This window comes from Vigna unguiculata, chromosome 7, assembly GCF_037176805.1.
Source record: "Vigna unguiculata cultivar grain cowpea cultivar isolate G323 ecotype 2 chromosome 7, ASM3717680v1, whole genome shotgun sequence".
NCBI lineage: Eukaryota > Viridiplantae > Streptophyta > Magnoliopsida > Fabales > Fabaceae > Vigna > Vigna unguiculata.
The window spans coordinates 3,612,199-3,682,486 of record NC_140798.1 but is presented as its reverse complement, the minus strand read 5'-3'; the positions used below and the strand labels follow the sequence as shown (position 1 = coordinate 3,682,486).

General features: G+C 29.9%; 8 protein-coding genes, 1 long non-coding RNA gene and 1 other non-coding gene across 18 annotated transcripts; 5 read left to right on the top strand and 5 right to left on the bottom strand.

Annotated features, from left to right (window-relative positions):
- Positions 1-3,255: 3,255 nt before the first annotated feature.
- Positions 3,256-4,168, bottom strand: LOC146884536 (uncharacterized). The gene is made up of 2 exons (XR_014996445.1): positions 3,771-4,168; positions 3,256-3,665 (listed from the first exon to the last, which is right to left on the bottom strand). It is a non-coding gene; the product is annotated as an uncharacterized LOC146884536 (long non-coding RNA).
- Positions 4,169-9,139: 4,971 nt separating this feature from the next.
- Positions 9,140-10,098, bottom strand: LOC114192396 (gibberellin-regulated protein 13-like). Its single transcript, XM_028082105.2, has 4 exons — positions 9,859-10,098; positions 9,665-9,745; positions 9,544-9,577; positions 9,140-9,426 (listed from the first exon to the last, which is right to left on the bottom strand). The coding sequence occupies exons 1-4, from the start codon at positions 9,925-9,927 to the stop codon at positions 9,245-9,247; spliced, it is 366 nt and encodes a 121-aa protein (XP_027937906.1). The 5' UTR covers positions 9,928-10,098; the 3' UTR covers positions 9,140-9,244.
- A 9,107-nt stretch (positions 10,099-19,205) lies between these two features.
- Positions 19,206-20,120, top strand: LOC114190142 (putative F-box protein At5g04010). Its single transcript, XM_028078923.2, has one exon. The coding sequence runs from the start codon at positions 19,347-19,349 to the stop codon at positions 20,085-20,087; it is 741 nt and encodes a 246-aa protein (XP_027934724.2). The 5' UTR covers positions 19,206-19,346; the 3' UTR covers positions 20,088-20,120.
- Positions 20,121-23,714: 3,594 nt separating this feature from the next.
- Positions 23,715-29,140, top strand: PRFB3 (peptide chain release factor). The gene is made up of 6 exons (XM_028079424.2): positions 23,715-24,054; positions 25,160-25,377; positions 25,980-26,180; positions 26,800-27,012; positions 27,605-27,785; positions 28,703-29,140. Exons 1-6 carry the CDS (start codon positions 23,859-23,861, stop codon positions 28,981-28,983), a joined length of 1,290 nt encoding a protein of 429 aa, XP_027935225.1. The 5' UTR covers positions 23,715-23,858; the 3' UTR covers positions 28,984-29,140.
- A 74-nt stretch (positions 29,141-29,214) lies between these two features.
- On the bottom strand, positions 29,215-29,288 carry TRNAN-GUU (transfer RNA asparagine (anticodon GUU)). The gene has a single exon. It is a non-coding gene; the product is annotated as a tRNA-Asn (tRNA).
- A 3,473-nt stretch (positions 29,289-32,761) lies between these two features.
- DFC (DHFS-FPGS homolog C) lies at positions 32,762-43,336 on the top strand. Of its 8 annotated transcripts, XR_003605729.1 has the most exons (17): positions 32,762-32,940; positions 33,048-33,241; positions 33,595-33,660; positions 33,958-34,067; positions 34,713-34,773; positions 36,357-36,440; positions 39,316-39,372; positions 39,544-39,604; positions 39,798-39,844; positions 40,002-40,079; positions 40,388-40,546; positions 40,849-41,175; positions 41,433-41,511; positions 41,897-42,052; positions 42,348-42,547; positions 42,708-42,963; positions 43,045-43,285. XR_003605729.1 is itself a non-coding variant. In XM_028078436.2 (16 exons), exons 2-16 carry the CDS (start codon positions 33,089-33,091, stop codon positions 43,102-43,104), a joined length of 1,689 nt encoding a protein of 562 aa, XP_027934237.1. In that variant the 5' UTR covers positions 32,762-32,940; positions 33,048-33,088; the 3' UTR covers positions 43,105-43,336. The 8 variants fall into 8 exon arrangements, 7 of the variants coding, with proteins under 7 accessions (XP_027934237.1, XP_027934236.1, XP_085532402.1 ...); XM_028078436.2 differs by lacking the exon at positions 42,708-42,963 and having other exon boundaries at positions 40,858-41,175; positions 43,045-43,336; XM_028078435.2 differs by lacking the exon at positions 42,708-42,963 and having other exon boundaries at positions 43,045-43,336.
- A 5,700-nt stretch (positions 43,337-49,036) lies between these two features.
- On the top strand, positions 49,037-54,859 carry ARP (apurinic endonuclease-redox protein). 2 transcript variants are annotated; one of them, XM_028079127.2, is made up of 12 exons: positions 49,037-49,236; positions 49,470-49,608; positions 49,695-49,795; positions 49,904-49,983; positions 50,074-50,310; positions 50,504-50,826; positions 51,351-51,461; positions 52,232-52,369; positions 52,470-52,517; positions 53,039-53,119; positions 53,883-54,042; positions 54,544-54,859. In XM_028079127.2, the coding sequence occupies exons 1-12, from the start codon at positions 49,187-49,189 to the stop codon at positions 54,663-54,665; spliced, it is 1,590 nt and encodes a 529-aa protein (XP_027934928.1). In that variant the 5' UTR covers positions 49,037-49,186; the 3' UTR covers positions 54,666-54,859. The 2 variants fall into 2 exon arrangements, with proteins under 2 accessions (XP_027934928.1, XP_027934929.1); XM_028079128.2 differs by having other exon boundaries at positions 49,083-49,236; positions 49,478-49,608.
- Positions 54,860-56,291: 1,432 nt separating this feature from the next.
- LOC114190578 (uncharacterized) lies at positions 56,292-58,988 on the bottom strand. The gene is made up of 7 exons (XM_028079523.2): positions 58,837-58,988; positions 58,230-58,336; positions 57,860-57,973; positions 57,490-57,768; positions 57,260-57,373; positions 56,638-56,710; positions 56,292-56,557 (listed from the first exon to the last, which is right to left on the bottom strand). Exons 2-7 carry the CDS (start codon positions 58,290-58,292, stop codon positions 56,520-56,522), a joined length of 681 nt encoding a protein of 226 aa, XP_027935324.1. The 5' UTR covers positions 58,293-58,336; positions 58,837-58,988; the 3' UTR covers positions 56,292-56,519.
- A 1,352-nt stretch (positions 58,989-60,340) lies between these two features.
- On the top strand, positions 60,341-64,562 carry LOC114190625 (uncharacterized). The gene is made up of 11 exons (XM_028079586.2): positions 60,341-60,769; positions 61,597-61,684; positions 61,785-61,876; positions 61,975-62,093; positions 62,184-62,299; positions 62,374-62,501; positions 62,589-62,675; positions 63,615-63,675; positions 63,770-63,810; positions 63,895-64,015; positions 64,313-64,562. Exons 1-11 carry the CDS (start codon positions 60,414-60,416, stop codon positions 64,370-64,372), a joined length of 1,269 nt encoding a protein of 422 aa, XP_027935387.1. The 5' UTR covers positions 60,341-60,413; the 3' UTR covers positions 64,373-64,562.
- Positions 64,563-64,744: 182 nt separating this feature from the next.
- Positions 64,745-69,928, bottom strand: LIS (WD-40 repeat family protein / small nuclear ribonucleoprotein Prp4p-like protein). The gene is made up of 6 exons (XM_028079585.2): positions 69,729-69,928; positions 66,764-67,651; positions 66,212-66,665; positions 65,919-66,116; positions 65,696-65,777; positions 64,745-65,070 (listed from the first exon to the last, which is right to left on the bottom strand). The coding sequence occupies exons 2-6, from the start codon at positions 67,636-67,638 to the stop codon at positions 64,982-64,984; spliced, it is 1,698 nt and encodes a 565-aa protein (XP_027935386.1). The 5' UTR covers positions 67,639-67,651; positions 69,729-69,928; the 3' UTR covers positions 64,745-64,981.
- Positions 69,929-70,288: the final 360 nt, after the last annotated feature.

Here is a 70,288-nt window from a genome sequence, read left to right as displayed (position 1 = left end):
TGGCTCAAGAAAATCTTACAATGGAAGTTTCACCAATTGATGGAACAAAACCATTCATCAAATTGTTGGAGAAACCAATCCTCAACAATGGTCATTTCAACCTCAACAATGGTCATTTCAATCAGGCTAATGTTGTTAATGGTGATGCATTGGATCTTTCGCTGAAACTCTAGAGATCTAAAAGGTAATTTCATTGGTGTTATTGACTTTTATATGATGACGATGGTGATGATGTATGCTAGATCTTAAAATAAAATTGTGACTTCAATTATCAATTAGTGTTATTATGTTGAATGATGTGTTATTTATTCTCATTGGAGCTTAAAGATATAAATGATATATAGAATTTGAAAAAGTTTTATTAAATAAAAATGTTGGTTTAAGTTTTCTTTTGTAAATAAATTTGCCATGAGATTTTTTCTCTCATTATAATCGAGGTTGAGATTATACTTTTAGTTATAATTGAAGTATTTATACACAATAAGCAAACAAATTTAGAATTTAAAACTCATGATTCTATATTACATGAATGTTGTTACAGTAAAATAAAATGACAAAATTGGAAAAAATAAAATTGTCAAATTATTATTATAGTTTAATAATTTAATTTTTAAATCATGTCTATATTTTGTATGATTGAATGTTTCATCTAGAAAAACAATGTACGCAATCCACACTAGTAGGGTCTTTTCAATTTCGTAAAAGATTAGGTATTGAGATCTAAATTTTGAAATCCATTATTTACATTTTAATTTAAAGATATTTGTGTTACAATAAATAGGATTTAATGAGAACAAATGTCAATTCATGATCCTTATTATTGAACTTTTATGTAATATTTGTCTTTCTCTTGGATAATTTAATCCTAACTTTCCCTTTTTATTCAAAATTTTAGGTTTTAATTGAAGTCAAAATTAAGAAGCTTTTATACAAGCATATGCAATTTGTAAATGTCAGTGTCTTTTGTTTTGATCAAGATGAGTTCCAAAATTACCCATTATGACTTACTTAGTGTTAAAGAATAAAAATGTGAATTTGGATAATTTATTATTGAGTTTTTCATGAGTGATTTTCCGTTTATCTTTATGAAATCTATATTTCCATTTTCATGTGTGAATTGGGATCATTTATTATTGGGCTTTTAGTTCTTGGGCCGAAGAACTTTCTATTGTAAAGACTAAAACTTAACTAAACTATTATACTCCTAATTAAATGCGATAAAAGATAATTGTATGTTAAATAATAATTAAGAGTGAGTTTTAATGAACTTAATAAATTATATTGATTTAGTGGAAAATTACAAGTGTTGATTATTTTTCTTACACAAAAATACGCATTATTTCATGTTTCCGAATATTACGGTTTCATATTTGGGCCAATTTTAGATCCTCATACACTGGGCCCAAGAAATAAATTGAACTAAAAATAGTTCATTAAATTAAATTAAATTAAACCACTTTTTTTAAGAAAATACACTTAACTACATTTTACTTCTTTTTTAAGAAACTAAATTATTAAAATAATAGTTCAACGCACTTCTTAAATTATTATGAGAGTTAAAAAAAAACTTTTTTTCTATAATCATTCACTACTTGTTCTTAGAGTCACCGGTTCTTTTAAGTTCTTTTTTTATGAGTACAATTAAATATAAGTTTTAGGTATTATATAATGAAAATGTTTTCGTATTAAACTTTTATTTTAATAAATAAATAATTACATCAATAATGATAATATCTTATATAATCCTGTAATCCAAAATTTAACATTCCAAAATTTATAAATAATTTGTTATTACATACAAAATTTATTAAAGTAATATAAATTTATTAAAATAATATAAAATATGAGAGATCTGATCAAACCTATATACACTTTACAAAACATGGGCTATTATTCAAAAGTTTATCTTTCATATTTAGGTTTATGTTTCATTTCATATAATAGGCTATGACAACTTATAATAATGCAATAAACTTATACTTGTATATAAAAAAATGGCGATTAGATATATTGTTAATAAATGAATTCATATATAAATTTGAGTTGAGAATAAAGCGATAAATTTTATTAGTCATTTGTTAAAGTATAAGTTTTATTCTCTACTGTTACATAAAGGATACATTTTTTCATAACTATTTTGGTATGTTTTTTAATTAAACAATTCTATCCTTTAACAAATAACCACCACATGATTTTTTTTTTCTTAAATTATTTATTCTCTCGAAATTTTATTATTTTAGTGTAATAAAAATTTAGATATGCAAATACGAGGTACATATCTTTCTACTAGTAAATAAGAATGTAAATTAAATGATTAAATTGCTTTATTTTTTTCAAAAACTGTTTTACATAAAAAGATAATATATAATTAGCAGAACTAAAAAAATAGTTTAAGTAGTTTAGTTAAGTTTGAATTTATCTTTTTAATTTATAGAAGTTATTATTGTACTTTAATTTTATATATATATATATATATATATATATATATATATATATATATATTATAATTCAATTTAATTTGCTTAAATAGTCTTTTGGTTATTAATTCCATGTTTAATCACTTTTTACGAATTATTCAGTTACAATTAGCAACCATAATTGTGTCTGAATTATTTAATCACAAATATCAAATTATTTTTACAACATAACATCAATATAATATATAGTAATTATTTTATTTTCTAATATAATATATACATGTTATCCGCATATGTATATTTTTTTTTATTCTAAAGAATTGATTTAATTTTAAAAAATATTTTAATTTAAATAAATAGTCACTTAAAAAAATGATAAGATTATTTTAATTTAAATTTTTTTTAAATAAATAGTTACTTAAAAGATAGAAAAAAAGATTTAAGAAGATTATTATTTAAGGAGTAAAATCAACAAAATGAAATACATCAAAAGAAATTATTCTCTTCATTAATGATATATAGATAAAGTAAATTACATAAGATAAAATTTTATAATGTATAGATATTTATATATAGATAGATAGATATTTCTTTCTAGAAAGCATTAAACAAAATAAAAAAAAATACTAAAATACTAAAAACTGCACACTCTTAAATTATTTTAAATTAATTAACTTTAATTTCAAATTTTTATAAAAATAAATTAAGATAGTGAGGACTCGATATCTTAAAACTAAATTGATTTTGTATAAATGTTTACAGAATACAAATCATCACGTCACAGAAGAACTAATTTGATTTTATAAACCAAAAATGAAATATTCAAAACTATAAAAAAGAGGAAAAAAAAAAGATTAAACAGGTTTCACTAAAAAGATATTACACAATCCAAAATCTAATATCATGAAAAGAAATTTGATATCTGTAAGTGTAATCTATTAAAAAGATAACAATCTATAAACCCTACCACCCTTCAACCCTTTTCTATATATATCCAAATACAACATTCACATGAACCAATGCTTTTGACTCTCTCTTCTCAGTTCTCAGTTTTGTGAAGAACAGTTTTCTTTCTCCTTCGTTCATCCTCGTTTCTGTGATCATCGAAGACATCAAAAACATCCATGGCAGGATTCCAACAGTACAACTTTTTTCCAACGGATTTGTTCTACCCTCGTCCACAGTTTTCTGCTGCAGCTGTGGAACCTGCTTCTGGCAAGCCAACGACGGTGGTGCTTCCTTTGCAAACTGCAGAAGAAGAGAAGAAGAAGAAGAAGAAGACAGAACATAAAAAGCACATGGTCATTGTTCCATCTCAGAGCCATGCTCATCTTTCAAAACCAAAAGGGCAACCTCTGTTTGTGAAGAAAGTGTCCACACACGCCATGAAGCCACGTTCTTGGGCCATTTGCTTGACTGAAGAAGATGAGAGTGATGCTTCCTATTAGAATGTTAGTCAAATTTGTAGCACTTCAATCACCTATTCAACCATGCTAAGATAGATATTCATACATTTTCTTATATTATTTTAATGGATAGATATGATTTTAGTCATCAAGTTTCATTGATGTAATATTGAAATTTGTCAAAATTTTGGTATATTTTACTTTTCAAATTTTAAAATAAATAAATATAGTTTTTCTAATTTAGAAGTGTTAATTTTTTTAGCATGGATTTTGAAAATTATATGAAATTTAAGTTAGAATTTATTAAATAACGTAAACAACTAAAATGTGAATTTAAAATACTGCTTATCCTATCAAAAAATATAATCTAATTAGATTAAAAAATTATGATCATTCATTTTTAAAATCTATAGATAAATTTTAATTTCAAATTAAAATTTAAGGACTAAAAATATATTTAAAATTTATTTTAATTTTACAAAATATGCTACAATAATTAAATTTATATTTATTTATATAATATAATTTGATTAATATGTTATAGGATATTATTAAATTTAACTCTAACTTAAATCTTATAAATTCAACTTAAATCTCGGTTAAAATAGATTTTCATGACTATAAGATTTATCTCACTTATATAATATAATTTAATATTATTTTTAATTAATGTGAAAACTTTAATAAATAGTATATATAGAAAATATATATTTATTTTTAGCTACATAAAATAATTTTCTCATGATTTATCTATAAATTAACTAAATAATTTCTTTAATTTGTATTTATAATTTGTCTGAGTGAAATTTGGTTTATCAATAAACTTAAAGGAAAAAACTTATTTAAATATGTCTTTTATTTCGAATTTTGAAATTAATTTATTCAAATTTTAACGGCTTATATTTTGAATCATACTCAAATATATATCTTTTATCTGGAATTTAAAGATATATTTGAAGATTTAAATATATATTTTATTTCAAATTATTAAAAATTTAGTTCATTTATATATTTTTTTATGATTCGAATTATATCAACATTTAAAATTAAAATAAATGTAACAGAAATTATGGTTTAAATGATGATAACGAAAAAATATTTTTCAACAATTTTAAAATTTGATTTTAAGTCTTTAGTTTTCTTTCAATTTAGTGCCTAATTAAAATTTAAATGATAGGTTATAGATTGAAAGCGTTTAAGTTAAATCACCAATCTGATTCAAATGTTTGAAAAAAGTTAATATTATTTTCTGCAGAGTAAAATAATATAACTTATTTTAAAATTATATTTGAATATTAGAATTTGAAGTTGATTAAATTTTAAAGACTATTAGTCATTAAAAAAGACTAATAATTCAAATTTCAAAGACTAATTTAATAATTCGAATTTCTGATATTAAAAATTAAATTAATTAACTGTACCAATATTCATTATAATTTCTAATACTAAAAATTAAATTAATTCGAAGAGAATGAACAAAATACTATTCCAAAGTAGTTCTCCTTAGGGAAACAGAATGTCTAGGATTATGAGAATTGTGCTCTTGTTATGAGACCAATAGTTCCAACTTATAATTAGACTTTTTCTTACTGCACCTCATAACTTCTAACTGCACCAATCCTGGAAGAAAAAGGCTAATAACTATGGCTAATTCCACCCTTTCACCTTCGATTTAATAATCAACTCAATTTTAACAGTTTATTGGTCATCATATCAATTATGAGGTTTACCAAAAAAAAAACCACTTATAGAAAAAATTACACTTATCTTCTTAAATTGATTATGATAATCAGTACCCTAACCTAATTGATTATTCGAACTATTTTTATTTTAATAATTATATTAACGGTGACCAATTAAAATAATAATAAATAAAATAAAATATATTTATTCTTTCTCTCTCTAATTATTTTTCATTTCTTTATTTATTTTGTTTTTTATTTTCTTTACTTCTTTACTTTATACTAAAGAGAAAATTAGTTTACAAACTTAGTTAAATTTTTTTAATAAACAAATATATATATATATATATATATATATATATATATATATATATATATATATAATAACAGGAAGGATGAAAACATTCATCCATATTAAGAAGTCTCACTATTATTTATTATATTAGTGCAATTAATTGCATTTAACATGCATGTGCGTTTTCCTTTTTTAATATAATATTAATTTGTATACCAAAAATAATGGTCAAGAATAATTAATACACATAAAAATTTACAAAAATTCATAGTTAATTATAATATTAATCGAAATCTAACATAATCACAATTAATACAATTATATCTTATTTAAAAGATAAGAATACCAATAAATATTGTAAAGTTGTTATAATAATTTATTTATCATTTATCAATAAAAGTTAAAAAATAATAAAATAACAATATTTAAATGTTATTAAAAATTAAAATATAATAAATATAAAAAAGTTTAAATTAACAAAAAATCTACAAAAAATAATATTAAACATGTAAAAAATTTACAAAAAATAAATAAAATTAAAATATCAATTTGAGATTTAATTGAGTTTTTAAAATGTTTATTTTTATTACTTAGAGATTTTAAAGGATATTTTTGTCTTTATAAAATTACTTATATGCATTTATATTATTTTAATTAATAAAATTAATTATTCCAACTTTTAATATAAAAATGATAAAATCAATGCACATTTATTATTCATTAAACAGTGTCCTAGTGACATTGATCAACATTCTCCGTATAATATCAGTTGTAATTATTCTTTGGAATTACATAACCAGATAATCGATCATTTGTAGTTACTCATTCCAACCATTACTCAAGTCACACCCCTCAACAATTAAATGATAAAATAAATATAAAGTTGAATATGCTTTTTGTCATTAGATTTTAAAGCGAAACTAAAATTTGTGTGTATTCCAAACTTTGATACATTTTGACTAGAGATGGCAAACGAGTCAATTTGACTCGTTTTGACACATCACAAGTCTCATCCAATCGTCGTTGTTTTTTTTTTTTTTTTACTTTTGACGATGGTTCTCCACCCAACCGGTATTGTCTCTTTCTTATTTTCGACTTTTAAGAGCTTTTAACAATTATTATCCTACTACTAAGGATGGACAAAAAATCCAATTTTTCTGATCCAATCCATTTTTTCTATGATCCAATTCATTTAATATCCATTCTATTAAAAATCCAATCCATTTAAAATCCATTTTATTGGATCTGGATATCAATCTAATCTACATTTTATATATTTTATGGATTATATATCCATACTCTAAATCTAGATTTTCAAAATGGATAATCCAAAATATTCAATCCAAATTTTCAGTTTATATTTTTGGTTAGGTTATGCTAAAGGTTAAGACGGACTAGGCCAAATTTAGTCGTATTTGATTGAGTTGGCGTGTCCCTATACAAAATTTGGCTGAATTAGGCAAAATTTTGTCAAGTCGGTCCCGATCAAAATTTGGCCCAACTGGTCCTGGAAAAAATTTGGAAGTATTCGGTTGAGTTCACCCCTACCCAAATTTGACTGCATTGTGCTGAGCCGACCTATACAAAATTTGACCATATTCGGCCAAGACAACTGCGACCAAAATTTGGTTGTATTTAGCCTAGTTGGCTCCAGTCAAAATTCGGTCGAATTCAATGGAGTTGGCCCCGATTGGATTTGGCCGAGTCGACTCTGGCCCAAAGATTTGACCGAGTCGACTCTAGCCCAAATTTGGTCGTATTTGGCTGAGACAACCTAGGATGAAATTTGGCCGTATTCAAATGAGTCGGTCACGATCGAAATTTGGCCGTATTCAACTGAGTCGGCCACGACCAAAATTCGGCCGAATTCAGTCGAGTCGGCTCCGGTCAAAATTCGATCGTGTTGGCCTCAATCAAAATTTGATTGAGTTGGACCTGGCCTGAATTTGGTCGTATTCAGTAGAGTCGATCGCGATTGAAACTTGATCTAAATATTTGGATCTGGATTTTTAAAAAATTCAATCTACTTTTTTTGAAAAAATAGATTTGGATCAAAAATTTAATCCAATTATTTGGATTCAAAATGGATGTGGATTGGATCATTAAAAATTCAATACATGATCACCTCTACCTCCTACAATTATTATTTTCATTGATTTTCGACTTTAAAGGACGATTTTCATAGAACTATCGTCAAAAACTTCATTTTATTTACAACTTTGTCATTGTATTTTTTTTTTTTTTTACAACAATAGATTCTAACCTATCGTTAAGAAATCTTTTCCACTAATGAATTGAACGTGTAGAAACTACTCAGGATTTTAAATTTAAATAGAAAAAGATCGAGAATAAAATGTTCCTTTAAACTTAATTACATACTATAATGTTAATTTTTCTTCTAAGAAACATATGTTACAATTATTAAAGATCAAATATTGTGTGAGATTAAACGTCTCTTTTAATGAAGAGAAAGTGGAGGAAGGAGGCTAAAAGGTGTTGGGTGTGTGACATTTATGATAGTCCGTGAAAGTGCAGTAAAACTCTTTGAAGGTGTAGGGAGAAACACCCAATTTTATTATGATTGTGTTGACCATAATAACACATTATGATATAACATTACTTAAATTAACAATCAACAAGTATACTTTATTTAAGCAACCACAGTTGATTACATGTTTTATGTTTTAAAATCCCAAATATGATATTTTGAATAATACGTTTTATGTTTATATATATATATATATATATATATATATATATATATATATATATATATATATATATATATATAAAAGGGAGTGTGTTAAGCTATAGTATGATTATGACGATGTAAGGTTTTTTCTTTTTTTCTTATAAACTTATAATAATTACTATAAACTTTTATATCTCACTTAAGTTCATGACAAAGTTTACTGATATTTATTAAAATGAAAACAAAAGAATATAAGACCACACCAAAACCCATGTATAAAAGAAAAACTCAACCCGAATTAAAAACCAAACCAAATATAGAAAGTTAAAACTTATTAAGGAAAAAAAAAATTCAAACTAAAACAAGAAGGTAAAAATGAGTAACATTAATCTATATTGAAGTCCAAGATTAGTTAATTTGTATTCCCTTCCCGAAAAAATATGAGGATATAATGTTAGCACTATTTCTTATTTTAACTTTTAATTGTAAAATGAAAATCACAAATAAAGAACGGAATTTAATCTAAACACGTCACCGTAAACTTGTTAAAAGTTTTTCTTAAGTGGAAAACTAAAAGCGTTTGCGTAGTAAAAACTTCCCCGATTTCTCAGTTGACGAAGAATGAAAATGAGCATAGCCAAACACGATTAAAGCAAGGAAATCCAAATTCCGTGATGATATAATAGAAGAGATATTGAAGTAACAGCAATGAATAAAACTAGAGTGAAGATTGAAGATTGAAGATTGAAGATTTAAGGGCATTTGGGTCCTCCCCTTTTGGTCTTCCAATTGTTGTAACAGGGGCATACCTCCTTGTTGCCGTAGGTTCCAGGGGGCACACACAGGCATTTCGCACAACACTTCTGGCAGAAGAACAGACATGGCTTCTTGTACTGTGTGTTCGAACATCTATCCGCACAACGAGGACCACAATCTGTAATAACAATTTCATCAACCATTTCTATAATCTTAACATCAAAATCATTGTATTCAATTTGTTTACTACCAAATGTTGTATACAAATTACCATATATCCATGATTCATTCATACCTTGTGGTTGAAGACTGCCTTCGGTGGTGCCATGCTGTGACCCACGAGAAAACAAAGACAAAATCAACACATGAAAGTAAAAATAAAACATGCTTGCTTCTTTTACTAAGAAAAGCCTAACCTTATTTGACTGAGGTGCTGGTGCTGGTGCGGGTGCTGGTGCCGGAGTTGGAGACTCAGTGGTAGCAACAAGAATCTTAGCCTGAAGATGACAACGTTAGTTTATGCTACAGAAACATATATAATAATTTTGTCTGGTGGAAAAAAAGAATGCATGCAATTAAGTTAAGGTAGACGTTGAACATGTTATCTTACACGAGTCTCCTTGAAAAGAAGAAGCATATGAAGCAGGCAGAAGAGAATGATGGTTAGGTTTGTAGCCATTGCTGAATCACTGGAACACTCCTTCAGACACAGAGGGAAGTTGTGTTATGTGAAGAGTGGTTTTTTCCAAATGGAGTAGAGTTTGGGTACTTATATGGGAAATCGGTTAAGACTTTGTCCATTTTTTTACCTGAAATGTTGGACAGTGTTGATGGCAATTGGTTCAGATAGCGAAGAAACTGCCAGTGCAGATTCTACAACATCGCACACCTCCTGTTTCTTATCACAACACGTTATCATTCTCAATATCATATGCTCAATATTTGTCTCTACTCATACCTACCATTGTTTACTCTCACAGTTAATGTTACTAGAATGTTCTGTTAAATTTCTTAATTTTAAAAAAATAAATGTATCTATTTTTCATCTAATTTGCAGTAAAAATCTTTAATTAATATGTGAATATTGAAGATTTTAGTTTGTGTATGTTATAATTTATAACTAATGACAGTTTGTAAAACTAACTACGTTATTCTGGTCACTGATGTTACATTTGTTTTATAGCCGTAACAGATGATGTTATGTTGTTTGTTTTTAGGATAGCAAGTGACAGAACATGGACTTACTGCAGTGTGAATCATGGACGAGGTAATAATTTTAATTGGATACATTAATATTTATAATATATATATATATATATATATATATATATTTGTGATTAATAAGGTAAATTTTTCTTTATTAGAGATGAGGCGAAGACGCAGAATTATCTATTAAATTTAGACTAAAATTTATTTATTATTTGAAAATTTTACGAATTCGCTTAATTTTTTGTTGTTTAAAATATTTACAATTTTTTTATTTAGTTTTTAAAAATGTTTACTTTTATTTTATATCTACAACAATTATTTATTATTTCAAGTAATTTCTAAAATATTTTTAGATTTTTTTGGTTTTTAAGGTTTTTTTTATTGTAAGTATGTTATTACGCTATTATGGTAGAATGTACGATCATCTGATTGTCTTTGTTACTTGTAATCCCTATATTTTTCAAATTGATAAATTAATCCTCAAATTTTGAAACAAAAATATAAACATTTTTTTCTCTTAACTTTGTAATGGTAAAAAATTGTTAATATGTATTAAGTTTAAATAAAAAATATTAATATAACATGTTTCTAAAAATTGGAGAAAAAAATTATAAAGACTAAATGCAAGTATTTATATATTTGATGACATTTAACATATTATATTTGTTGACATTAAAATAAAAATGAATTATATTTATATACTATATATTATCAATATATTAGCATAAAATAAATTATTAAAATGGCAAAAAAAGAAAATACTTAGCATAAATTTACACAATGTGTAAAATATGAGCTTCTTAGCATAACAATATCAAATATATTACAAAATATTAATAATTTTGCATGTGATGCACTTTTATCAATCTAGTTCCAATTTCTATAACGGAGGATTGTTTTTCAAGTTTATTGCTTAATTAATTAAGGTTATTGCCTGATTTACATAACTAACTTTGTTTCTATGTGCAGGTTGGTTGTTTGAATAATTTAAGAATATTTTTAACTCATTTTTATTTATATTTTTATTGGCTTATTAATTTTAGTCTACACGAGGACAAAGACTAAACCTGTAATATCTGTATCTAATTTTTTTTAATATAATTAGTGCAATATTTGATGTTTTGATAACTACAATTTTGTAAAGAAACAAAAACAAGAAAAACAATATATTGGAATGATAATTCATCACTTTTTTTTCTTTAATTAATCTGGCTTTCATTCTCTTCATTTACTTGTGTTTTTTTTATTTAATTTCCATATTTAATTAAGATTATTTGTTAATTTCCATTTTCTACTCACCTTGATATCCAATTTTTATATAATAGAAAAAAAAAACAAGTTTTACATTTCTAACAGATATGTCATTGAAGTTTCCCATCAATAAGCCTTTGTTAATTTTATCAATGTTTTTAACTAAATGTATTAATTTTCAACTTGTAACCTAACACTTTTAGACTAAAAACTGATGTTTTAACTTTTAATTAGTTTTAAAAAAAATTAATTTTACAATATAACTTAAGAGTTAATATATAGTATGAATAAAAATTTAAAATTTTCCTTAAAGAAAAAATATTTAGTTTCAAAATTACAATTTCAAATTTTTAATTAAAAATTATTCAATTTTAAATTTGCTTTCTTTTTTTGTTGATTTTTTTTTTTAATTACAAAGCTTGAATGGGAGCTAACTCAATACCAATAATAAGATAGTCAAATTTGTTAGATAGTCAAATATTAATTAATATATCAAAAAACTCTGAAAATGTACTTTTTTCATCAAAAGAAATTATAGTCTATAGGATAGTACTAATATTTTGAATTCTTAAGAATATATATATATATATATATATATATATATATATATATATATATATATATATATATATATATAAGTTTTTCAACCCTTCTACAACTGTATGTTACTGTCCCCCCATGAAGGAAATTGAATTAGAACAATGGATATGTTGGTGGTTGAAAGAGAGACATGTGTTAGAGAAACTTTGGAATTATTTATATATTATTATAGCTTATAGAATCAATGGTTAGGGAATATTATGTGACATAAGAACTGTTGGAACTGATATATAATTTTTTTATTCTCATTATTTTGTTCCAGAGTGAAGGATTAGACACCTTTAAAATATAGAGTGAAAAAATATTACTATGAAATTTATACTACATGATAAATATAAATATATGAATGATGGTTCAGCAAAGTTGAGATAAATTTAAAAATCACAACTTTAAGATTAGAAAATATAAAATATTACATTAGTTTTTAACTAGATATCTAGTTGAATTATAAAATATAATAGATGCTGATTTTGTAAGATTATTTTGTAGAGTAAAAAATAGATCTTTTAAGGTAGAGAGATGTTCAACAAGTATTAGAGATTTTCAACTGTTTTCTAAGTGATTGTAATTATTTTATTTTACAAGTTTTAGATCTCAAGATCAAGTAGTTTATAGACTACATAATAACCATAAGAAACTAATGAAATCTTAGTATAAAAAATATTAACCCTGTATAAATATTCAAACTTTTATATGGCAAATCATCTTCACAAAAATAATGTTGTTTTTTAAAATACAAATCATCTTCATAAAGTTTTAAGTGAGGGGATTTTACTATATGAAACTAGAAAATTGAAAGCAAGAGAGATAGATAGATTAGAGAAGGAAAATTATTTTTGATGTGCGATGCATGTGAATGATAGATTCTGACATGTGCAGTCACATGTTGGGAATAGTTATTGAGAGTAACTAATAACGCACACAGAAAGCGATAGAAGAAGAAAGAAACACCATACACTAACATCTCACCATTGCTTTATCTTGTCTCTTTTACAAATCCTTCTAATCACTCCATACCCGTGAACCCTTTCATGCAATATTCTTCTTTTTCTTTAAGTTCGCCCAATTTCCTATTATTGATAAAAATACACTTTTCTTTAAAAAAGAATAAGATAAAACAAATAATTGGAAGTCCACGTTAATCAGAGATAAAACAATTTCATAATGTATAAGTGAGATGCAAATATCATCTTACAACTTTATACGTCGGTTTTATGAGATTGAGTAAGGGTTAAAACTTCACTTCTAACATGGTATCAGGGTCATAGTTAAAAAAAAAAAAAACTCTATCCTAGCAAGATTTTTTGAACATTCAAAATTTTTTGTACATTTTATTCCACCCGCTATCAGACTGCTAACGGACTACTCATTTCTAGTTCCGTGCACGAGATGCATATATCTTAATATGAGAGAATGTGTCGGATAAAAAAAATTCATCACATATAAATAAAATACAAACCTCATCTTACACGCCAGTTTTGTACGGTTGTGTAAGAGTTCCATCGTGGATTAATTAACAAGTGTTATAATGAGATTTGGGTCATTCTATGCATAAGTATTTCTTAATTTTGCTATACGAAAATTCCCTATACATAGGACAAGTGGAAGAGAGAGTGAGACGTACCAAACACAAAAAGAGGAGTTATTCAATTTGTTGTGTTTGATTGTTCTCGTGAAGAAGCATTTGTTTGTATGTGACAATTTTATTAGGGTTTTATCCCAAATTTGGATGCTTTTGGATAATGGATAGTATCAAAATCCCCACTCCACCACATCAAAATTTGTTTCAAAGCATTCTTAAAAAGTAGGAAGATACCAGATTGCACCCAATATCCTCATGTTGATTTGAAAAATGTTTTGTGAACAGCTCAAGTCTACACATGAAACCAAGGTGGTGAAAAATATATGTATGATATATTAGGATGTGATGAAAAAAATAGAGAAAAATAATTATTTTTTATTATGTTCATCTTCATAATAATGTAATAGAGTTTCTTCTTGTACTCCATAAAACTTAATAATCTAATTTTATCTCTTACTAAAATTATATTAGAACTCTCAAATTATTTACTATTGGGTTTTCAAGTCCTAGGCCCTTAAACATATGGGTCTTTTTTAGATAAATGGTATCCCACTTGGTTCCTTCTTCCTGCACCTCTAAGACTTCTTCAGTATCCCCAAATTTACCATTTTATCCCTAATTAATTTGTAGGTGGCAGTGGGTGAAAATGGGTGGAAGGGTGAAAATGGGTGGAAGAGCAGTAAATAAAATTTACTACGACAATTATTTTGTTTGTCTCTGCACCCCCAAATTATTCCATACCTTCTTTCTCTTTGTTTCTTCTTTGTTCCATTCTAAGTGTGGTCCTAGTCCCGTCATTTTAATTTTCTCTGCTTCATTCTGGTCCGAGGTTCGTGTGTTCAGTTTCATTAATTTTATTTTTGAAAGCTCTCTTGTTTATTCTCTTCTCATTGTCACTGCTTCATTCTCTTTTTGTCTTTGAAGGTGTTCCCCGAGGTTCAGTTTCATTCATTCTTTTTTTTGGAAAGCTCTCCTCTTATCTTCTCTGCAAGTTAGTCTCTTCCAGAATGTTTTGGAATTTAATTTGAATGGTTGGAATGATAATATCAGTTTTGTATTTTTTTTTCCTTTTTATTCTGTGAAAAAGATTTCATGATACATTTCAAGAAAAAGCGAAATGGATTTCAAAATCTGTTTAGCAATTTTTTTTCCAGAAACGAAATTCGTAATCCGTTTCAGAAAAGTATGAAACGGATTTTGAAATCCGTTTCATAAGTTTCCATGTCTTTGTTTTATGAAACGACTTTTGGGATCCGTTTCATACTTTTTTGAAACGGATTTCGAATTCCGTTTCACAAATTTTAAATTTTTTTTTTCAGAAACGAAATACGTGATCCGTTTTAGAAATAACAACAAAAAATTACAAAACGGATCTCAAATTCTGTTTCTGGAAGTAATGAAATGGATTGCGTAATCCGTTTCATATAAAAAAACGCAATATCTACGAAACGACTTTCGGACTCCGTTTATAAAAAACATGAAACGGATACTGTAATCTGTTTCATATAAACAATGCAAGAAACGACTTTTGTAATCCGTTTCTAAAAATCATGAAACGGCTTTTATAATCCGTTTCATAACATACAAAATTTTCAAAACCCCGTTTTGACACAGAATCATGCTATATATATATATATATATATATATATATATATATATATATATATATATATATATATATATATATATATATATGATACAGGTTCATCAATCACCGTAAAACATTCACGAAAAAACATTAAAAATTTGAGAAAACTTAACTGGAAGACGTGTGTGGATTAACTGCATGGAAAGGGTGTCTCTGAATGCTGGAAGCATCGTCACGGACCACTCTTTGGTTGGTGCTTGATGATCTTCTCCACACAGAAGACAACAACGTCAAGGGTGAATGGAAAAATGAAAGGAAAGAAGGAGGCAAAGAATGAGACAAGAGGAAGTGAAAAAAAGAGAAGCATTTAAATGTGTTTTTAGGTCAAAGATTCTTTGATTCTTTGGAGGTGCAGAGGCCTGCAGCAGATTTGTTGGCTGGTGCAACGATGCAATGCAGGTAATTTTTTTTATTGTTTTTTCTCTTTCTTCATTTAACTTTTAACTTGGGCAAAATTGGAAATAAGTAAAATTTTGGGTACAGAAGAAATGGTTTGGGGTGCAGGGAGAAACCCCATCCCACTTTTTTTCAACTATTGCTTTTAGCACCCATAATTATTAATTGCACTTCTATAATACAATAAAAATACTCAAACACCTTTCACTACTAGACATTGCTGTCTCCAGGAAAAAAAATGTTTTGGAAAATTTTTTCAAAACGCATTTTTTGTGTTTCAAAAATCTCTTTTCAGAATATATTTAATGCAGAAGTGTTCTAAAAAAGTCATTTTGGAAGCATTATATTTGGAAATTGTATTTCAAAAAACTTATCCCAAATTAAATGTCATGCATTCCGAAAATTCTGTTTTGAAAATATTATTTTACACATACCGTTCTAAAAAAATTGTTTCGAAAATCTTGTTACGGAAAGTTTCATAAATATATAATTCTGAAACTACTTTTATGGAGAGTAAAATTGTCATTCCAAGATATGAGGAGCTGCACAAAGAAATTGTAGGGTGCAAGAAGTAAAAACCTACTTTTTTTACAATCCTTCATCTTCGTCAAGAACCAAGTGATAAGGGTTAGAAATAGACCAGCCATCAACCTTTCAAACATAACTTTAACTTCAACAACCGAGCTACCATTACTAACACCAGTTGCTCCATCACTGCCATAATTGCACTCTCCACTCCTCTCTTTTCATTTAACAAAGAGGAGAAATATTTCAATTTTAAATATGTGTATGTATGCTTTTTAAAAAATAAAAATAAAAATCAAACGATTGGTATGGTCACATAAACCTAAAGAAGATGATAATGTTTATTGCTCTTTGTTCTTACAATTTCTTTATTGCTCTAAAGCAGACTTATTATTTCCATAAAACTTTGGTACCTACAAATTCTATCTTTTAAAATTTGTAGCCTTCCAAAAAAAATAATAAGTATGACAAAAAAGTTTATACTTATGAATTTTTGGATATAAAATTAGTAAGAGATACTAAATTGATAATTTTAATAGACACTTAATACTAGTATTTTAATTATTTGCATATGATGTGTACAGTAAAATCCACTTTCAATTTTAAAATTTTGGGCCCAGTTTTAGCAAATGGTCCAAACCAGTCCCTTGTTTTCTCAATTAAAATTTTTTTTAGCTCCCTTCAGAGCCATTGTTCTTTTCCTCTCTAACTTAGTTGAAAACCTTCCGTGAATCAGATGTTGAATCTGGAGTCTCTGCTTTGTATTCCATAAATTAAACCGAACAATTCATTCTTCTAACACTTGTTTTCTAAATTTAAATATTTTTTTTAGCTTTCTACTCTTCTGTTTTCTCTCAACTCTTAACTCCCTTCAGAGCCATTGTTCTTTTCCTCTCTAACTCAGTTGAAAACCTTCCGTGAATCAAAGGTTGAATCTGGAGTCTCTGCTTCGTATTCCATGAATTAAACCGAACAGTTCATTCTTCTAATTAAGTTGAACATTAAACCTTCATTGTTGTAGCGAAAATTTCTATAAAATTTTAATTCCTTATTTTAATTTGTGATTAACTGAGTTAATGTTAAAAATATGATGTATGAAGCTATGCATGAATGATGTGACATTATTTTTGACCTGTACTTAATGTGTTTAACTTGAGACTTGGGATGATAATTATTTTGAGATAACATGTGGAATGTTGATGATAAAAGTGTTTGAAGAAAAATTCTTGATGATGGTATGGTTAGTCTATGCCTTGATACAAGAGATGTCTATATAAGGAATGTATTCTAAACTCTAATAATCACTCACACTCATACAAAATTGAGTAATTAAATGGAATGTTACATGTATTATCTAATTCACAAATACTAGATGTGATGAGTCATTATTTTTTCTTATTCTTGACTTTAATGTATCAATCTTGATGGATATTTAGTGTTTAATTGTCTATTATTCATTTATTAGACTTTATTAGACCAGTAATTCGGATGTTAATTATTTTAGATTTACTTAATCTAATTTTTATTTTTTAATTATTTTCAGGCTTCGTGAAGATTTTTGGGCTAAATAGATTTTTTATATATTCAACTAAATAAAAATAATAAAGATAGTTATAATTGTTTATGATTAATAAAACTCTTTATAAATTAAAAATATTAATAATTAGACATAACTTAATTTGAAATGAGAAAGATATAAAACTAAATTCTTCATCTGTTACTTGAGTTATCTTTCTATACCATTATTTTAAAACTTAAAAAAATACACACACACACAGTTTATAAACTTATTTTAGCAACATCAAACAACTATTTCCAAATTTTAACTGAACAAGTTTTCTGAAAACACTTCAAAACGTTTTTTATAAAGGTAATAGGATCATTCTTCCTGCACTCCCATCAAATTTCTCCAATCATCTCGTCAAATCAGATATTTTTTTCCGTAACACTAAACTAATTTTGGAAAATCTTTTCCGGGTTACGTTACGGATAAAAATTCCGAAAGGCTGTGATGGGTGCAGGAAGAAATTTGATGGAGTGCAAAAAGAAGCACCAATTAATAATTTTCTTCCTAGTATTCAACTAATCCACTAATTCTAATAGTCCACAATTGAACTAATCCATTGATTCGTTCAACAACTTACAACTCTGTCCATTAAATAACTAATTTAGTTTTTAAAATATTTATAAAAACAATGAAGTCGTAAATGGCTTAAATAAATCCAAAACATAAATTTTCCTTTTACTAAAATGTAGTTTAAAACGAGACTCACTCTTGTTCTTTGTTCTCCATGTCTTGTTCTCCAATAAGGATAAAAAAAACATAGAAATCAAAGTAATGCTCACTCGTTCCTTTTTTTTTTATGTATATGTGATGTAAAATCTTGATACAAATTTTTTTTAAAAAATTATTAAAAAAACCGAGTGTGGCTTTATATTATACCCATTATTTCTCCAATTTGGGCGTAAAATATTACTATTAATGACATGTTTAATTAATGAATTATTCACTCAATCCTAAGAAATGAATATTAATTACGAATAACATTTGGACGCATTTAAATATAAAGTAAAACTTATTATTTCCCTTATATAAAGTGCTTCTGCAATCTAATTTCACAACAAAGTAGAAATGTGCCGAGAGTGTTCATGAAAAACCTAGGCACGTGTTTTGACACAGCCAGACTTCATCTTTCACCATCCAATCTTACGTGGCACTCCATAGCCATGCAAAGAACAACATTTGTCCACGTGCCTCCTCCACACCTCGTTTGAACCGCTTCCAAACAATTTAAACGACACACCATCGTTATCATCATCATCTTCATCTCACTACAACTCTCCCAAGCGAACCTTAACGGAAACAAAGTTTTGTTACAGTACGAGAATGTCACCACCACCATGGGAAGCTCTCATTCTCGTAGCCACCTACCTTGACCCCAAAACCCTAACCATAGCTTCATGCGTCTCAAAGTCATGGTTCTCTTCCATGTCCTCCGATCACATTTGGAAGCCCGTCTTGACTGCCCACTTCCCCTCTCTGGCCACCCTTTCCTCCGCCGTCGCCTACCGCCGCCTTTTCGCGATGGGCCACGCCGCTGCGGCACGGCGCAGGCAGAGGCCCCCGAAGCCGAGTCTCTCGCTCGAGGACCTTGTCTTCGCCGTCTCCGTCTCCACCAGCCATGGTGTCGTGGCTTCCGGCGTGAGAGCCGGTGATAAACTGCGCAGGGAGGTGGCGGGGGTGTTTCGGTTTGGCGTGGAGTGTGACGGTGGCAACGTTTTGAAGGAGGGAGAGGAGGAGGTGATGAGGGTGACGTGGAGCGTGGTGCTGAAGGGGTGGGGAGGGGTTTTCACGATGGTGGAGCGGGAGGGGAAGGTGAGGTTGGTGGGTGGCGGAGAGGGGTGGTTCTGGGAGGAGCTTCCGGTGCCGGGGTGTTGCTCCGGCGCGGTGGCGAGTTCGTTGGTGGGGGATTTGAAAGTGGGGATGTGTGAAGAGAAGGGTGGGAGTGGAGTGAGGGTGGAAGAAGTGAGTGTGGGGATTTTGAGAGTTCTTGATTGGAGGTATGTTAGTGTTGAAGATGGACTTAGGTATTTGCAACATTTTCTTCTCATTAATAATGTAACTTAGATTTGTCAATAATATGTATATATTTTTTGAGGAGATTTTGAGTTTTTCAACCTCTATAGTCAAAAATATATTTTTTAAATCCCAAAGGTCGGGTATTGTGATAAAAACTAAAATATTATTTTAAACTCTAATTATGACATCTCAAACATTAACATAATTTGTGATTAAATCACTTAAAAAAAAAAGAGAGGGAGTTATTGTGGCGTATAAGTTTAAGTATTATATGAAATTGTTAAAAGTTTGCAGGATTAAATTAGTAAATTAGGATTAAATTGGGAAAGAAAATATTTGAACCTTTAAGAGTGTCATATAATCTTTTTAAGTTAAGCATTGTTAAGATTAGGGTATTATTACACAGGTTTTTGGGATGGTATCACGAAATCTAAATACATAATTTTTAACTATAAAGTTTATAACTAAATTGTAAGAATTTTTCTTTGTATTAAATTGTAAAAAGTTCGAGTTCGAGAGAGTTTATGATATGTCTAAAAAGTTCACGGGAGTTTGTGACTAACCATGTACGTTTTGCTTGCAATTTATTTAAATGTAAAATGAATAAGTAAGTAAAAAACTATTTATTCATTAATAAATACAATTTATGAAATAACAACTAGTATCATTGCTATAACACTGTTTCAGTTATAAAATATACTATTTTTAATTAGTTTCAATTGTTATTTTTAAATATAAATATTTTTTGTTTTTTATTATTATTATATTTTTTTATAAATCAAATATATATATATATATATTATATATATATATATATATATATATATATATATATATATATATATATATTACCTTACATTTAAGATTAATACAGAAATGTAATAAATATTTATAAGATAAAATAAAAAGTTATTAAAAGGATTGTTTAGAAAAAAATAGAAGTTAGCGTCTTAAAAAGGTTACATCGATTAGCTTCTCAAAAAGGCTACAAGTTATTAAAAAAATATTTATCAAAAACTATAAATTACAAGCAAAATATTTTGCTAATAAAAAAAATAGAAACTAAGTGGGATAATTACGAAGCTCGTGTTTTCCGAAAAATGCATTGAATAGATTGCACAAATCCTCCACTGGAAGACCAGAAAAAATCAGCAATTTCTTATGAGTTGTATTTTCAAGAACCTTAAATATTAATTTTTGTAAGTTTAAGAAGCATTTTTCAAAAGAAGAAGTGACAAATAGGTATTGAGAAAATGTTCTAAGATTCCAAAAAATTAATACTACAAGAAATTGGAATCCAGTGATCTATCTATAAAAGCTTTGTAGATATTTTAATATTGTGCTCATTATTGCCATTTTATTTTAAAGATGGAGATTGTCGGAAGAAGAAAAATATTCAAATTAGATATTATTGGCAAAAGAAAAATTGACGAATGATAGGAGTAACAAAGATAGTTGATTAATGGAGGATTAGTAGATGTTTTCAGAGAAGCAGTGAAAGATATCTAAAAAAATATGGGATAGAAAGTGAGTAATACAAAGGAAAAGGAAAAAAAAATAATGGACCTTAATTATAAGAAAAATAATTTTTTAAATATTAAATTTTAACAACTTTCTTACTTAAATTATCAAAATTATAGTAGTTAAAAAGGATAATTATAATAGTTAAAAGGATAATTATAAGAGATTCAAGTTATATATATTATCCATCGTTAAGTCTATGTCTGAAATTTTTGTGTAAAACATTCATTATATTTGGGTGAATAATAAAACTATTTAGTTTATATTAAAATGCTCAAATTCATAAAATTTTGGAGTAAATAGTTTGTTTTTCGAAACAGCATTTGTTTGCATTGTTAAATACCTTTTTTGTATCTTTTTCTTTGTAAATTATTGATTTAGTTAAAATTGGTATCCGGAGAATATTTAAAATCAGCTAAAAGTGATTGTACTTCAAATTGTTTAGTTAAGAATGACTAATATTCATATAACACTTACATCATATATATTCTGTATCGTTAACCTATTTCTATTTAATAAATTTTGATTAAATTGATCAATAATTTAATGTAATATGAATGATACGAATTTATAGATGAGCCGATAATCAAATATTAAACATAAATATTTCTTTTCTTTCTAAGTCTATTAAATTGTTAGTCTCAGTTTTTAAAAAATGATATAATTTGATCATTTTGTTAAATTTTTTAAAATAGATCAATGATTTGACTTATTTTTATCAGAATTCATATTAGAATCGTGATAATTACACCATTAAAAGAAATCTTTATTAATAGTTTCAATTTTCATGAAATATTAAAAATTTAAGGAAAATGATCAAATTGTATTAATTTTTTTAAAAAGGAAACCAAATTGAGACTGAAAAAAACTAGAGGACCAACTTAATATTTTTGAACGAACAGAGTCCAAAAGAATTATTAAACCTAAATTGTTTAATATTGATACAATTATCAAATTAGGTTAAGACTTTTGAGTCAACTTGGCCAACCATAGGTTTGAGCCGGGTTGAATTAGAAAAAAATAATACGAACCAAAAATGGACCTGACCCATTAAGAATCCGGCTCACCAACTCGAACATACAAAAATTATTAAAATTATTTAGATTTTATTTTGAACTATGATTTAGTTTTTGGGTGACGGTCTAAAATGAAAAAAATAAAATAAAATAGATTTGTACTTTTTGGATGTTGACATATTAAAAAAAAAGTCAAATTAAAAAAATATTTTTTTTAATTGAATGTGTTTTAATTTTTTTAATTGAATGGAACAATCCATTTAACCAACTAACTCCTACTAAGTTGGAATGGACTCAAATTTCTCAAACTCATTAATAAATGAGTCGAATTTAGATTAGCTTACTAAATAATCAATCCTTTATTTTTACAATTCTAATTATTGATATGTTATATGATTTTAAAAAAGAAAAATTTGTTGAACTAAATTTTTAAAATATATTTTGAGAGTAAATTTATCCACTTAAAGTTGTGTATGTATTAATTAGGTGTTAATCTTGTAAAAATATTGATAGTAGGTTTATCAACTTTAAAACATGATTTCATTATTTTCATGCATTCTATTATTTTGAAAAACTACAAAATATTTTAATACATAATTCAATATTTTTTTTATATTTTCCACCAAATGCATACTTGAATTGACATGTATATCTATGAGCACCTAAGGTTTGTATCAAACTTCTAGAAAGTTGTTTAAAGATTATATATGTCAACTTTCATAATGTAAAGAAAAATTTTATAATCTTGGAACATAGACAAAGACCCTTTATATATGAGTTATTTGTTAGTGATTGACTCAAACCATTACTAGATTAATCTTGTCACAATCTCATTTATATACGTGTGAAAGATAGAAAATAATATGACAATTATTACATCTCAAATTTTCAGATCATGATAAAGATAATATTTTAATTCATTGAAACACATTGTTTGATTAAAAGGGTAGTAATATATATATTTAGAATGGTGAGTAATTTAATTATTTTATCTAGGATGTGTGATAAATTACTGATGTTAAAAACTAAATGAAGCGATTAATATAACATAAACGCGAAACTGTTGTGGTTGTGAAGTAGTGCACTTGTCTTATTTCACAGCGAATCAAATTTCTTAAATTGATTACCGCTTTCAGGATAAGGCAATATGTGGAACAAAGTTTCGGTGTTTCAGTTTTGCTTCGGTCACAACAAAACACAAAACGGTCGTGGGAGCTTTCGAACATAGCACCTTTCACTTCACCGGAAAACAAAACAAAACAAGGGCTTCTTCATCCGCTTAATGGTTATGGCAACTATGGTGTCTGAACATGCTTGTCCAACAAGAACGGTTCATGAAGTTGCATCTTCTTTATGCTCTAAATGGCACTCTTCTCTGGGAAAGAAGAAGCCGCATGTTCAGCTGTTTCAATGTTCTGTCAGAATCAGAGCTTGTAGTAGTTCAATGGCTAACAACAAGGACATCTACAATCAAGTGGGTCTGTTTCAAAATGCTATCTTTTTTTTTGTGTGTGTGTGTGTGTGTATTAGAACATGTTCTGACTGCTTTTGGTTGATGCTTATGTTGTTTTTGGTCTGTGATAAAGTACCTTTGGTGGTTCAATCAATGTGGATGTGGCTCTTGTTACTATTTATGTTTGTGATTGCCCTTTTGCTTGTAGGGGTGAAATGGGATGGTGGAAAGTCAATGAGTGAGGTTTGAAGAGGTATTATTGGATACAAGTCTTGAAAAATATCACCTTTAATTTGAATTTCACGGACTGTGTTTTCAGTCTGGAACAAGATTTTGATGATGATAACATGATTGTGATTTCCAATAGATATTCCAACCAATGTCACCGATAGTGGAGTTTCAGGCTTGTTAGGTTCAATACCTTTTTGTGTGTCTAATTTCAACAGAACATGAGGACAAGGTCTTAAGAACCGTGTCGATGTGATAAACGATTCACTCATCTGATTATGGGAAATGTCTCTGGGATACCTCTTACCATGTAACCTGTTTAGATAACTAAGTTGTTGGGTTACATGGTATGATAAAAACAGAGAAACTGAAAAAACGTTTTATTATGTACAAGGTATAGCTGGTTACCCATGCCCTATGGGTAATGGTTAAGGGGTAATGCTTCATTTACTTACATGGAACACGTTGGGATGATTTTGTTTTCTTTGTATGTAATAAATGTTATCTCTTTCAGTTAAGACTTTGAAGAATGTTTCTCCTTGTAGTTATCATATATACTTCATGCTAGTTGCATCTATTATACTTAATGGATCTTGCATATCTATTTTCACCTTTCTAAATTTGATGCCATGAAAGTGACTATTATGATGTAGAAATATTCACTTGATTTCTTCTTTGTCCTCATCCTTCTTAATTTAACGGCCCAACCAAACCCTCAGAGAAAATTTTAAGCTAATTGAAGGTTTTTGATAGTTTAATGACTCTTCTGCTAATCATTTAAGTGAAGTGGATATAACATAATGATTCACAATAGGATAGTCTGTTATATTAGCTGCAGGTGACTAGTACTTTATTTCACTTATTATCTTCATCAGTCATAATAACCATTCAAATATGATCAGGTTTATTTTCTCTAAAAAGGAAAATTGAAGATGCAGTTCTTCGCGCTGAAACATTCACATCGACAGCCTTGGAAATTGAAGAAGCAACAAGGATTAAGCAGGAAGAAATGGTGCGTGATTTTGATATGTGGGATGATCCAGCTAAGTCCAATGACGTCCTTGTCAAGTTGGCTAACAGTGCCAAAGTAGTTGATTCCTTAAAGGACATGAAATACAAGGTGATGGTCTGTTTCCATCAGTTTCATCTGAATTTTCACAGTATTATTTATCTTCTCTTCTATAGAAATTTAATTGGCTAGGTATGAAATGATAATTGTGTAAGTGGGGACTTTGATGCACTGACAGAAAAATAAAATGAAATGCAGCAATTACACTGAAGAAAGAAATGTACAAAGAACACTTCTATGTAGAACATAATTCTAATTATGATCTTTAGTCAGATCGCTGTTCTGTAAAGCTCAAAGATGGCCTTGTGTTTGTGCATGGCATCTTCTCATTCAATCAGAATTATATTACCTCTAAGCTCTAGCTACTGTAAACTTCTGTTGTATAGTTAAACCTCTTTCTGCCTTGGATCCACCATACTTCTTAAAAGTGGTGAATGATAAACCATATGTATAGCTTGGGAAATCACTATTTTGTGAAGGTTGGCTAGAACTTTGCTAACAAGTGAAAATTGTGGCTTTCCTGGTCATATGGCTCAAAACATAACTTTGCTAACACCACTAAAACAAATAATATAGGCCATGCTAGTTTATTTTATTTTTCTTTACTTTTTATTATTTGAAAAGGATATGATTCCTTGTTGTTTGTCCTCCAGGTAGAGGAAGCAAAGCTGATCAATCAGTTGGCTGAGATGAATGCTATTGATTATGGGCTTTATAAACAAGCATATGAAGCATCATTGGGTGTGAGTGATATTCTAGATCAGTATGAGATTTCTAAGCTTCTTAAGGGTCCATTTGATATGGCAGGAGCATGTTTGGTTATTAAAGCTTCACCTGATGACATCCATCCAAAGGTTTGATATGTAATGTTTGAACTTCATTGTGATTATGTTTAACTATAACTTATGAATCTGGTTATTGTAAAATTTTATGCTATTACATTAGTAAAACTTAATCCTGATTATGATGCATTCTAAAATTGATTCTTCACTCCAGCAGTTGTTTTTAAATATAAATGTATATAGTTTGGAAGCATAAAGGTGTTAAATATCATCTTTCGTTCACCTCTTGCAAAGAAGTAGAATTTTTAATTTGCCATTGTGTAGCTGTATCAGTCATAAGTTCCTACTTAGTTCTGTGGAAATCAAATTCCATCTGCAAATCTGTTTTTTCCACTTTAAAATATTAAAATTTCTAGTGTCAGAGTTCTAGTATTGCTTCATTCTTGGAGCAGTAACTAGTACACGAAAGCTTCATATGATTAGACTTATGGTTATTTAGCAAAACCTCATTCATATATATGAAGAAATAACCAATTTTTTCAGTGTTATACATATAATAAACACATATTTCATCCAGACTTTGTGAAACATAGCTTCTGATCGTTTGCTTTATGTTCTAGTTTTTTTTTTCCTTAAAATATTTATGTAAATTATTTCTGTTGTCCTTGGCCTACTTTTTGTGTAAATCAAGCTCTGGGCAGAACAGCTTCTAAGTATGTATCTTGGATGGGCCAAAAGACAAGGTTATGAAGGAAGGATTGTTGACAAGTGTCTGTCCAAGAATGGAGGAATTAATTCTGCAACTATAGAGTTTGAGTTTGAGTGTGCATATGGTTATCTTTCAGGGGAAAAAGGAGCTCACCACTTGATAAGAGGTTCTTCAAATGAATCTTCTCAGCTTGAGGTTTGAACATTTCCGTTCTTCCTATGTAATTGCAAACTGATTTTCCTTTCTTGTGTACTTTGTTTGTTGCATACTATTGAATTACATTATAGAAAAACTCTTTTTGAGAAGAAATTCTTCTAATTCCTAATACAGAGTATTAATCCCTATTCCACTTCATAATATTTGTAATTCCATCAGATAATATGAATACTCTACATAGACATCACCATTAGATTTTACTGTGCATGCATGAACATGTATAGAAAAAACTATCAATATAAATTTTTAATATAATACACCGAAATAATCATAATTATCCATGCATAGTAGAAGATATTGTATCATGTTATATCTACACAATATAACTATGTAATATATTGCACAGTAAAATCTAATGGTGGATTCTGCTGGATTTGATGAAATATCAAGGAGAGCATCCCAAAGTTGTGATCACTGTGACCTCTCTTGAGTTGCTATGATGAGGATTGACCCATTATTACTATAGTGAACTGGGTTATATTAAAACAATCATTAGAATAACCTTATATATTATGAACTAATTATTGGAATTTGATGAAGTAATTATGTTTGCTAATTCAAAAATTTGCAGGCTAGCTCAGCAACTATAGATGTCATTCCCATGTTCTTTGAGAATAATGCTTGTGATCTTGAAATTGATTCTGAGGATTTGATTATCTCATCTCCGTCTATCCAAGGGGAAAACAAGAGACAAACAGATCTTTCAGTTTGCATTCAGCATCTACCTACCGGCATAAGTGTCCAATCTTCTGGTATGCATATGTTTGTGTTTCAGATGTTTGCTTATCAGTTTTAGTTCCTTTTCTTCTATCATTATATATATATATATATATATATATATATATATATATATATATATATATATATATATATATATATATATTCAAGTATGTTCCGGAATATGATAATGAAATTGCAATATGTCCTATATAGGTTGTGCTATTTTTTCTCCTTTTTTTTTTTGCTTTTGACGATGTGTTAGGCTACTGAAGATTTCTACTTACATAAACATACTCCTTTGACCTGGTTTTTTTGTTGGGTCTTTCACTTTATCTTACTAGGATTAAAACCTTATCAAATTAGGTTCCACACCACATTCATGATAAAAAAGGTTGGGAATTGATAGAGCTATATGTCTCATACTCTACTTAATGATGCATATAATGTGCAGTGAATTGCTTGCTGCAGTAATGTATTGAGGTATATAAGATTGTGTAAATCTGCTGTTAATGTTTTTTAGGAGAAATTGGTAGCAAAAAACTCACCTTACTACAATTTGGTTTCTTACTCTCTTTGCTATGTTAAAGAGAAACAAATATTAAAATCAGTTTAAGCCTAACTCAACTTTATTGTCCTGATCTTGATTACTCTGTTATGCAAGAGGTCATAGCTTACAAAAGTTTATTATGCTTCATGTGAACATGGTAATTATGGATTTTTTATATATGAAATAGAAGTGAAAGAAAAGAAGCGTATCAGACTCTTTGCTGCATCTTAAGCATAATTGAGAGAATGCTTTTTAGATTGTTATTGCTTTTTGACCACATTCCAATGCTGATAGAACTAAATTACTACCAAATCAGTTTCCCTTATACTTTGAAAATGAAAAATTTGAGAAGCATATGAATGGAGATTTTACTTGATTACATTTGATGGTTTCTTTGTGAAGGTGAGAGAAGTCTGTTTGCAAATAAGATGAAAGCACTAAACAGACTTAAAGCCAAACTTCTAGTGATAGCAAGGGAACAAGAAGTTGGAAGCATAAAAAGTATAGAGAAGGACAACATTTTGAATCCATGGGAAGAAGAAACTAGGAGGTACGTTTTTCATCCGTACAAGTTAGTACATGATGTAAAGACAGGCATTGAGATGCCAGACCTGAACTATGTTCTTGAGGGGAATATTGGCACCCTAATTGCAGCTCATATTAGTAGCAGAACCGTGTCATAAGGTCTGAATCCATATTTCATACAGCACCATATGATCATTTTGCAATTGCAATTGTAGTGAAATTGTTCACTCTTTCAGTCCTTCAATATTTTCAGGATTTACTTCAATCCCTTGATTTGATGAGAAAAGAATGCATCAGTTTATGCATTTTGGTCTATATTGATGTTGGAGGTTTATTGGTTATGTTAATAAACAAAAAAATTCATAAAATGGAATAATGCAAAACAAAAACGCTAGAAGGAGGGCTTGAACCTCCGACCTTGTGGTTAACAGCCACACGCTCTAACCAACTGAGCTATTCCAGCTTTGTTAATGATATATGAAACTTTGATAGTTATTCAATTTTATCCCTTTAAACTTTGTTTAATTTAAAAATATAGTTCTATTTAATAAGTTCTTAATTTAAGAAATTAATTTTAATCATATGTGGAATAAATAACCTGTTAAAACAAAACTTCGGTGAATACATAAATTCATCTGCTTAATTTATTTGAATTTACTTTTAAAACAGTGGTTTGATGTTGAATTTTAATTTGATAATTGAGATATTCTTTTAGAAGCAAACAGAACAAAATAGTTTAATGCATTGGAGAAGCACTTTTTAGATAAACTAGCATATGTCTAATTTATTTGTGGATAAGTGATTTCAGATCGGAACAATGATGCTGATAGTAGATAAAAGATTTTTTTTTTCATGGAATAGATGAATGATTTGAGATTAGAGGATCATGGATGAATTTTTCTATAAGTATTTTTTTAAAATAAATATTTGCATAATTTAGTTTTAATTTTAAAAAAGTAATTATGTGAGAGAATGATAAAAAATATTTATATATAAAGTGACTCTAACTACTACAAAATTATTTTTACTATTTACTTTCCTCTCTTAAAAATGCTTATAGAAAATGTCCTTCATAAACTTCCCTTCTTTTTTTTTTTGTTAAGAAAATGATATTAGAACATTTTAAACTGAATTAATCTTGGTAAATGTGTGATTATTGGTTTTATAGCAACCATAATTTGAATCAATATCGAAACAAACTTTGAATACAACAAACATTTTTTCTCAGGAAGTTCATTTAAATAATGAATGTGTATAGATGGATACTTAAGATAATTTATCTTTACAGAGAAATAGTTTTTTAAAAAACAAAAAACAAAAAATATATATCATTTTGATAGATAATTTTAAAAGGAACTAAAATTTAGAAATTTACAAAAATTATTTGACTACTTAAAACTAAATCATATCAAACTTTACTTAAAAAGAAAACTTTAATTTTTTTATGGTCTTTTACTTTTCAAATATATGACATTTTTTCTTTTACATTTTCTATCTTGTTATGCTTCAAATTGGATCATCGACAAACTTCAATAAAGATGTTGTTGGTTGAAGTGAAGCCGAACTTAATTATTTTATATTTATGTTGATGAATTTTATTTATTTTTTAGTTAAAGTTTGTCGTGATTATTTTTATATTGTTATCACTAGAGCTTCTTTTCTTTTTCTTTTCTTTTTGTTTATTTCAACCTTGCTTCTCACCTATAATTAGTCACAATTTTTTTTTTGTTGACGGGTGAAATTATTTTCAATTGATGTTAATTGAAATAGTTATTCCCACATATGTTAACTAAGGGTTTTTTGCCCAATATTATGTGTTCAAACACTTCATATGCTACCATTTTCCATTTCCTCACGTTTGAAATAGTATTCCTTTTAATATTTGGTCTTTAAATAATGTAGGAAAGTATACAAAGACTTGATTGAAATGAACATAAAAATAAAAATTAATATTTAAAATATGAAAATATAGCACGATGTTTACACACTAAATTGTCACCCATATGTATATAAGTGTTTCTGCTAATATTTTATTTTTTAAGTTTTAAAAAAAAATTAAAATAATAATAAAAAATACATAATTATTAGTAGAAATTAAAAATATAATGAAAAAAAATAATAGTAAATGAAATTCATGACAGTTTTAAATAAAAAAATTTAATATAATAATTATTATTAAAAAATAAATTAACAATATAATATAATACAAAGTAAAATTATATATACAAAGATAATCTTCTTTGTATCTTTATATATATATATATATATATATATATATATAAAATTTCAAATTTAGAATGATAATTAATATGAAATTATTTATGGATAAACATTAATAACATGTTTATCTAAACCAATTCATTTTATAAATATTTTTCAAGAAAAAAATAAAGTAAAAATTAATATTTTTTAATAAATTAAACTCAATTTATATTTACATTATATATAACTTACATGTGTTTATATTGATATTTTAAAATATTTTATAGATATTTATTAATGAAATATTTAATTTATAAAAAAATAATTTTTTTATAACAATAATAATTTATAAACTTTTATATTAATAAATTTTAATATATGCGATTGTAATTTGTATTTATACAATATAATTTTATATTTTCAAAAATACTTATGTAATATTTTATTATTTTTAAAATAAATATATCCACGGATGTTATTCGACATATTCATTTGATTACAAATTAAAATTAAAAATTTAAAGAAACTACATATTACATATTATCCACAAATTTATGGATAAATCAGTTATAATTTAGACATAAATAATACTTTGTTCCTAGTTTTCGTTCAGTTTTTTTAATGTGGTCCTATTGTTGATTTTTTTTTTCAATTTCATCCTAATATTGGTAAATATTTTTCAATTTGGTCCTTTTCTCTAACACCGATAAAATAGTTAACGGTTGTGAATAGTAACCGCCACATGTCATTTTGTGATTTTTTTGATTTTTTTAATTTTTTGTATTTTTTTAAAAAATTTTAAAATTTTTTTATTTAAAAAAAATATACACGTGTCAAGTCCATATCATGCCACGAGTCATTTTTGTGATTTTTTAATATTTTTTATTTTTTTAAATTTTTTTTTAAAATTTAATTTTTTTTGATTTAAAAAAAATCCACATGTCAAGCTAATATCATGCCACGTGTCAGAGTCAGTTTTTTATATTCAATTTGATTCCAATATTCCTTAATTATTTTCAATTTGGTCCTATTTTTTTTTTTTAAATTTAACATTTTTATTCTTCTCCAAATTGAGACAAAATTTAATTTGTATATATTAAAATGCATATTTTTGTTAAATATTTTTAATTTAGAATTAGAGTTAGTTTAAAATTAAAACGAAAAAAAACAATAACACCATTAATTTAAAATTTTAAGAGGTTAAAAATATTTAATTTTAAACTAACTCTAATTTTAAATTAAAAATATTTAATAAAAATATGTATTTTAATAAGAATATCCATATAACATTTATATACAAATTATATTTTGTCTTTGGAGAGGAACAAAAATATTAAATTAAAAAAAACTAGGATCAAATTGAAAACAAATAACGAATATTAGGACCAAATTAAATATAAAAATCTAATTCTGACAAGTGACATGATATTAGCTTGATACGTGAATTTTTTTTAATTAAAAAAATTTAAAAAATTAAAAAAAATTAAAAAATCACAAAAATGATGCGTGGTATGATGTAAGCTTGACACATGTACATTTTATTTAAAATTAAAAAAAATTTAAAAAATCACAAAATGACATGTGACAATTATTGTTCACATCCATTAACTGTTTTAACTGTGTTAGCAAAAATAACCAGTTGAAAAAATATCAACAGTGAAATCACATCGAAAACTACGAGCAAGCTACTATTTAAGCTTATAATTTATACCTAAAAGTGGTTATAAATAGAACCTTATATTAAGAAGAAATAAAAAGACAAGTGGAACATGGCACATTCTCATGGTTTCGTTGGTGAAGAAAGTGGTGCAATCCTAAATGTGTGAACCTCACTCTGTAATACAAACTCAGAAAGGATTGAGTTGATATTCAGATCATTTCAGCTTTTCTGTTTCTTCCATTTTCTTCTCACTGTGAGTCTCTTACACTCTCTCACTCTTTGCTCGAGTCACTTGCATTGCAGGACCTGCAAAACCTCAACATTGTGTTTCTGAAAATCTCTTGTGGCTTCATGTTTTAGGGTTTATATATTAGACTTCATCTGAAGAAGCTCCTTTTCACATGGAAAACAATGTCGTCAACAATGGACAAAAGCAAAATTTGTCTTCATTCGAAGCTGCCATGGAGAAGATTTCATCTCTTATTACTCGCCAAAGGCGAGGGGAAAAGCCACCGATTGCTAACAAATTAGAAATAATGTCATTGTATCTTAAGGTAATATATGCTGAACTATTTTCCAAGAATTTCGATGGTGCTTGTAATTATAACCCTGGTTTTGGCTTGGTTAGTTTTGGAGTTGTTTTCTTACTTTTTTTCCCATCCCAATTTAAAATTCGGAAGTAGAAGGAACAAAAGAGAAATGGATTGTGAGATGTTAAGTCAGCAGACTTGAAATTCTTTATGCATTTTACCAATTAGGGAAAATAAAGTGTTTCATTTCCTTGGAGTCACGTCTAGTCCATGAAAATATTCCATGAATTGTTTGATTCTCATTATATTTGTAAGGGCTAAAAGCTCCAGGAGACTTCTTTGAACAGTAGAAAATGAAATGCATGCTTTCTACACAGATACTGGGTTTGGAGGAAGGTATAAATAGGCTCAACATTATTCATGTGGCAGGCACAAAGGGGAAGGTACTCTTTTCATTACTTGTCAAGTTCTTTATGCATTTTATCAATTATCAATTTGTTGGAACGTCAATTCAGACAATTCTTTTTTTGCTTCAAGATTCAAAAACAAATAATTGTTATGAATATTATATAACTTTTAAACAAGTTGGTTGGTGCTTGTCTATGATGGTTGGAATAAAGAGGTTATACAACAGTTGTTTAACTAATCTTTAGTTGTCAGGTATCCGACATTACAGTAAGCACATCCCTGGTATTCATATTTATCCTTAATTTCCCTCTTTTGTAATGGACTACTTGCAGGGTTCAACATGCATATTCTGTGAGGCAATTTTAAGGGAGTGTGGCTTTCGCACTGGAGTTTTCACATCCCCTCACCTAATTGACGTTCGGGAACGATTTCGTATTGATGGGTTAGTAATTGAATGAACTAACTTATCTAGAAGACTGATACTGTATGTGCATTCCATCAATCTATTTTATGTCTCATATTTTTTCAGCAGTCTTTTCTCACTCACTCCCACATGCACATGATACATACACAAACCTACCTCTCCTTTATCGTAGAGCATGAATGTACAGAACATATATAGCAAAAGTTTAAAGCTTTTTACCCAATACAACTTAAAAAAGAAACTGTAATGAGATAAATTTCTTGGCTGCAGTATATTTCAATTATAAATGTTCACAGAAAACACCATGTTTTTTTGTTGTCCATGAGGAATTGGAGGGTAGTTCATCCGAGCATCTCATAATATTATTTCCCTGCACCCTCATTATCTTGTCAGTAAAACCATTACCTAATATTAAGTTTAAACTTCAAACAGAAGAAGCAAGTGGGCTACCTATTTTTGAGGACAAAGAAAAAGCGCCATTTTCCTTCTGAAAATAAGGTCTAGATTTGGAAGTATGAATTTTCAAATAGAATTCTTTTAATATTCATAAAAATAGTTGGTGCCAATTTGTTTTACAGTAGTGGTTTAGCTGAAATTTCCACCGTCTGCTCCTATTTTTGAAATTGTATAGGATTAAATTCTGACTTGTTATTATCTCTGTAGGATGGACATATCTGAAGACAAATTTTTGCAATATTTCTGGGAATGTTGGAATCAATTGGAGGTATTGTTTATTACATTTTTATAAAGACCCTTGGAATTTTGAAATCTATCTAATTTATCTTAAGAATTGCTTTAAGCTGCAATGCAGTGCAGTTGCTTGTATGTACACTTAATAGAGGAATTGGCTATTAGAGTAATTTTTTGCCTTTCCTTATTGGCCTTCTGATAATATACTAATAGTAACTCAACAACAGAGCTCACTTTCATTGTAGGGAAAGAGCTAAAATCCCTTCTCTTTGCTTGATATCAGATAATTAGTCAGTTTGTTTAAAGATAAAATATGTGTTTTTAAAATAAGCAATTAAAAAAAAATACCTATTTAAGAAGAAGCAGAAAACTGCTTATTTTATTAAACATTCACTTTTTTAAATAAGCACAGACAAACTAGCCCAATATCTACAATAACGTAAGGGAAAATTCATGACCGCAGAAATGGATATGTAGAGACACTGCAAGCACTTCAAGGGGCTTGGTTTCTCCCTTCTCAAACCTCACTCACAAATCTGTTTATTGGTCCCACATGCCTTGTGAACTGGTTGGTTAAATGCCCGATGTGCTTGTTGTTCCTCCTTTGCATACTACCCCAGTAGCCTGTAATCAACTGCTGCTATTCCTTTTTTCTATCTGTTAGATTTCATCTTAAAACAAATTGGGTTAAGTCAAATTGCCAACAAGTAATATAAACTGTACCTCTGTAATTGAGGCAGGCCATAGTTTCCAACAATGCCTCCACGGATTAATAGACTAGGCAATACTCAGTAGAGACAATGAAAACAACGAAATAAGCTTTTGGTTTTGGTAGCATGTTAGTTACCATATACTTTAGTGCGGGTGGGGGGAGAGATTCTTTATGAATACCTATTCCATTATTCTGTTTAGATCTTCTAAATACCATAAACCATTTTAGCTTTGTGGATAAAAAGGGAGAGAGCTGTGTTTGGGACTGAAAATATAACGTAACTCATAGCAAACTTCATGGCTATCATTTCTTACAAAATTTTTGGTAGTTTCAGAGTGAAAATTCTTGTGATAATCCACTTTAAAAAATTGACTGGGCATTTTGGGTGCATATGTAAAGAAATATAAATCAATTCATATTATAAGTAATTTCTTCTTTTCTGCATTACTCATTGATCTTGATGAGAAACTGTGATTTTTGTGATGTATACTGCAATTTTAATAGTCAAATATTCATGTTTCAGATGTGAAACCTTTTGTTAGAAGAAACAATGTGGTAGAAGGCCTGAGGTTAAGCAAGTGTATTTTAAAAGTAGAGCCACACCTTCATGGGCCCATTTAGGGCAGTTTTCTGTTATTAATTGTAATCCATTTTACTTATGATAAAAGGGGAATAATGAAATACTGTTAGGCGACTTTCTCAGAATTAGAAAGTTGAGTGGATTAGACCCCCTTGAAATATTTGGAGTGTGTATCATTCTCATATGAAAATGTTCCCTATCATTAAATAAAGTAAAGATTAACTTTTCCTGCTATTTCTAGAAGAGTTCCCTCATAACATAACCTGAATATATCATCCATAACACCTGGTGGCAGTTTCTCAATTCCTAAAGCTTTATTTCACAGGAAAACACATCGGAGAAGCTTTCAATGCCCCCGCTATTTCTGTTTCTTACTATATTGGCATTCAAAATATTTATATCTGAACAGGTAAACCGTGTGTATCAGATTTTTATTGAGTTTCTAATTAATTGTCCTTGCAAATATTTTGTATATCCTTGTTGGCAGTAGCCATATGTGAAAGATTTGACGTGATGTATGTACTTGTCATTTTATGAATTTTCAGAAGCCAGTAACCAATGATATTTACAATTTTTTTACCTGTATTGTTTTGGAGGTGTAAGATTAAGTTTGTTCTGAACAATGCAGTAGCAAACCAAACCAGTTTGTCCATGCTTTCTAATTATACAATATTATGTCATTGCTAGTACACGTCTTTACCTTTGTTCCCTGCAGAATGTTGTTTGCATTCTGAGCATCTGTTTTCTCCAAATGAATGTTGTCATAAAGGAAATTACTGTTACCTTACATACTTTTTAAAGTAAAAATAAAATAAAAGGTAAATTAGGTGGGATAACCTATAGGCTTAAGTATCACATCAAGTAGTTAATCTCACTCAATGTGAAACTCTAACATTGTCACCCGCTTTAGTGGCCAACATCCATGGTAACTTCATCCTTTCGACACTAACCCAGTGGTGGGTCTTTTCTTCTTAAGATGGCTTCACTCTTCTATTAGTATTCAATTTGCACCTTAGCCCACAGGTAACTTTCTCTATAACCCAGCTCTCAATGCAAACATCAATTGTAAGGACTTGAGCACAAAAGTAGATCTCAACCCCAAAGATAGTCCATTAGGTGAGAGAATCTCTTGGTTTAGGTACCACATCAAGTAGCTTATCCTATCCAATGTTGAGACTCCTAACAAAGTTATTGAGCTATTTTAAGGATATCTTGCAATCTCTACAGGGATGGATTACTTTTTGTCTCAGCTGCCATGTGTTTTTTGCATGTTATTTCTATCTAAAACTATCAAGATGATTCTTAAATTAAATGGCTTTGAAAACTATGTTCTTCATCATTTGCTAATAATCAAAGGTGAAATCCAACAAATATTCTATTTTCTTTTGTCATAATAACACTGTTTTGTTAATATATGTGTGTTTGCATGTTGATAAATTATGTTTTTGATTCAGGAATCCTTACTCAATCTTTACCCTTCATGTGCTGTACCTTCTATTTGAGTATAACGTGCTGCAAGTTCATACCGAAACATCCTTGTGATCGTGGGTATTACTGTACTGGCATCCATGAAATGCAGAATTAAAATAGGAAACCTCAATATAATATAAAAAACATAACATCTCAATCATAGATAATCAAGGTACCTTACAAGTTCTTAAAAGGATAAGTCTCTTGCAGGAGATTTCTTTACTTAATTGTAGAAAACTAAAGGTTCTAAACATGCTACTACAGCTGTAAAAGTTAAATAAAAGTTTCCTTTCTTGTTCCATGACCTTCTTAATTTGAAAACATTTTAGAATAAACAAGTGAAACAATAGTTTTAGTCAGTATCCTAGTGACACACACAATATAATAAACATTCTTTAGTCATCGTATGAGCTGTGAAGGGGTTACTACCCATCCCTTGCCAAAGTACACCCTTTCATATTCATATACAATCACATAATCATTACTTGACATACTTCACCACCATATATGGCCATAAACATCACAATTCATACAGGTTTCAAATGAAACGAGTACAGTTATAGGCATTTTGAATTGACAAAAGCGTTCTTACTTTTGAACATTGAGTGACACTTTATCTTGAATATTGGGGGCAATTTTCATGCCCATGAACTCTGACAAACTCTGTATCTTCAGCTTCTATCCTCAAATGTTATCAATGGCTTCCTAACCACCCAACTCATAATATTGAACACATAAAACAATGCAAAACATATACCCCATCAAAATCTCTTTCCCAATCCTTCAATCGGACATTATCTTGCAATTAATATATGAAATCTCTATTGAACACTAGTCATGGCAGATTCTTTCAAATCTCACTACAAGTAGATAAACTATCATGGTGAAGGGGGAAACATGTTTAGGAGACACACAATACAATTCATACAATTACAGGGAAGAAGAAACACATAAGTGGCTGCAGTCCCCTGGAGATAACTGACTAACAACCAAGGGGTGCCTAGTTCCTTCTCTCCTCTCCTTGCCTCTACTCTTTTTCTTTTGTCTTCTCCTTTCATTTCTCTCTTTCCTTCTGTCTCCCATTAATTTAAAATGTGAGAATCTGAGTGCGTTAGGGTTTATAACCTTGTCCCTATGAGCTCTAGTGGCCAACTTTTAATAACATATTCCTTTTAACTTAAGTATAGAATTAAACTATTAGCTAAATACTCTTAATGGCATTTACTAATTTTACTATTGTTCCTTGGAGGCTTTTGAATAGATGGTTAAATTGTATGGCCCTATTTAAGGAGATGAAGTTCAAAGTTTCACACATATATGGAGAGGGTAATAGATGTGCTGACTTACTTGCAGCATAAGGTATTAAATATCAAATTGATAGTTGGTGGGATGTTATGCCTTTTTTTTTAGTATTGATTTCTGTAGGGACACATCATTTACCTTTTTATAGGTTTGTTTTGTTTTTGTTGTTGGGTTTGTTTTGACCTTCCCATTATGTATTTCTCTTTAATAATATCTAAGTATGCCCATATGAATGATGTTGTCTGGAGTGCCAATCTAGTTGAGATTGCAGATAGCACAGTGATGTTATTTCCTACTTGCTTTTAGTAAAAATAAATATTAAAATACCTCTTTATTAATATTACTTATTGACAAATATAGCAGGATGTTACGCATACAATTTTTTGGCTTTTACCTGTAGTTTTATGCTTACTAATATTTACTAATCTGCTTATGTTGCCATTCTTTATTCTTCTTTTTCTCCACTGTTTTTCTCACTGCTAATATTTCATTTAATTGAATCCCATTCGTAGGTTGATGCTGCCATTATTGAAGTTGGACTTGGAGGCAAAGAAGACTCAACTAATGTGGTACGCATTTGATGTATGGTATCACAGATGTATTCCAAAAATATTAATGTTAACAACATTTTCTGTTTGATATATTTTCTTGAACTAATAAAGGAAAAATGTTTAAAGAAATTGCCACCAGTTGCATATGATTTATGACTAATACATTTAAAAATGACTACGAACTTTCAGATAAAAAAGCCCACTGTTTGTGGCATTACTTCTCTTGGCATGGATCACACTGAAATATTGGGTGTGTATGTCTCATACTTTTGGATGTTTTGCATGTTGTTTACTCAAAAAGCTTAACATTTTCTTGTGTCGGGGAATGTGATTTCCACCATCCAAATAAAGTCTCATTTTTATTCTTCATTTTCTGTGTTTTTTCTTCAACAGTGAATTTACCACAATATGGAAAAAGTATTTAAATTAGTACATCTATGCAGGAGATACTCTTGGACAGATAGCTTCACACAAGGCAGGGATTTTTAAGGTATTAAAATTCTACCCTACCAACCAAACTTGCGCATTGATTTATATGGAAATCAGCTGATTTTTGTAGTACTTTTATTCTATTTGTGTTTGTATGCTCCCTCACTTCCCTTTTTGCGTTATCTTCTGAAAAATTGATGTCTTCCCTATTCTTGAAGCCTAAAGTTCCTGCCTTCACAGTACCACAACCTCCGGAAGCAATGGATGTTATCCTTGAGAGAGCCAAAGAACTCATGGTAATCATTGTTCTCAATCCCATCATCTGTTATAAATTGCCTCAGGGAAAAAGCACTAAGAAATTGTTTCTTATCGATACCAATTTCTTTTTGTTATGGTCATAGGCTCCTCTGCTCACCTTGACTGAGCATGCTGTTCACAAAAATACTACTAGACATTAAGGCACCATAAAAGCGTGCCAGGTTTAGTTTGAAAATATAGGCCTGAAGTCATATAAGCATGCCGGAACATTTGCAACCTCAGATGAGCATATGAGCTTCTCTATTGTTAATGCTATTAATTGTTTACTTATTTTCAATGGCTGCAGGTTCCCCTGGAAGTGACTGAACCTTTAGATTGTAAACAAATAAAGGGATTAAAGCTTGGTTTATCTGGTGATCACCAATTCTATAATGCTGCTCTTGCAGTCTCACTTTGTAGATGCTGGCTTCAGAAAACTGGGAACTGGGAAAAGAAATATCAAAATGTTGGTTAAACCATTACTTTTGGTTCATGCATGCATTAGAATCTTAAATACATTGGCAATATCAGCATTACATGTCTTTTATAAGAATTTTTTAAGTTGAGTCCCTTGTCGGTCACATTTTAATACTTTAGGATGGATTAGCCTGTAATTTTTTTTCCATTGCATGTGCGTGATAATTGTTTTTTTTCTGAGATTCTTCTAACTGATTATTTTTCATCAGTTGATGATCTAGTGTAGACATGTTTATGTTCCTGTCTACATTATAATATCATTTTCACCTAACTTTTTCCATTGTATGATAGCAATTTCAGGATTCTAATTTGCCAGATGAATTTATGAGAGGCCTTTCAACTGCTCATTTTTCTGGAAGGGCTCAGATTGTTTATGCCTCCACTTCAAATTCCCACTGTTCAGAAATTGTGTCCAAAAATTGTGGAGAGTTGATATTTTATTTGGATGGAGCTCATAGTCCGGAGAGCATGGAGGCTTGTGCAAAGTGGTTCTCTAATGCTGTAGAAATTCCATCAGAGTCGTCTTTTGAAGTGCAAAAGGCAGATGGATCTTCAGAAAATGGTCACATACTACACAAAGGAAATACCTTGGGGCAGTACGAGAAATCTTTTAAGCGGGTAGATATTCTTAAAATAATTGATTGTCACAGATATTCCTGTAGATTAACCATTTGCTGTTTATCATAGTATATCCTTTCTTGGATGCTTCTTTCCTCCTTTTTATAATTTATTTATATAGTTCTGTATCGACGTGTTTATTTTTATCAATATGTTTGTTGAGATTTCTTGAATCTGAAAAAGTATGACATGAAATTCTTTTGATCATTTATTTCATGATCAATTCTCTCCTAATATTCAGCATTGATTAATTGTAGATTCTCCTATTCAATTGCTTAGATGTGAGAAATCCCCATATTTTGCTTCCACGGCTGGTGAATACATGTGCTTCTTCAGGTATTCCAACTTCAAAGCACCTCATATTTTGCTATTTTCACCTTCTACTAAAAAAGCTATCTTATGTGTGACTTGTGACTTTACGTTGTTTTTCTTACATATAAAAGCTGTGACTGGATTTAAAACTAAATTATACACTACATTGAACCTTCTAGCATATCAGTTGAGTTCTTCACATGGGGTGCTAATGTATTTCCAATATATTTATGTGAAATATTGCATCATGTTTAGATAATCTGCTCAAAGAAAAATAGTTGAAAAAAGGGAATGGTGTCTAAGTCATTCTGCATTTTTTATTGCTTCACTATCTTTGAATTTGTTTGTGTATGGATGCTTATGAATTGCATTGCACTAATGCAATTACTTTTTTTTGAGCCTTGATTAGGTATTCATTTCTCAAGAGCACTTTTTGTCCCAAATATGTCAAAATATAGTAAGGTTGTTTCTGGTGCATCAGTTATTTCTTCTGACCTCCATGGCATAGATCTGTCATGGCAATTTAACCTCCAAAGAATTTGGGAGAAGATTACACACGGGAAAGGTATGCTTTGTCTTTTCAGCTTGTGACATGTTTGTTGTCTCTTGGGACTTCACAGTGATGTTGGTCATATTGTCTTTCTTACAGCTTCAAGGGGAAATAACACTCAGATATCAATGTTTAGAATGAAATGAAACTTTATTGGTAAATATTAGTTGTTCGCAGATAATGGTAAATATAATGAGTAATGATAGCAAATTGCCTGATGAAATAGTGAGACAGGCCAGCATGCTGAGATGATGGCTTGGAGGACAAAGCTTGACTTTTCTAATCTGAGCATTATTTTGCGTTTCTGCAGAAATAACCGTGCCAATTGAGAAGGATTTCAAGATAGATAGCAAGGAGATCGTACCACCTCCTGAGTTTCTTAACGATAATGCTTCAAGTGGTGATCATTCTCATAACTGTTTTGCGAGCAGTGCAGTAATACCTTCATTACCATTGACAATCAAATGGCTGCAGGATTGTGTCAAAGAACACCCTTCCACAAGACTTCAGGTAACAATGACGTAGATGGTACTTGGTCCTTATATTGACTTGGCTAATGGATGGATACTCCTTAGTTGGTGTTAAATCTCAAAATTTTTATTTAATCAGGAAGTTAAATTCCATTGACAATCAAACTTTACTTCACCTTTTTCTCTCCCGTTCTGCACAGGTGTCTCATTTGTGTATGACACCTCGTCTTGTTCAACCACTATGTTCCTGAAAGTCAAGTTTATTCTGTTGGGTTGGATTTAGTAACATTTGTTTCTTCTCTTTTCCTTGCCTTATACATTTCACCATTAATGGTGGTGAAACCCAGTGATGTATTATTCTGGTTAACCACTGGTTCGTATAATCTGTCTTTGAAAGATGGAGAATGGTGCTTCCTTTTACATTTTTTTTCTCCTTATTCATGGGACAGAAAAAAAGTAAGTGTTGTTCCCAATGTTTACAGCCACGTACCTATAATACTACGCTTAAACTAAGCCAATTCTTACCAATGATTTCAGGTTCTTGTCACTGGATCACTGCATCTTGTTGGGGATGTGCTAAAGCTCTTGAAAAGATGATTTAAATTGAAGACATTTTGTTGTACCAAAAACTTATCATTCTGTCAATCCTCCTAGCAGACATTATGCTCATGTGACTGCTCAATAGTCTGACAATGATTTATTCTTTACAATTCTGACCAATTATGTGCTCAATTCTTTACACCACAACAAAAAATGGAAACAAGAACCTTTTTAGATATTTCTAGTCAATATTTTAATCAATTTATTTAAATAGTGGTATTTTAGTCAATTTTATTAATCGTGCAAGTATTTTAAATAATTATAGTTAAATTCATTAAATATTGTAAAATGAGGAAAACATAAAAGTGAGGGTTGAATTGTATTATGGTATACTAGCGAAAACACAGGCGCTGCCGCGCCTGTGTGTTCGCTTTTTTTTATGTATTTATACGTATAATATTAAGAATAATCGATTACAATTTATGATGGGTATAAGTAGATTGGTTGAAAAAGAAAACAGTAAATTACTAAGTCGTAAAATTATATATCAACTAATATTTAATACATTTGATCAAGATTTGGAGTTAATGAGTTATATGTGATGGAGTCAATGGTAGTTGTTTATAAATATACAAACTATTTTAGTAGGTGTCTATAAATATACATTCATTAAAAGAATGAAATATATATTTCATACATACATGATACAGAAAAAAATAGTAAATGAAAGTATCATAGATTGACATCTTTAAACATTTCTTTAATTGGGAGGCCAAATAAAGATTGATGTCTAGGATGTGTTTCAGCTTCCTTGCATTGTAAAAAAAGTAAATATTATTGCTAATATATATGCAAATAACAGAAATATTATGTAGCAATTGAATTATGTATAGATAATAAAAAAAACTTTATTTACCTTTGAAGCAGTCTTCTTAATTCTTTGTAGAAGATATGGTCCATAAGTTGTTGAGTTTTAAAGAACTAAAAAATATCATTGAATAATGTTATTTACTTATGAGTCATTAAATGTATATGTAATGGTATACAAATATTGAAGAAATAGTAATAACCTCATTGATGCATATATTTTGATAAACACAAAGATTGTTGTTGTAGCGAGTATGGATTGGTAATGATTTTTGTTGTTTCCTGGTAATGGAAAGAAGTTAAATAAAAAAGAATAAAGATTTTTTGTGGTATTATAGAAGAATAATGGAAGAAAGTAAATAATTTTAAATGTGCATAATACCTACATGTCTTTTGAGAAAGTAATTATCGTTTGATTAGATTTGAAAGTTGTGTTTTATCAGTTATCACAGTGGATCCCCAACCAATAGAATAAATTTTCAAATGATGAATCTACAATTGAAGAACAATATATGTAAACACGATGCACAATATAGTTGTATTGATATATGTAAACATGACATATTATAGTTGAAATGAATTAATTTGATTACCTTGTTGTCTATTGGCCTAACCAATGAGAGTGAATATTCATCCTTCCAAGTGTTCCATTGGTTCATAAATTTTGCATTCTACGAAGAAAATGTCAACTATTGCAAGATTGGGAACTAAACTTTTAAAACTACACTTATCGCATATCACCTCTTGTGGTATAAAATTGTGGAAAAATGACTTACATGTAATTCTTCATTGAGGTGTAAGTTGTCCTTAGTTATTATCGTACCTGCAAGGTATAAAATAAATATGATGAATTTTATTATCGTAGTTGTAAATATAAGTATAATTAGGTAGAATATGAAAATATAGTCATTTTAATGACATAAATGAAGTAAAAAACGAACAATACCTAGTTTTGAGATAACAAAATTTCCTTATAAACAACATTCTTGGTAAAAATGCCTTCTTGTCCTTCAAGGTGTCCTTCTTTAATAAGGATTTTTGTGGAAGTTTGAGAAACACCTCTTGATAAAGCAACATATAATTGACCATGGCTGAAAACATGTCGTGGAAGGTAAATTCCAACGGTAGGTATAGTTTGTCCTTGTGATTTATTTATAGTAATTGCAAAACTCAATCTCACAGGGAATTGTTTCCTAATAAGCACAAAAGGAAGACCTGCACTCTCTGTTGTTTTATGTTTAATTCTTGGTAAGAAAGCTCTTTTTCCTGCATGGTGACCTGTCAATATTTCAACATCCAGCATGTTCATATAGAACCCACGACATAATAATCTTGTCCCATTACATAACCCAGATTTAAGGTCTATGTTTCGCAACAACATTAACGGTGATCCTTTTTTAACCTTTAAGTTATGTGGTGGCAAACCTCCTGGACAAATAGTGTGTAAGTACTCATGTTGGTATAAATGATATGTGTCTCCTTCAACCTCATCAAATGACAACAAATTACGATCTTCTTCTGGAAATAGATCGATAATTATGTCATTAAGTTTTTCTACATCTTCATTTTTTGGAGTTAGTATGGCTCGTTCAGCCATATAAGATGCATCCCATGTATGAAATTGTAATTGAGGAAAAGTTTGGTGTATGAGGTGTTGTATTGAGGTTTCTCCTTCCCATGATATTGCTAGTTGTTGGGGTATTTTAACCATGTCATCAACTTGTGTTGGTTCAATACCATTTCCAATGCGCATGAGATATTCAGCAAAATTGTGATCTTGTAATGATCTCATGTTTTGTTGTAAATGTAATATCTTTGTGTTACTCCATAAATGAGAGTTAATAATACAGGCAGAAATCATTTGTGCTTTTGTACCTTTTTGAACAACTGGCAGTACCTGACGAAACTAGATGGTAGTTTATAAAATAGATAGACCCAAAACTAGATTCTGAAGCCAAATTATGAAAGACGATAAATGATAGTTTATGAACGATAATTTCTCAAGCACTCAAATCATAACCTAATGTTAGTAAGTTATATAAAAGCATGAATATTTAAAAGAATAACAAATATTTTTATATTGGGTAGTTTTTAAAAGAAATTATGTCTAATTCTTAACCAATAAGTTATGCTTTACTAATAGCTAGCAAACAATTTTTGGATGTAACTATTTATTTACAATAAAACTATTATTTCTTCTAGTTTCTTAAAGCTATGTATGGGTATCATTTGACAAGTTTTACATCACGAGTATTTTTTGACAAGTTCCTCCAATTTTTTTTATTTCAAGTATTTTTGACAAGTTTATAACTTATATACATCAGTGTTAGTGTCGGGTTTATATATATATATATATATATATATATATATATATGACATTAGTCTTATATATATATATAAGATATTTGATATCATTTTTAATCCAAAATTTTAAGATAATGTGTTCATAAGTCTTTCATCTTATTGGGTTTAACTTTGTTTTTTCTATCTAATATGAAACTTTGACTCACACTTGAATTATTCTTAACAGTTGTTTACTTCATATACATTTGAGATATAAGGATTATTACGAGTTGTTCACAATAGATTTTGATTTTACATTTTTAAAGGATGAATATAGATATTACACTTCCTAATACTAGATAAATTTCAAAATATACAAATGAGTAGAGATATTCAAAATAAGTTAGAAAAACATATATGTCTTGAAATAGCAAATTAGAAGACAATATTTTAGAACGAAAATTCTATATTATACTCTGTGTATTGGTATTTTAAAAAGTAGTCATTATCTCGTAACTTGATTTTTTAAAATAATCATTATGATCGAGGTTAATACTTCTTTTCTTCGAGCTTAGTCTATTTTTTTTTGTTCACTTAAGTTGAAGATGGAGAAGCTTGAAAAACTATACACTAAGGGTTATGCTTGTGATTGGTGATAAATTTCATTTCTTTTATCAGTAAAAAAATTATATATATAGTTTTTTTATTATATTATCCTATTACAAAAATATTTATCTATTGTAAACATCATATAACCAAACATAACAAAATTGTAGCTAACTCTCCATTTAGTATCCATTATAATAATATTAAAGGGTATTTTGTTATCGTCCATGTTATTTATCAATATTAAAGAGTATGTTATGTTTATATTTTCCAACTTCATTCACTTTATTATCGTAAGAAAGAGTAATAAGTTATGATACACGTATTTGATAAGTTGATATGTTTATTTTGAAAATAATAAAATATGATATGTTATATATGCATATTAAAAAATGTACAATTTTTTTGTAAAAACATAATAATAATATGATTGTTATTGTGTGAATCCAAATTAAATCATATGTATTAAACATTGTCAAAATAAAAAAAAAATTATCATATATTGTCATAATAAAAGTACTATTGTTTTATAGATTAAATACTCCACTGATAAATATCAATAACATATTTTAAAGTAAAGTATCAGACATGGAGAATAACATATCTTAAAGTATCAGACACTAATATATATCAGACACGAATACAAAACATCAATACATCATATTATTAAGTGACACTAATAAAATTAGATTTTCATAATTTTCATGTGTACATATAATAACATCTAGTATACTTATATTTATAAATGAGAGTATCGAACTAATAGACTAATAAATCATAAATCTTATTTATGATAATTTTTAAGTTTGTCATACATCGTATTTATTTGTTCCAATAAGAGTCTTAAAATTGGATCTAACCAATACATTTCTTGTTTTTCATCAAAAAACGTAATGAATATTCACTAAAGATATAATAAAACAAAAGGAGTCTATATTATTTAAACGAGAATTCACTAAATATAACAAAATAAAGAGCATAATATGAATAAATAAAAAATGAAAAACGAAAAATGAAAAAGAACAAAAAGAAAATAAGAAAGCAGGAAAAGAAGACAAAAACGCTAGAAGGAGAACTTAAACCTCCAACCTTGTGTTAACAGATACACATTCTAACCAACTGAACTATTCCACCTTCATTTATATATAATTTCCAAATCGTTAATTACCTGCAGTATCACTTGCATATTAATCAATCTTCATTAAGTTAGAGTTTGTAATTGAAAAACAAGTTCAGTAAAATGTTAATTTATCGTTTTCATCACTCATAATTCTACTCAATTATTTTGGATATGGGAAAATTGGAGATATTTATGTCACTTATCAAATAAAATATATATTTTTTCATTTCTATCTAATATTCAAGTTACGATTGACTCATTTTAAATAGTGAGTCAAACAGAAAGTTAAGAAAACAAAACTTTAAGTTAGTTTTATTTAATAACTTTTTAATTTATAAAAATTACTTTTAATCGGAGAAACAAATAGTCTTAAAAAAAAAGAATTTGTGAAACTTAGAATCCTCCAGTTAATTTGTGTCAAATTTCAGTGGTTTGGTTTAAAACTATTTTCTAAAGAAAAAAAGTTAGTATAAAGTAACATGTGTTCAATTATGAGTGTAATTAACATGATAACTAATGTAAGTAACTAATGCCTAAAAAAACTATCAATGCTACAAAATTGAATAATAAAATAATAGGATATTTCAACAAATTATATTAAAAATGTTTGAGAGCTCACAACATTAAATATGTGAAATTTGTTTTGTTTGTAAGAAAAATTTATTTCAACAAAAAAATATATTAAAAATTATGTTAAGAATACACATCACTAGCCATGTGAAATTATTTCTCATTTGATCATAGGATTTATGAAGAATGGTGAGAACACTAAAATTGTAGAATTTGACTATTGAAATACATAGCTTTATGCAACAATTAGATGGTTGTTATACTACTTTTTTTTTAATGATTAAATTAGAATAGGATAAAAATAATAAACTTATAATCCAATTTACTCCTTGCCCCTTTAAAATAGTAGAATGAAAATTTAATTATACTGCATTTAAAATATCCAAACAAAAACATAATGTAATTCATTCCATTAACAAAAAACTATGTATTATAATTTTTTTATTTATTTATTTTTTGCAGCAATTATTTTAAAAGTATATCAAGATTATTTCTGAAAATATAAATTTTGAATAACTATTAAACTCTTTAGTTATCAATATGATTAGGTGAATTTTTAGAAATTAAAAAACATAATTTTGCAGAGAAAAAAGAATTCAAATTGATTTACCTTTGTTCTTTCCTCTCTTCAGTTCCTTGCCCTTTCTCAATTTTCAGTGGCGGTTCTTTCTTTCTATTTCGTGTGTACCTCACATGAAACAACTCCTGCAATTCGTATCTACCACCTCTATCAATCTCACCAGGTTTCTTTTTGCGTTGTGCCTCTTCTTCGTTTTCCATCTTTCAAAATCCATGTGAATTAATATGTGTGTATTTATCTACTTTTTGATTCATTTTTGCTGGAAAGGTTACATTTTTATTTACCCCTTTTTAATTGATTTGTTAAATAAATTGAAAATGATGCTCCACATTTGCTGGAACATGTCAATTAAGTTCACATTCTTCTGGGTACCTGAACTGACTAAGAATATTGTAGCTTTGCAGTGCTTCGGAAGCATTTGAATGCTACTACATTGGTTTGTTCAACTGTGAAAGCAATGGGGTCCAAAAGATCCCTTTCAAATTCATCAAAACCAATTTCATCATTTGTTGAGGGCAAGAAGCATGTTGTTGAGGTCTAATTGATATTCAGTAAAATTGTCATTGTTATGTTCCTTTGAGTTTTTTTTTTTTGGGTTTTCACTATAAATTGATAATGTAGGAGAATGATGTTAATATGTATTCGCTTGAGATTGAGAGACTAAGAAATGACCCGACAATAGTAGAAACAATGACTTTTCAGGAACTCCGGAAAACATTGAAGTAAGCAGATTGGTCTTTTAACCAAGTAGCTACCTTTGATTTAGTTTTAGAATATGAATATGTAATATTCTTGATTTTATATATCTTCGCAATGATTTGAACTCTCAGGAGGTTTAGGATCCCTGCTAAAGGTCGTAAAGATGATCTTTTGTCTGCCTTGAAAAGTTTCATGGACACTAGCGTGTGCGGTATACATTTTATCCTTAACTTCTTGTCAATCCTTGGAAACTATCTTAAGGTGTGTAGTTCTAATGTTTAGAAGGTCTCTTAATGTACAGAACAAGATTCTCATATAAGAGAAGAGCAAGGACTATTAATTTCTGCTGACAATACTTCTGTAGAAGTGGAGGCTAAAAGGGCATTGAATGAAGACCATGTTGAAAATGTCAATGAAACTTCAGAGATATTTGAACTTAACCAGGGTAAGAAAAGATTAAAACAATCTGAATCTGAGAGAAAAACTGTCAAAGTGGCAACCAAGGAGAAGATTTCACCGAAATCAGATGGTGATGCAGGTACTGTTGTAGGATATATGGAGTTGTTAACTTTCTTCATCTAAAAAACATGACACTACTATACTTTTTTTTTTTTTTTCAGATTTTAAGCATGACACTGATACTTTTTAACACTATTTTTCTGAATTTTAATTTTGGTTCAAATGTTGCTCAGTCAATTAAGGATCAATCTTATATGGGCTTTTATTTCCAGATTTTAAGCCTTCGAGGGCAAAGAGAAAAATATCTTCAGATGTTGTTAGCATTGTTACGGAGTCAGCTGAAATCAGTACAGCTACCATTCAAACTGAACCATGGACAGTTCTAGCCCACAAGAAACCTCAAAAAGGTTGGATTGCATATAATCCTAAAACAATGAGACCACCACCGCTTGATAAAGATTCAAAATTTGTCAAGATTTTGTCATGGAATGTCAATGGATTGAGAGCATTGCTAAAATCAGAAGGATTCTCTGCACTTCAACTTGCCCAAAGGGAAGACTTTGATATATTGTGTTTGCAAGAGACTAAACTGCAGGTAGAATATTAGTCATTTTATGCCTGAGAGTTATATTTTCCAACAGTCTATTTTTCAGTGTTGTTAGACATGTATAGAGAATAACTGCAAAGTTTATTCTTTTTTATTTTGGTATGTGCTGGTTTATAAGTGCATCTTGCATCATATTGTAGTTAAATTATGTAAACTCTCTAGGTCGCTGCAGAATTATGCTAAGAATTGTTTTTGTATTCATAGAGAATGGCAAATAATCTATATTTGAAAATATTGAAAGATGTGAATCATGAGAAGCTTTTTCATTTCCTCATTTGATTATCAACTTTGGTGAAGTGTGTTTGGATTAGCTTCATGGTGAGAAATAATTTTTCTTTTTTCATGAAGGTAAAGCGACAATAGTTGCTTCTCACTTTTGCATTCTATCACTGTGATTTTGGGGGATTAGAATTGCTTCTCATGTGTTATCCAAACATACTAGAAGATGTTTGTATGAAATTTGATGGGGTTCATGTCTCTGTTATTTATGAATGCTGTGGTTTTGCTAACAGGAGAAGGATATTGAGGAAATCAAACAGCGTCTAATAGATGGCTATGATAACAGCTTTTGGACATGTAGTATTTCTAAGCTTGGTTATTCTGGAACAGCAATTATCTCAAGGGTATGTTGACTGCGATCATCCCACTCCTTAATACTAAATGGAAACTTTTAATCCCAAATTTAGAAGAAAAGGCTGTCTATGGTAGGGAACATTCCTTGCACAATTTAATCAAGCTAAATTTCATGGCGACTTAATATTTAATGCTGCATAAAGTTTATCTAATAATGAGTTGTACACAAGGCCAGTCCTGAGGGTACTTTAGAGGTGTTCTGCTCCAGGCTGGTGAATAGGAGGGACCCAGCAATGACTAGCTTTGATCTTTAAAAGAAATTGTGTTTGTTATGCACTCTTAACTTTTGTTTCAGCTTCTCAATCCCAATTTTCCTATTACAAATTTAAAGCTATAGTTTAAAGCTCCAATTAATACGTGCAATTGGACATTGAATTTCTTCCTAAACATTAAACAACCTTCATCATTTTCAAGGTTCTGTATATGTAACCATTTAAATTGGCATGCACATGTGACCCTTATTTGTTGTTTTTCCATGGGCCCAAAAAACGATAGTACCGGCTATAGTTTGTACACATTTTTCTCTGGGTAAAATGTTTGGAAATGAGACTATTGATAATAGAACTTTGTACAAATTTGAGGTGAAATTCTTGCTGCCTGTTTTAGTAATATTCTTTTCTAACCGAGTTAAATACTATTTTTCACATCTGTCATGATTTTCATTCTGCTTAATAAGCTAACCATTTACATCCTCATATTTAAATTGCATGAATAATGCTTGGATTAATAATTCTTTTGTAATATTGTTGAATTCTGACAGATAAAGCCACTTTCAGTTAGATATGGCCTAGGTATATCTGATCATGATAGTGAGGGTAGACTTGTGACAGCTGAGTTTGATACATTTTATTTGATATGTGGATACATCCCTAATTCTGGAGATGGCTTGAAAAGACTGGTACTTACTTTTCTTTTATTATATTATGTATTATATATTATACCCATTTCATTATGAAATAATATCCTTGTCCAACTAATGTATGTGTATTTGAATCTAGTCTTACAGGGTGACTCAATGGGATCCATCTCTCAGCAATTATTTAAAAGTATGTACGGTTCCTCTTCCTCACCTAGTAGGATAAAACTTTATGCCTTGTTGTATGTATATATTGCTCTTCAATCATGGTGTGCATGGTTTTTTGTTGTTTCATCTTCTATTATTCCTTTTACTTAGTCTTTCTATATTTGAAAGGCCTAGTAGCGTCGCTGTCTAAGCTCAAAAGGTTAAACTTGATGCTGGAATGCATCACTTTATTTAAAATAATAATGTTAGCCCATGTCAACTAGAAATATGGTTAAATTATAATATGTAAGTGGATGTAAGTCTCACGTTAGAAGTCGATTTTAGAGGTTTGAGTTAAACTTAAAGTCTGTTTTCTAAAAAGTAAAATTGGAGAGTGGGTTGATGTCCTATGTTGTATACCTTTTTTCATTCTTTTCTTTGGTCACTAGTGATATTCTTTTTGGTTAAATATGCTTCTCACAGAAGGAATACTAACATTTTATTTAAATTCTTTTGTTATGCATGTATGATTAGGATTCCTAATTCATTTTCTGCTGGATACAGGAATTGGAAAAGTCAAAACCGGTAATTTTGACTGGTGATCTAAATTGTGCTCATGAAGAGATAGACATATACAACCCTGCTGTAAGTGTTTCAGATTTAATATACTCCATAAAAACTGTGTATGCCGTTTAAACCTCAGTAAATATTACCACCAAAACCTAGCACTTGTTGGTGGATAAAAATTACTAGAGTTTAGAAGTAGTCAAGAAGTTGTTAATATGCGTTGAATTAAATTATACTCCAATCTTTTAATTATGGTTGACTAAAAATTGAAATCAAATGTTGTTATTACGTAAGTTAATGTTTACTTAGAACAACTGTGCATGTAAATAGTTACGCATTGTGTTGGCTGAGTCACCGGTAAATTGATTGTTCAGCTTTAAAATACTAATCTAATAGCAATTTGGGTGTGTTCATTTAGAATTTGTTTGAAATTTGTCCAGATGAAAAGGTGAACTGGGTATGTATTAAATGAAGAGGCCTGATGCGATGATAACTATTGTAGGTTTTATACACCAAATAACAGAAAGAAAACTACTAGCATGATAACTAACAAACTAGTGCTTAAAAATAACAGATAAATCCTATCAGTCAACATGACTTTTATTTTCCTAAAAAATAGCATAAAATCTGATTTCCAACTTGTTAATTTCCAAAGTCATCAATCAACAAGGTTCATAAATGCTTACACCAAACTTGTTGGATTTTGAAAATTTGAATATGTTAAAAATAAAGACTAGCTGGGATTTAAATCAATAATCTGTCTGTTATCAATATCATGACTAATGAATTACGTAAGAGTGCCAAGAGCATTACTTCTGCTGATAAATACTTACATCCACAGGGTAACAAGAGAAGTGCTGGGTTTACAGATGAAGAGAGGAAATCATTTGCAACAAACTTCTTATCTAGGGGATTCATAGATACCTTTAGAAGGCAGCACCCTGGTGTTATTGGATATACTTACTGGGGTTATCGGCATGGTGGGCGCAAGAATAACAGAGGTATTTATAGAACACTCCTAAAATTGATTTGTATACTTTGCTGCTTGTGTAAAATCTACTCCACGTTAATATTGATATCTGTTACATGACCTGTGTTATGAGTTTATTTGAGCACAATCACATGTTCTCCGTTGACTTCTCTCCTTACCCTTTTGTACATGTTCCACTATTTGTTTTCTCCTTCTAGATGGGAGTAGGGTATTCCACCATTTCACAGATAACTGCATTCAATAAGACTTTCCTAATTCTATCCAAAAGATAATGCATGGATTTCCAATTGTCAACTTCTGTTCTGGGAATAAATATATGCATCGTATCTCTATGCTTGTCTAATTGAATTGGCATGTTATGAATATTACTTTTTGAGGAAGTACATCCATGACACAGGTAATGCTGTGTGTGTTTATTAAACTAGTATAATGAAATGCAGAAATTTCTTGTCCTGAATTTTGAATGCCTTTCATTTAAATGTCTATATGATTTGTTTTGAAATTAAAACAGGGTGGCGTCTTGATTATTTCCTCGTCTCAGAATCCATTGCTGACAAAGTTCATGATTCATACATTCTTCCTGATGTTAATGGTAGTGATCATTGCCCTATTGGTCTTATTGTCAAGTTCTAGTTCTGCAATTAAAACACTATGTATTAGCTTGTAGGGAATGTTGCTAGAAATTGTAATATATGGGATAGCCTATATATACTGCAAGCACGGATTTTTACCTTTTTGTCTGGTTTTCTTAACTTGGAAAAACCTGCAATCCTTGTACATACTAAATCTGTGATTTTGACTAGGCTAACAGAAATTTGAACAGGGAATCTAGTCTTGTTATATCAATGAAAAAAACATATTTGATCCTGCAACAAAATATAGAATATGCATTAGTCTTAGGAGTGTTACATGTGCTAGCCTTTGAATGACTTGCGAAAAAAAATTGTCGTGTTCCAAATATTCTAATTGAGGGAATTTTGTAAAACATCGGAGGCAGTTACATTTTTCTTGACATATCTTGTAATAACTTCCAAATTTTCTTGTCAGATAAAATCAGTATAATTTCTCTAGACCATCCATTTCATTTTTATTATCCTCAATAATTTCAGTCTTGATAAAATTTAACCTACTGTGTCTGTACTTCCTTTCCATACACCCAGCATTCTGTAAGGTATCCCATACCATTTATATGCCATCACTGCTACTGCTGCAATTCAAAATCTTGCTCATTGTTCCTATTCTTCGTTAAGGTATTCTAAATTCTACAATTTAAAATGCATTCTTGGATTTAAAAACGTATTATAGATTGTCCAATTTGAATTGCAGAATTCTAACAATATCTTAGATTGTATTACCTGAAAATTTTTCGAATCAACCAATCCAGAAAGATACTCAAACAACTACAACAAAAAACTAAGAAAAAGATAAATGAATTCATCTTAAGGAAGAATGAGTAGTGAGCAAGATTTTGTCTTGCGGAATGCTATAGAGTACATCAAAAGAGAGAAAGATAAGCTGAAATTTATATATATTTTACTTTTTAATACACCTTTAAAAGTGCCAAAGAAAACATGGAATGGGAAGCAATTAATCATCGGAAAAGTGTAGCATGAAATAGAAAGTAGCCATTACTGAAAATGAGATAAGATCTATTTGGATAAAGTTATCCACAAGTATTTATTGAAAAATAATATGAAATAATATTTTCCTAAAAATGAAATTAGTAGATTTTATGTGAATTGTTTTATGTATAGATTAATTTTAGTATCTAAATAAATTATTTTACCTTATACTTTCTCCTTTTATAAGTACTCGTTAGAAGTTTTTTATACACACAACTTGGCTGATAATGTGGATATTTAGAATGTTTTACACCCACCGGAAAAGTCAAAATTAGAAATAGTTGTCTGAATGTTTTCTTAAAACTTGTCCAGTGTATGAATAATATTTCTTCGTTTTTGACGGTTTGGATATTTCCAGAGTAAGATTGCTGTTTAAAAAGAAATTCATGTGCAGCAACTAATTCCTGAATGCAATTTTCTGTTTCATATTCAATAAAGATTTACCTGTTATTGTATCAACTAACAAGCAAAGCCTTTTAAAGATTAAGACATGTAAACACAAGTAACCAGATCAGTTCCAAACAATTTTGGTTTGTTAATTGCATACTTAAAAAGCAATGTCAATTAAAAATTTAATGTTTTACACTTATTATATAAATTAAACACTTCATGAGTTAATTTATACACACTGTAAATGTAAAATAATATCTCAAACAAAATGTATCTTATCACCACAACATATTAAGGAGTTAGATAACATGGTAAAATCGTCAGAATCTCATTACACGTTCGTATAAAAATGTTTTCTATTGACAATGTATAATCAAACTCGTGAACATAGAGAACATAGAGATAAATTACATCAATAACATTCATTAGTTGTCTTCCCTATTATATCTCTATCGAATTCCAATTTGAGAAAGCTTCATCCAACCATGGTCCTCTTTCGTCCTCTTTGCCTCACTACAAGTTGAAAATGCATGGAAGTAAGAAGTTTGTGTTTAAGAAAAGTTAAATTTATACAAGTAAACGAGACACCTAACCTTGTGCCAACTTGTTCAATGTGGATGACCACTGTTTTGATGATTTGCGGTATGCAGCAAGTATCCGATCCATCTGTCCAGATAAAATCCGAAATTAACATAAAACTGAATTGATTATCTGTTCAAAACTTCTGTTTGTCTAAACAGAAAGCATATTTCAGTGCCCCTCACTAGAATGGCATGGATTTCTGGGCTAGTTTAAGTAAATTTAAGCCTCTCTGGCAAAAAGGAAAGTGTGATTCTTGATGGATGAGAAGTTAATCTTATTCAATACCGTCTCCTTGACCCCCAACAAAACCTAATCCACTCATCTCGCAATTGAGAAGCTAATCCTATTCAATACCGTAACAGTAGAAAACAAGAAATAGAAAAAAAAGCCTTTATTATCCATTGGTGAATGGTCAAAAGGCTAATCACAAGCATGGCAGAAGAGCTCCATTATCTTCTTCAATTAAAATATTAACCAAAAGCATGTTTAGAAAATTAATATGCCATATTTTATTTATAACCGACTTTGGAGTGCACTCTCATTTAAATTCTCAAAACAGACAAATAAAATCTTGCATTCATTTCAATTTTCTATATGGAATGGCAGTCAGGTGAAACTGAAAAGCTGGCTTACCACATTCCCACATGAAGAATGCATCGACAGAATAGCTCTTTCCAGAACATACAAATCAACAGCTTTATCTTCCGGTAGAGTTGAAGTGAAGCTCAAACCAAAATCAATAAGAACCTACAAACAATCCATTTGACTAATGTAACACAAATTGATAATATTTCTCAGGGTGCATAACATGAATGCAGGATAATTGAAAATCGCATAACCTAAGAAGGCATGAAGGAACTCACCAACTCATTGGTACCATTCTTGAGCAACATGTTTGATGTTGTTAAATCACCATGAACAAGACCACCATCATGTAGTTTTCCAATTGCATGACCAATTTGGGTAGCAATGTTGTCCAGACCCTCTTCACCAAGGCCACGAGACCCGAATTCAAGAAATACATCCTTCACTGAAGGGCCCTCAACATACTCAAACGTTAAAGTGTGCAACACAGTATCCACAGCATACAGCACGGGAGTACAAACCCCAAGTTTCCTTGCTTTGGTCACGCACCTCGCTTCCTGCTCCAAAACCACATCGGTGAAACAAGAAAAGCAACAAAACAATGCTTAAATATCGGGAGAAATTACAATTAATTTTTCTAAATCTAACCGCATTTAAGCGCTTCAGTGTCAATTTAGAATCCAAAGTTGGATGCCTGTACTTCTTTGAGAAGCGTTCCTTGACAACACATCTCCTTCCCACAAAAGAAGACTCAAAAACCCTCTACACAAAAGCACATCAAAGAGGCATAAGGATTTGGAAAACAAGATAAATAAGGAGTTCACAAATAAAATAAATCCAGGAAGGTGGGTAGATAGAACAAGTAAACGAAAAAAAAATTGAAACTTTACACAAAGGGTAGAAATCAGTTGCACTTCAAGGTGGGTGAAGCAATAAAAGAAGAAATATTGAAATTTTATACAGAAGGTAGGTTTTAATTGCTTGTACAAATCCAGAGGCAGTTTACAGTTATACTTACAGCCTCCGCTCCTTGTTTGAGCAAAGTGAGAGAGCTATCTCTTGAGTCAGTTTCAGTTGCCATAGTGTTGAACGTTTCTGGCAGTGAAATTCCTGGCGTTTAACCCTCTTCCATCCCATAAAAGAAAAAAAAAAGGTTATACAACAGAAAAAAACAATTAAATGTTGCTACCAGAAACTTTATTATCAGTGTTGAAGATGTACAAGAAAATTTGAAGGGCGTGTGGTATGCATGTACTTGTTGCTGACAAAGACAAAGGAGAGTCCCTTTGTTGCAGTTATGAAATGATCCAAAAAAATTGGAATTAAAGCGACAAAAATGTTAATAACCTGTAAAGGAACGGGTAGAAATCTAGAAGAAAAACTGATTCACAATATGCAACCGGCAACGCAATATATAAGAAATGCATGCTCTTAACTAAAGAACCAGCAACGAACAACAAAAGTTACATACTACAAGACAGTGTAGTACAGAACCATTCATTCAAGCTTTTTATCAAACACATAGCATGCAGAGGCGAAAACAGTTATTGAGAGAAAAAATAAAAACACGAGAGAAAAATATTAGAGTGAAATGGGTAAAGCAAGTGAGAAGATAGAAAAGGTACCAAAAACGTTAGTGGGATGCGATGTACTGAACAGAAAGAAAAGAAAGGTTAAAGATGGTGGTGTTGGTTATTTGCAGTTGATGCAGTGAATGACTGAAACAAGGAGAGCTTCCAAAACTGTGTGGCTTTTTGTGAAGATCCTAATTTCCTTCGTCTATGCGTCCTACGTAAATTATTAGTTATTTTTAAAATTCAATTATAAATTATTTAATTTAATTATAAATTGAATAAAACTATTATATTTAATTGTTAAATAAAATACAATTATTTAAAATATTATAAAAATATAAATATTAATTTTTTTCTAACATTTATATTTTAAATTACTTATATTTTTAAAATTGATATTTAAAAATATTATAAATATTATATATATTTTAAAAAATAAAGTAATGTTTATAAAATTAACATTTAAATATAAAATATTTTAGATTTTAATTTAATATTTAAAGTGCAATAAAAAAATTAAATATTTTAGATTTAAGTGTCAATAATTATATTTTATTTAACCATTGAATCTAATAATTATATTTAATTTATAATTAAATATAAAAATTTATAATTTAATTTTAAAAATATTTAATAATAATGTGAATTTTAAATATATATATATAATATTTATAAAAAAATAAATTTGATCTGAAGGAAAAAAAATTGTTCCATTCTAATAAAAATTAGAACTAATTAAACAAAAATAATGAATATAAAAATTAAATTGAATAAAAATAACGAATGTCAGAACTAAATTGAATAAAAATAGATAATACAATCACAAACTGACATATATCATTGACATTGACACGAGATAATTCTGACTTGACATATGGACAATTTTTTTAAAATTAAAAAAATATTTTTTTTTAAATTAAAATAAAAAATTAAAAAAACCAAATTGTTCAAAAACGTTAACTATTTAAACACTGTTAATACAAAAGATGAAATTGACAAAAATTTGACGAAAATAAAGACCAAATTAAATAAAAACAATAAAAATAAGAACCAAATATATATTTAAACCTATTTTATTATGTGTATTTTTATAAGATAAATATTTATTTTTATGATTAAAATACATGACAAATATATAAATTATATTAAATTTATAATAAATACTTCAATTTATAGTCTTTTTATTCTATATTATTATTATTTCATTGTACACTTTAATATTATTATTTTAAATATTTTTAGATTATTAAAAAAGTATAAATCACTAAATTGAAATGTAATGATATAGTTTAACCAATAACTAATTATAATGTAATGATATAGTTTATTTAATTTATAGATATTTACCGAATAAGCACATAATACAACAGCAATTAAATTTTAAATTATAAGTATAAATTAATTTTATTAAAAATATTTAACATAATAGTTAATGAATTAAAGTTATTAAAAAACTAAAATGTCACATGGGCCTGTGGTGATGAATTGGCAAAATCTGATTGGTGCTATGACGAAAGTGAAACAATTGCATAAAAAACAGAAAAAGGAATAGGATTCAGCGTAGTAAATCTCCAAAACAAAGATCAGCAGTGTAACTGCGAAAAAGAACAACCTTAACAAACCCAACAATGGGAGCACGAAAGAGACTCTCTTCTTCTGAACCTTCTTCGTCTGTGGTGAAGGAAGACACACAGAACAAACCCCAAGAAAAACCGAACCTTGCAGACCCTCCAATTGCGCCTCCCAAATGGGGTCTTCTTCTGAAGCTCTCTCTCCTGGTGATTCCTTACTTGTACCTTCTCTTTTACTACTACCCCATCGAACCAGAACTCCGGAGATCGATCCTCATAAATGCCGGAATGAGCCTTGCGGGGTTGTTCGTGACGATCAAGGTGATTCCCGTCGCGTCCAGATACGTTCAGAAGAGAAATCTCTTTGGCTATGATATCAACAAGAAGGGCACCCCTCAGGGAAATGTCAAAGTGTCAGTCTTTTTCTTCGTCGCCCTTTTTTATTTATTTATTTTTTTTATGAAGTGGGTTTGTGTTGGATTTTGATTTCGAGATCTGGGTTTTTTTTTTTTTTAAATCATAGGTGGTTAGCTGGATTTTTAGCTTATTTTAAAATTTTCATGAAAAAACGCGTATGCGAGCATTTGGTTGGATTTGGGAGGGAATCTTCAGTTTGGGATATAAGCTTTGTGCTTTCTGATATGATTTTTGTAAGATGGTGTTCACTAGCACAATGCTTTCTCTTTTTAGACTCTGGATTGTTCTGAAACCTTTATGATTTTGCTATCTACCAGACTAATTCTTACATTTGATAAAGCGAAAAGTATGGAAGTTTTAGACTCACCGATTGTGTTCTTAGAATGTGTTCTAGACTTTGATTTGTAGAATTGATTTTGGTATCTACCCTTCTATTTTTTTTTTCAATGGGATTCTTGAACTTGGCATTTTCAGTTTAGGTTTTAACTGGAAATGCGTGATGAGAATGAGGATGTCACGACCAGTGAATGGGTAGTTTGGCTGATGGTTTAGTTTAAGAAATTGATTAATATGCTGTGGCAAATGTTTGGATGCTAACAAGGAGTGGAAAAAGTTAAATTAAAGACAGTAGTAAGAGGAAAGATTATTACCTTACATTGTAAATGCAGCTAAAAAAGAGAAGTAGAGAACAAAACCTTGGCTAAGAATTATTTTGGTACTATATACATTATGTATTTATGCCGTGTATGCACAGAAAGAATAGATATCTTCTGTTGTATATTCTTGGTACTAAGTTTTGACTTTGTAACCTCTTTATTTGCAGGCCTGAGTCGTTAGGCATAGTTGTTGGTATTGTCTTCTTGGTGGTGGCAATCTTGTTTCAATATTTTAACTTCACAGCAGATTCAAACGTAAGTAAATTATGCGTGTGGTAGATCTGAGTATTTGGTTCAACTCTAATATCGATAGAAGAAAGGAATGCTGTACTTATGAACTATTTTGATTTTGCAGTGGCTTGTTGAATATAATGCAGCATTAGCATGCATCTGTTTCATGACATTACTGGGTTTTGTCGACGATGTCCTTGATGTCCCTTGGAGGGTGTGAGTATACAAGTTTTCACAATTTGCTTACTGCATTTGTGCTTGTTAACTACTGTTATAATAGTTTCATTTTTTATTTTCTGTCATGTGAAAAACAGAAAATTACTACTCCCATCAATTGCTGCACTTCCTCTGTTAATGGCATATGCTGGACACACAACTATAGTTATACCAAAGCCACTTGTTGCACACATTGGGATAGAGATTTTGGATCTTGGTAATCTTTCTTTACCTTTATGCAAATGACACTTGAGACGCCACTGATTAATATAAAAATTCACTATTTTGACTTTGTTTCATGAGGCAGGATGGATATATAAACTTTATATGGGGCTGTTGGCTGTTTTCTGCACAAATTCTATCAATATACATGCTGGATTAAATGGCCTAGAAGTTGGGCAGACGGTGGTTATTGCATCAGCTGTAAGTATTAAAGCTTGTAACAGTTTACATAATCCACATTGGTGATGAAAATTAGTAATGCCGTGGGTATGCAGATCCTGATACACAACATTATGCAAATTGGAGCATCAACAGATCCTGAATATAAGCAAGCACATGCATTCTCTATTTACTTAGTTCAGCCTTTGCTTGCTACATCTTTGGGCTTACTTTCTTACAACTGGTACTCACTGATGTAACATTATCATTTTGTTTGAAACCTTTTTTCAGTGATCAAGAGTAGTTTACTAACAGTCTGTTGCTGTTCTAGGTATCCCTCTTCAGTTTTTGTTGGAGATACATTTACATACTTTGCGGGGATGACTATGGCCGTGATTGGTATTTTAGGCCATTTTAGGTATATTCTTACCTTGCATCTCCCGTTTTACTATGTTCTAATAGATCAATAGATATGGTCGATCTTCATTTTCATTAGTTGAAACTTGCACACAAATGATTAATTTTTCCAGTCTTGCTTCATTTAATGAATGCTTTTGCACTGTTTTATAATAAAGCCTACCTTTTTCACTCTCTATGATATTTCAATAAAACCTAAAATACGAACAAATGTACTGTAGATTTTTTCATTTCACTCATGATTAACGATAACGTTGAACCTGTGATAATCCCCTTTCAAGTGTACTTTTGCCATATATACTAGCAAAAGATATTTCACTTGGGTGGGGATTTTCTATTCAAATGTGAGGTCTATATTCATCATTTCGTTCTTATTAGAAAGTGAACATTATGTCTGATTCGACTTTACAAAAGGTGATGTTTTCACTTACATACTATAATTTGACTATATCTCTAGTTGGTGTGAGATTTCTAATATACCATAATGACTGAACATCTCAAATGTGGAACTATATATTTGTGGGTAGTTAGAAAGTGGTCTCATAGTGAGTGAAATGATAAGTCGAACAAATTTCGTTAGAATAGACTTTTATACCATTAGAAAGTGGACTTTTAAGTTTAACTTTGCAAAATTGACTTGGTAATGTGAGATATCTAACAATCCAGAACATATAATAACTATTTATTTTTTACCTGAAGACTCTCCTCCTGAAACCTTTTACTTCCATGGAATATTTAAGAATAAATATGGTTCTTGAATAAAGTATAAAAGTTAGAGAAATTTGTAATAATGTGACTTTTTGATCCACTTTCCAAACATTACAAGTTAAGTTTTTAGTACATTGCTAAATGATAGCACATTTTTCTGAATCCATGCGGCTTCTGTTTAAGAGCTTGCCTTATATGATTATTGATAATAATTTTATTATATTTGGTTCAGTGAAACTCTGTTGATTTTCTTCCTACCCCAAGTTTTGAACTTTCTCTTGTCACTTCCCCAGGTTTGTCACAAACAGAATCACCATTGACATTTTGAATTTGTGATAATTTAAAAACTCTTGTAGCATGTTTAACACAAAATATGTTTTCCTGCAGCTTTCTGGCTATATTCCGTGTCCACGTCATCGTCTGCCAAGGTAGGCATTAACAAATGTATCTTAGTGAATGGTTGAGACATCTTAGTGAATGATTGAAAACTCATGGACCCTCAATTCATTCAGGTTTGACCCTCAAACTGGACTACTCACTGGGACAAATGATGGGACACTCGTTAACTTCTTCCTAAGAAATTTAGGCCGCAAATCTGAAAAGGCAATTTGTATTTATCTTCTTGCTTTCCAGGTGATTCCCTCTTCTTATTCTTGTCACCAGCATTCCTTTTTGTTTTCTATTTCCGTGTTGAACTTGGTTGTTTGTGTGATTCATTCAAGTAAATAGTGGTTTCATGCGTCTTAATCTGGTTGCACTGAGAATAGTGAACTTGATTTATTTTGTTGGATTTGACTCCTATTATGGGATTACGTCCTAAAAAAAAACTTAATAGCTTGTTAAATCATGCAGTTTATCATAATCTCAGTATGAAACAGACACAACTATTATAGTTATCATTGCTCTGATGTCCTTTTCCCCTTTGAACAGGCTATAGCGTGCTGTTTCTGTTTCTTGCTAAGGCATTTCCTTGCTGGTTGGTACAAATGAAAGCCCGAAGTGGATACTAAAAAAGACATGGATGAAAACCACGTGATAGACTGATTTTGTTGTATAACCATTTTTGTAGAAAAATTTAGTGAGAATAGGCATATAGATTTTGGTGAACGAATTTCTTTCATTATCTGAATGTTGTGTACTAATGTCAACTTACAGAAATATACCATTTCATTTTTTTTTTTTTCTGGAGACATTGGATAGCTTAACATTTTCGTTTACAATCCTTTAACAAGATCATTTATAACAATGCCACCTCGTGCTCTTTTGGTTTTGGAAATCACCAATCGAATGACATCCTTCAATTAAATTATCTAAATGTGTTTAAGCATACTGATACAGTGTTTTTACATGCAAATAAAAGTGTAAAAGAAAAAAAAACAGGATGCTACATTGAAATTAAGGGATATTTAGTTATTTACTCATGCTACATCAAGTGTAATTGGTTGGACGACTAAATAAGTGATACAAGGTGGCAAAAAAATGTATTTTTTCAATATTAGGTAAAATCCCTCCAAGCAAAATAGTCATGCTAAGATGTTGTCTCTAACAAAAATGATGAATCTCATTTGGGCCGCCAAAGTCTTTCAGAAATTGCATAACTTAATCAACATCCATTGCTTGTTCGTTCGTATTGCTGGACCACAGTTTTATGGTGCGATCATGGGAGACGGTAACAATGTGGCCGCCATCTGCAATCAATATTAATACATGCTATACAATCAGAATACCGTAAATTGGTGATACAGCTGCGCACGCAAACAAACAAACAATTTATATATAAAAAAAAAAAACACTTATTATCAGCACAAAGACTTGATCCTTAAATTTCTAAAGGAATCAAGATCCCACTTACTAAGATGAAGTCCTATCCTTTAACATCTGACAATAGAATAAAAGAACCTATCCCTCTCCTTTCATATTTCCTTTAGCTTTTTAATGCATATAGGAAGGAAATGAATGCAGACGAAAAATCTATGAAGCACTTAAAGTCCCTGCTGGACTAAAACTCGGAAAACCTTAAACCAGATTTGCAATTTGAATCACAATTTCTCATAGGATGTACCCATTAAACTCACCATAATCTATTTTATCAATTTCTACAACAAACTTTCCAGATATATATCATTAGTTTTTCAAAATACCCACTAGTTAAGTTAGATTTTAAATTCACCATTGGTGAGTTGTGGACAGGACACTGGAGCAGTGAAACAGACACATCGATCATAATGAAATAGCACAGAAAAATGAAAAAAATAAATGATATCTGAATCAGAGCCAAGTATGTGTTATTCTTTTCTGGGATAAAAATCCTACCTCCAAGAACATCCACAGAGGTAACTTTTGCTTCATGCCCAGATAGTGTCTTCACAGGCTTAAAGTCACGGCCTGACCAAACCTACAATTAAAAACATAGTCTAACCAATTACCCATGCAAAGGTATGGTATCTCCATATAAATATACTAAAATTAAAATAAACAAACGATGAATCTTAAAATTTCACTTCAACAACGTTTTAGGCAGAAATAAAATGTATACCTTAGCAGTCATGTCATACGAGGCAGTTACCAAAAAGTAACCTTCTTGTGGCTCAAATTTAACTTGTGATATTAAATTCGAGTGAGCAGGAATAGTATAAAAGGATTTCTTCTTCCTCAAATCCCAAATCCGACACGTGTTGTCTTCACCACCAGTGGCTAGATGATATCCATTAGGTGAAAAACTGATGCCAAGAACCTTCAAAATGAATTACAGTCAGTCATCCTTACAAAAGTTTAGCTAAAATCATAACTTTGAGTGAGAGAAAGAGTGCAGGGTCTTTAATCTCCTACCGGTTTCACATGACCTTCCAGAGCAAGAATACTTCTTCCAGTTCGGAGGTCCCAAACACGAGCCAGAGAGTCTAGTCCACAAGATGCAGCTAATGATCCATCGCGATGGAAAGCCAGGCCATACAAACTTCTACTATGTCCTTCTTGAAGAAGCAACTCCTCCCCTGTTTCTATGTCCCATAATCTCCATGTCTTGTCAAAACTAGCAGTGCCCAGGTACTTCCCTGATGGATGGAAGGCAATGCGGGCAAGACGGTCCAGATGACCCTCAAATGTCTTCAAAAGTGATCCTTGATCATTCCAATACTTTGCTGTTCGATCAGCAGAGGCAGTTGCTAAATGATCATGAACAGGAGAAAAAGCAACATCTGTAGCACGTTCTGTGTGCCCCTTCACGGTGGAATGCTTTTTTATTTTGGGCATGTTCCACAACTTGGAAGCTCCCGTCAGAGAACTACAAAATCAAAACAAGCGATAGTAGATTAGAATGGTTTCACAAAGGAAGAAATGGTAAAAGGTCAAGGCTTAAGCTGTACAGCAACAACATCATACCAGGTGGCAAGCCATTTTCCATCCCTTGAGAATGAGCAACCAGAAAGGGGCCGATCATCTCCAATTTCACTGAATTCGAGACTCAAATTCCCAGCCTGCTTCAATGCCCAATCTATCTCTGCATCCATATCTTCATCTGGATCATCCCTTCTTCTCTGTGCACGTTGAATTCGTAATGCTGCCCTTGCCAAAGAATATTTGGCAATATAAATTCTGGCATCCAGGAGAGCCTTTGACCCTTCAGTGTAGAAAGGATACTGCAGTTCTTCCTCAGCTTCGTCTTTTGGAGCAGAAGCCGCAGCCTCTTCGTCCTCATGAGCTTTCATCAGCTTCTCCAGCTGACCTTCTGCATCTAGCTTTGCCATAATCATCCGTAACCTGTCCCTCCTCTCCATCTCTCTCTCACCAAACAGAGTTATTGGCTCACCAAGATGCCGAAGCCGAGCTCGCACAGCCATATCATTCGTAGGTACAGCAAGAGCAGCTGCCCGCCTCTTCATCATGAGTTCCTGCATTGCCTTTTCCTGCCGATCTCTCACCAGTCTACTCTCTTCAGATATCTCATACTCCCCAGTCCCCTGGTTAATTCTTGTATTTGAGTCATCATTGTCCGAGTCAGAGTCACTTGATCTAACCTCGCCATTTTGTGGCACAGGTGGCCTAATAACTGGTGGCCGAACTGGAAGTGGTGCCAGTGGGCGAGGGGGAGGAATTGTGGGAATTGGCGCTAAAGGAGGCACAACAGAAGGTGCAATAACAGGAGGAATAATAGTTTGTATTGAATGGGGCAGAGATGAATTATCAGAAATAGTATCTTGACCATCGGAGGCGGGTAAAGATGGTTCTGCAGTAACATTTTCCTTTTCCACTTCCATGATTCCTACCCAACTGAAAAGCATAAAAAAAACAATACTATAGCATTTTAGACTACAAATAAATAATATAGAAAAATTAAATGAAATTGCCAATGGCATATCTTAAGGAAACACAAGCAGAGAAGTGTCAAGGGTACACATAAAACCACAAAAAAAAAAAGGGATCTAAGAAAGTAAAGGCCCAATAGAAATAAGTTGGGGTGTGCATTGATAGGTTTGGGATAAAACCATACCAAAACCCTTTACAGACTAATTATAAGGTTAAATTTGAAAATCAACTCATTTCCTTTAAAAAACAGTTTGGTCAAAATCAATCCTGTTTTCAACTTGTTTTAAACCTTACTTCTTTAATATAGGAAATCTATTCATAAATCCAAATTCTATATATAATTTTTTCTAAATCCAATTATGAAACCAATTTTGATTATTGTTATAAAATAAGACAGAACAACAAAGGTATTGTTGATTACTGTGAGGCGTCCCAACACAAAACTAGGCAAGAGGGCAGAGCACATATTTACCTAATGATCACAATTAGGATAACTAAAGAAACATGAAAGAAGGTGGCAGAATAATGCACAACTATTGACTACCAACAAGTCAATTTTTCATATCAGGCATCTTACTTGACTTTCGTTCAGTAAAAAGGTCAAGTCTCAGCCTGAGGCCCTAATCAAAGAGCATTTTATTCATTATTATTAGTGGCCTTCTAATTATTCATCAAAAGTTGAGTGGCACTAATTATTTATTATGGTCTACCACTGCTAAACAAAGGTTTTTGAAACAAGGTAATGAGGAACATCAACCTAGTTCAAGAGATAAGGCTAAAAAAAGGATAGTGGGTCATATTATTTTCAATGTTCAGTCTTTCATATAATGTTTCTTACTCTAATTTTGTTTAAAACATTGTATTAAAGATGTTTTCTACTTCTCTCGATCATTTAAAATTTATTCTCGCCCGACAGCTATATTATCCACTGATATGGGCAAATGGCAACCTTGCTAAGTTACTAGATTACTTTGAGCCTGATCAAACCAGAACAATGTTCAAAATCAGAATAACAAGAATCAAGCACTATATATCTAGGCTGACCTTAGCTCCATTTTTAATATAGAAATTAGAAAACCCTATTTGTTAAAAATAAAGATAATTTTGAGCAGCCTAATCTAGCAACTTCAGCTCTTGACATGTACTAAAAAGCCTCTTGCTTCCACAATTGGTTAGAGCTTAAATCCCTGTGCTCTGATTCTAAATAGTTATTAGCAACAAATGGATTTCATTCCAGCATAAATCTTCTACATAGTATTTAGCAACAAAATTCTAGCGCACTTGAATGATAAGCAAAAGCACAAATCCATGTTGTGGGAGGATTTATGTCTAACAGAAATTAAGCATGGATCGTTTAAACAACAAGTCAAAGAACGATATATGCATTCATCTGAAGAAAGACAAAATATAATAGAAGATTTAATGCATCTCTGAGGCACGAAGGACCAAGAAGCATAACATTTAAAACTAAAAAATCGTTTCAATGTAAAAGACATTTAAAATCTAATGGTATACCCTTAACTTTCGTGTTGATAACCCATTCTGGGCTTCTCAGTTATTAGTCCAATAAAACATAAATCATCATAAATACATATTCACGTATGTCCACTGGTTCTTTTCACACAACTAAATACGGTACAAAATGAAGCGAAATATTACTTTAAAAATGTAAAAGGATTGTGCCGAAGCTTCGGAGTACATTTTTACAGTGGACATTAGAGGCTTCATATCCAAATCTTTTCGGAATGTTGCTCTGAGCAAAGGTTGGGGGAAAACCCAACTCTTAAATATCTCACAAACTAAATACAATAAAATACTTTTGCTAAGGCTCAGAAAGTTTTAAGTCGTTCCAAAATCCCAAATCCCAATTCACTCTTCAACAGAAAACCCCAATTTACATAACAAGAAACCCCAAACCTCAATCTTCAAATAGCACACAAGAAATAAAAAATAAAAATGAAATCATAACAGTAAGTACAGTACAAGCAACAATGTAATAGTTGAAAAAACTACAAAATAGAGTAGTGAGTAAATAGCCTACCTCACCAAACCAAATCCGTAAAGAAAATTGTGTTTGCTGTGACGTTCGCGTTTTTAGGGTTATCGTTGTCGTTCATGCAGCGACGCGAAGAAGTTGACAACACAAACCCTTGCCGGCGGACGGCGGACGACGGAGACGAGGCTGGTGAGCGGAAAGGTGCCGAAGAGATGAGGGAAAGAGTAGAGAGGAAGCGCGTAAACACTGTCTACTGAGGTTTCATATTCATGTAATTATTTTTTTAATATAAACTTCATTTTATTCTATTGTTAAAAATATACTTTCATGTGTTTATTATTTTTCTTTTTCAGAAATATTTTTTAATTAATGAAATGTAGGTTAATTATTTATAATTAAAAAATCTACTGTAATACTTTCATATTACATATTATATCGTTAGTTTTAGTTTATATCTGAAAGTATTTTCAGTTAAGTTTAAAATTAAGTAAAAATAATATATTGGTAGATGTAGTTTTTTGTTATATTAAGACTAAAAACGATATTTCAATTAATTTGGTGACGCAAGTCTTGTTTTGGTATATTTCAAAATTTGATCTAAACAA

Coding starts and splice junctions, on each gene's coding strand:
- LOC114192396 (XM_028082105.2), bottom strand. CDS start 9,927: ATGGCTACAAACCTAACCATCATTCTCTTCTGCCTGCTTCATATGCTT. Junction 9,746..9,858: donor TTCTTTTCAAGGAGACTCGT/GTAAGATAACAT, acceptor TGTCATCTTCAG/GCTAAGATTCTTGTTGCTAC. Junction 9,427..9,543: donor AGGCAGTCTTCAACCACAAG/GTATGAATGAAT, acceptor TTGTTATTACAG/ATTGTGGTCCTCGTTGTGCG.
- LOC114190142 (XM_028078923.2), top strand. CDS start 19,347: ATGTCACCACCACCATGGGAAGCTCTCATTCTCGTAGCCACCTACCTT.
- PRFB3 (XM_028079424.2), top strand. CDS start 23,859: ATGGTTATGGCAACTATGGTGTCTGAACATGCTTGTCCAACAAGAACG. Junction 24,055..25,159: donor GGACATCTACAATCAAGTGG/GTCTGTTTCAAA, acceptor AAATATGATCAG/GTTTATTTTCTCTAAAAAGG. Junction 27,013..27,604: donor ATGAATCTTCTCAGCTTGAG/GTTTGAACATTT, acceptor AAAAATTTGCAG/GCTAGCTCAGCAACTATAGA.
- DFC (XM_028078435.2), top strand. CDS start 33,089: ATGGAAAACAATGTCGTCAACAATGGACAAAAGCAAAATTTGTCTTCA. Junction 36,441..39,315: donor AAATATTTATATCTGAACAG/GTAAACCGTGTG, acceptor TCCCATTCGTAG/GTTGATGCTGCCATTATTGA. Junction 40,547..40,848: donor GGGAAAAGAAATATCAAAAT/GTTGGTTAAACC, acceptor ATTGTATGATAG/CAATTTCAGGATTCTAATTT.
- ARP (XM_028079127.2), top strand. CDS start 49,187: ATGAAACAACTCCTGCAATTCGTATCTACCACCTCTATCAATCTCACC. Junction 49,237..49,469: donor ACCTCTATCAATCTCACCAG/GTTTCTTTTTGC, acceptor AGAATATTGTAG/CTTTGCAGTGCTTCGGAAGC. Junction 50,311..50,503: donor GAAATCAGATGGTGATGCAG/GTACTGTTGTAG, acceptor TTTTATTTCCAG/ATTTTAAGCCTTCGAGGGCA.
- LOC114190578 (XM_028079523.2), bottom strand. CDS start 58,292: ATGGCAACTGAAACTGACTCAAGAGATAGCTCTCTCACTTTGCTCAAA. Junction 57,769..57,859: donor CACTGAAGCGCTTAAATGCG/GTTAGATTTAGA, acceptor GTTTTGGAGCAG/GAAGCGAGGTGCGTGACCAA. Junction 57,374..57,489: donor AGAATGGTACCAATGAGTTG/GTGAGTTCCTTC, acceptor GATTGTTTGTAG/GTTCTTATTGATTTTGGTTT.
- LOC114190625 (XM_028079586.2), top strand. CDS start 60,414: ATGGGAGCACGAAAGAGACTCTCTTCTTCTGAACCTTCTTCGTCTGTG. Junction 60,770..61,596: donor CCTCAGGGAAATGTCAAAGT/GTCAGTCTTTTT, acceptor CTTTATTTGCAG/GCCTGAGTCGTTAGGCATAG. Junction 63,811..63,894: donor CCACGTCATCGTCTGCCAAG/GTAGGCATTAAC, acceptor CAATTCATTCAG/GTTTGACCCTCAAACTGGAC.
- LIS (XM_028079585.2), bottom strand. CDS start 67,638: ATGGAAGTGGAAAAGGAAAATGTTACTGCAGAACCATCTTTACCCGCC. Junction 66,117..66,211: donor TGGAAGGTCATGTGAAACCG/GTAGGAGATTAA, acceptor TTCATTTTGAAG/GTTCTTGGCATCAGTTTTTC. Junction 65,778..65,918: donor CGTATGACATGACTGCTAAG/GTATACATTTTA, acceptor TTTTAATTGTAG/GTTTGGTCAGGCCGTGACTT.